We start from the raw sequence: 60,948 nt of genomic DNA on the forward strand, positions 1-60,948 counted from the left end.
TATATCATTAAAATTGTTCTTACGTACTTAGTAGGTATTATTGTACAGTCATATTTCTTTCGAAAGATTAATATACCACCAAACAATTCCTTTAACACGTGTCGCAATCCCAGGGGTAGCTCTTCCTGAAGCCCCAGCGTTCGTAAAATTGTAATTATAATGGGCTTTGCCGTCACTAGAAATAAAAAAGAGAGACAAGAGAAAGAGAATTGTATTATAAATCCACCGCTCCGTCTCGATGAGTCCGTATGTAACAGCGATTCGCCCGCCCCCACACATCTCTTCCCACTCCCCCTCATTCACCGAGTCACGGCTTCCGAGCCAACTCGCCCACACCGATCTTGTATATACATATATATATTCTTTTATTTTAGCAATCAGATTTGGAGTTGGTTAGAGGATGAATAAGAGGGCTAGAACGAACGTCGACAAGGCAGTGGTCGGGGTTTGGCAGCGAGAGGTCGGCCAGCTCTCCACCAGGATCTTCGCGCGCCGTCTCGGTGCCTCCGAGGTCTTATACGTGATGCCCTTTTGTTATAATTTTTTGTTATTATTATTTTGGAAGATTGATGCTTTATGATTGTGGGAAGGACAATTGTTTAATTCCCGAGTGGGGGGTTTCGGATTTTACTTCCGTCAATACTTGGTTTAAGTTTGGTTGATTTTCACTTTTCAAGCAGGTATTTTTTACGGGCATTCCTTACTTTGGGATTTGTATAGCTTTATCCCTGATCGGTGCATATATTTGTGGTGTTTTTTACTTTTTTCTTCATTTCCGTTATTCCAGAATTTATGTATTTATATATTTCGTATTGTTGATCAGAGGGAAATGCTCAAAATTCGTTGGTTTTTTAGGACCACTCATGAAGTTCGATGGCTGACAAGCATTTTCTATGTCACTACACGACTAGCACCCCCTTTTTTCTTCTGAAGAAACTAGAAAAAGAGGAAATCTAAAAATGTTATGGGTTTTCTGGGAATTCAAGAATGATAATGGACTAAAGATGGAAAAAAGAACAATTAAGAAGAGCAAGAATTGAAATGAAAATTGAAGAATCACAATCTCGGATCATTTCGAGGATAATTCTACCTCCTAAAGTGTTAAAGACCCAACCATTGATCCAAAAGTTTTAAGACTGTTGGATACTAATTTGGTTAAGTTTTTAACTCTCAGGATCATAACATAAAGTGTTTCATACAAACTTTCAGATCCCCTGCCTTACATTCCCGCGTTCCTTTTATACAACAGATTACAAAACACACCGTATTACTAACAATTACACATCGCCTCTCTTCATATACACAAAACACACTGTATCACCAAAATACCAAAACACCTTGTTTTATTAACTACCAGGTAACTTGCTTCCAAACTAAGGGGAGGTTTGGATATTGAGTTGAGTTGAGATGAGATGAGATGAGATAAAAGTTGAAAGTTGAATAAAATATTATTATAATATTCATTTTCAATATTATTTTTGTTGTGAGATTTGAAAAAGTTAGATTATTTATTATATTTTGTTTGAAAGTTTGGAAAAGTTGTAATGATTAGATGAGATGAGTTGAAATTATTTTTTAATCCAAACAAGGCCTAATTCAAATGCCTTGTTTCATTTATTCTCTAACGCACTGTTTAACCCACTCAACTCCAACATCTCGATCATATCTCTTCTGAACTCTCTCAGGGGATGCCTGGAGAATGAGATGAGATGATAAATATGTGAATAGTAATGAAATGATTTGTGAATAATAGTAGAATCAAGAATGGTTTGAGTTATGTTATTTTATGGGATTTTGGAAAAGAAAAATGATATTTGCAGTCGTGTAGTGCGCAAGTGCCCCGTAATTCCTTTGTAAAAAGTGAATAAATACAGAACCCACATAAAAAACTAATGTTTTAATAGTTGACTGCATTCTTTTTCAAAAAGATTGTGCAGTGCTTGCGCATTCCACGACTGTATCTAGCATTACTCTTTGGGAAATGAGAGAGAAAAAGTTGAATAAAAATATTCTAAAATTAAAATATTGTTAGAATATAATTTTTTAATATAATTTGTGTTTTGAGATTTGAAAATTTTGAATTGTTTTTTGTGTTTTGTTTGGAAGTTTGGAAAAATTGTTATGATTAGGTAATGATTAAATGAAAAGGTTGAAAATTTGAAATTGAAAAGTGTATATATGAGTGGTGTTTGAACTTGCAGTTTATTTCCACCCTTAACAAAAAAAATAGGCTTTGGCTTGATATACTTTGACTCCATATATTCGTCTGTTCCATCTGTCTTATCAATTGTTTACATAAACATCTGTCTTCTGTTCTTTTGAGGCTGACTTGATAGTATACAAGGTATAATTGAATGAATTTATGTGTTCCCAGGATCTCGTACGCCGGCTTGATATCTACCGAAAGCTGGAAAAGCACAGAGGTTGTGTGAACACTGTAAGTTTCAATGCAGATGGTGGTATTCTGGTTTCGGGCTCTGATGACAAGCGTGTTATACTGTGGGATTGGGAAACTGGGCATATCAAGCTTTCGTTTCATTCAGATCATAATAACAATGTTTTTCAAGCAAAAATTATGCCTTACACAGATGATCGACACATTGTCACCTGTGCTGCAGATGGACAGGTATTTTTATCTTTTTTTTTTTATAAGTAAAAATATTATATATATCAATAGGAGTAACTAAGTACACTGAATGTATACAAGAAAACACCTTGCTCATAATAGAAAGCCCCTAATGACCCAAAAAGCCTGTGAAAAACAACCCAAAATGTGACAGTATCTAAAGCAGTCACGATATGAAATAGAATATTGTTGTTTCATCAAAATGTGTACAATGTTTATACAAGGATGTACTTAAAAGATATCATTGGCTGTTTACTAACTTTATAGACTATAGTTAAGGATATTATAGGCCACAACCAATGAGATCTGACTGAAATGACTCTCTCCTGGTCCACTGGTCCACCCATGAGAATGCGACAGAGCATGAGCTTGTCTGTTCATGACCCACTCTGTGCTTGTTAACTTACCAATCAATAAATATACAAAGATATAAAGTGATCCTGCCACTGGAAATAACTATGCTAGTTGTGCTCGATTGGGAGAAACCTTTGAATTAGATTGGGAGAAATATTTGGATTAGATTGTGCTATTTTGAAATCCAATCAATTTTGTTTTTCCTTTTTATTGTCTGAATATTCAAGAGCTTCAACCTCAAGGGGGGCCTAAGTGGTGAAGGCCTTGGTTTTGGGGTATCACTCCCTTCAAGGTCCAAGGTTCAACACCTCATGGGTGCAAACAATCCTTTGGGGCCACACCCCCTAGTGAAAAGCCAGCGATTTAACCAGTTCCGTGTAGGAAAATTTTCGAGAGTGCGGTGAACAGGACCAGGGTTTACTCTGCAGGGGTGGGTCCGAAGGGCCCTGCCTTGGAGAGGTTCTCCGACATAAAAAAAAAAATATACAAGAGCTAAGACCATTCCACTGCCTTTTCTGAGATGCATATACTGAACCAGCAAATAATTTAGGCCACAAAGTTATTTTATGTCAGGTGATCTTGTTCATTCCATAACTGATGCTAGTGTTTTCGCTTAGTAGTGTTCTCCTGGATAGTTGATTAGAGATTTTGGTATGACATATTTGATGCTGCTGTTTGTCTATCCATTTGTTCACCTTGTTTTTGTATACATTCAATCTAAAGAGTTTTCACCAGGTTTTCTTTTGCTATCAAGATTAAGAACTTTCTCTATTGTGTGAACCGCAAAACTTTTTAAATTCTTGGACTACATCTGGTCAATTTTAGGTGAGACTTGCTCAAATTCTTGAACACGGAGGAGTGGCAACTACATTGCTCGCTAAACATCATGGACGAGCTCATAATCTGGCTATTGAGCCTGGGAGCCCTCACATATTTTATACCTGTGGTGAAGATGGGTTTTTGCAACATGTAAGTTATAATTCCCCATTGCCACTTTAGTCATTGATTTGGTAGCCTCACTTATTTTGAGAATTGAGTACACACTGAGACAAGCCTACACAACTTTTCATCGTAAAAACAGCTTTAGAATAAAGAATGAATTCTCTGGTCCATCAATCCTTTCCTTGATTTTACTTTCTTTTGCGGGCTAACCTGAACTTATCAATATTGAAGGACTGGTCGATTCCTAGTATGCTATGCTAGTGGACAGTCATAAATGTATATCCTTGGCATTCTGCTTGCGTTATGCTGCTGGTCAATCTCTCATTTTTCCACACTTTTTTTTGGTCTTAGCATTTAGCATTTATTGCTTCTATCCCTTTCTATTTTTACCTAGATGACGTTCTTGTACACTTATTGTTGTACGTGGAATGCTCATTTTTGTGTTTTTTAAGCAATGATTGTTACTTATTGTTATTTAGCTTTGTTGGGTTATATGGCCATGTGACCGTGTCATTATTGTTACAGTTTGATCTGAGAACTCGGGCTGCCACAAAACTTTTCACATGCCAACCAGTTGATGACAGGAGGGATTACATGTCAGCTATCCCTCTAAATGCTATTGCAATTGATCCAAGAAATCCAAATCTCTTTGCAGTTGCAGGTTGTGATGAGTATGCTCGACTCTATGATATCCGCAAGTACAAGTCAGATGGATCAACCAATTATGGTGAACCCGCAAATTACTTTTGCCCTTCAGACTTGATTGGTGATGAGCATGTTGGAATAACAGGCTTGGCCTTCTCAGAATGGAGCGAATTGCTTGTGTCATACAATGATGAGTTCATCTATCTTTTTACACGGGATATGGGATTGGGACCTAATCCACTTCCAGCCTCTCCAGGGTCTATGTGCAGTAATGCGAGTCAAATAGAAGGTGATAGTCAATTCGCAGCGTGTCCATCAGCTATGGATGCCAATGAGCAAAGTGCTCCCCAAGTTTACAAGGGGCATAGGAATTGTGAGACGGTGAAAGGCGTGAACTTCTTTGGGCCTAATTGTGAGTATGTAGTGAGTGGATCAGACTGTGGCCGGATATTCATATGGAAGAAAAAAGGTGGGGAGCTCATGCGTGTCATGGAAGCAGATAGGAGGGTTGTAAACTGTATTGAGGGTCATCCTCATACCATGGTGCTTGCAAGCAGTGGAATTGAAAGTGACATCAAACTATGGACTCCAAAGGCCCTTGAGAGAGCTTCTGTGCCTACAAACATTGGAGAGGTATGCTTTGTGATTTTTAGCTAATTATTCCTAGCTAAAACGCTTGATGTTTTCTTGTTATATTTGGCTCTGATGGCTTCATTGGCTTGGCCACAAACATCAATTCTTTAATAAGTACAAAAAAATAAGGGTCTGTTTGGTTTCAATGATTTTTCTCCTTTCAGCCAAAGATTTTTTAAACAAAAAAAAAATCGTCCCTCAATTATTTTTCATCTAATTATTTGCCTGGTTTTTGAACAAAAAACCACGCACAAAAAAAAATAACTTTCACAAAATAATTAATTCATTTTGTACTTATAAAAAAAAATAATTCATTTTGTCATTTCTCTCTCCTACGTTGTGGCTTTATTATACATTGTTTACTTATCATCCCTTTTCCTTGCTGTGTTGCAGTACCTTTTTTTTTTATTATTTTATTTTTATTTTTGGGGTGGGGGGAGGTGGTGAGGTACCCACCAACATGGTCGTTCACGTTTTTTATAGAAACCACATGTTATGTTGTTTCGCTTGGACTTTCGATGCTTTATTTTATGCCTTGGAGATTTCCCACTTTCTGGCCCTCTTCTAAACTTCCAAGGCTTTGAAAAACTCAGAACGTGAAGAAAGCTGCAGGATCAGGATCACAGCTTTCTTGACGCATCTCATGCTTAATTCACTCAGTTCACCATCTAGTGAATTCCAGCATAAATGGTTAGATGGAGATTACCCGAGGAACTAATTTCTTTGCTGTTATTTGTTTTGAAAAAGGTTATGCATGGTCGAATTAATTGGTTGGCATCTGGTAGCGGTGACGACGACAATGATGGTGATTATGATGATGGCGATGATTTGTTCTATGACGATGACATTTCTGATTATGATGATGACGATGACAGTGATGGCGAGGAGGAAGAGGATAACATCAATGATGAAAGTGTTGAGGATGGCAATGACACTGCTTTTGACGATGATGACTCTGGTGGTTGCAAGGAATGTTGATGATGATTATGATTTACACCTTTGTGTCCAACAGAAACCCAGGTCTGGATGTATCATCTCATTATTGCAACTATTATCACTGCAAAGGCAGAGGACAAGCCCCGATTGCAGTGGAGAAACTTCGGGTTGGGAACTTTTAGAGCTATTTTTGACATTCAATGCCAACATCGATGCTGCCTCATATATTGTGGAAATGCCTCCAGTCAGGATGACTTTTTTTTTAGATGCTAGAGCTTTAGGCCATGAAAAAATAGTTGCACTGTACATAATTATAGAATTTAAGCACAGCTGTTCTGGGTTTATACTGCTAGTACTTACCACTTTAGCTTCTCTACCATTCGTTAATGCTCTTTTCTTTCTCCATACTTCGTGCAAGTTGCTTATATACGTTCGATAATGTTAAGGTCTTGTGTATTTACCTACTTTTTTATCAGTTTTTCTTCTCTGGCTAAGATTCCCTTTTAATATTCTTCTGTCCAATGCTAATCGCTGTTTCCTTGAGAATTTGACTATATTTGAAACGCAGGTCATAGATATTTCAAAGCTTTCATGGCCCCCGTCAAATGTCACATTAACGAGCATAAATTGCATGCAGAGAATTTTCTGTTATAAACACTTCAGTTCTTTACAGAAAGAGATACGATTTTACAGTATCAACTATTATACATTGATAGTGTAGATTCCAATATTAAATATTCCAATCCGATTCACCGAGTTTTCTCACCATGACTCGGTTCCCATGCAATCCTCCTCTTTTGCCTTCTACAAATCCCTCTTTCGAACAGAGAAACAGATCATGCATTAAAAATTATCCATTCAAAAATTACTTACGGTTCCCATTAATGCATGAAGATAGTTCCCACCCTGAGTTACTTGCACTCTACTGTACTGTATGTAATGTACTTTCAATACAGTTATAGGCTGTTCTTGATGTATATATATTTTGATGCATAGTCATTTCCTGTTTATCTCTTGGTACTAGGCTTGTTCTATGTGCTTCTTGGGGGATCAGACAGAAACAGAACAAAACGAAGGCTACAGAAATAGTTGTTGGAATATGTAAACTCTACAGTATAAGAACTAGGCCTCCATGCTGTGATTACCCTCAGTTTTGTGATCACTTGAACTCACTTCCCTTATCATAATGCTCTGAATGAAGGCAATCATCTGCATGAAAGCATGTGATTTGTCAAGTGCATTCATAAAACAATTAACATTCTGCCAAAAAGTAAAAAATATTGAATAATCAGCTCCCTAGCCTTGTAAAAGTGAGTGCGATGTTTCGAGGACAATCTCTCTAATACTGACACGACATGATTTGATTTATAAAACTAAAATTAAATTTTTTTACAAATCAAATACTGTCGTGCCAATGCCATAGAAGGTGTCATTCACACCAACTTATAAATATAATTTTTATTAGTTAACAACTCACTACAAAAACCCAGTTATACTGCTGGACTGCCATTCTTCACTGCTGGAACATGACCGATACCCCCTATTTTGTTTTCGTACGTAACTTTAACCTTGTACTTAGCTCTTAAAGTAAGAAAAGTTCATACCGTGGCAAGCCCAATGCACATTATACTGAAACCAGGGAAGTAGAATGGTGCTCCTTCAGACAGGAACAGAGCTGGATGGATGGCAGGAAAAATTGTCAATTTGAATTTTGCTTTTATCTATAATAAAAAAGTCCTTTTTTTTTTTTTTTTTAATTGTAATCCTTCAATGTCCCACGTACCTGCTAGAGGGCTAAAAATTAATGGGGAAACAATGTTGGCAAAGGAACTTATGCCAGAAATGCATCCTTGAGCCTTCCCCTGACATGCATTTCATCTTTTTTTCAGTTAACAAAATGAAAAATGCTGTGATATGCAAGACGAATAAAGGTGGAGCTGGAGATCAGGATATAGGGAAATAGGTCAGGACAGAGGCCGACGAGATCACAAATATATATATATATATATATAAACAAAGCCCCCTACTCTGAAATGCTACCTGCTCATTGGCCCCAACTTGTTTCGAAACGATGCTGCGTAACTGTATCGGTAAATTTCATGAACGTTTTTAGTACAAGCGTAATGAAGCTAGCTAGCTTTTACCAATATTTAAAAAACAAGTAAAGAACATACGCTTGGTTGCACGAAGACAGTGAAGATCGAAAACAATGTACATGCATATGGAACCTGCATATGTTGAACTTCTTTGAGGATATATGAATCAAGAGAGACACTTAGAAAGAAAAGAATCAGATTCATTATTTTTAGTACATGATATGCATGCAATTCTTTAGTGAGGTATTAGCCTGTTAGAGAAGAAGTACAGGACTTGGTTGGAGATGGATTACCCATACTGACCAAGCTATGCTGTTGAAAAACATCTGCATCAAACCGGGAAACAGTCAATTGTATGCTTGATAAACAATTACAACCTCACTAGACAGCTCGCAGAGATAAAAACACACAAATGGCTGCATGGAAATCATGCGAAATAGAGAGGATAGGCCAGGCACATACGCTTGCACAGCCCATTAAGAGACCTATGGAAAGCAACTTCTGCTCTCCAATAACAGGTGCCAATATGGGCATGAATAGCAGCTTCAGGATTCACAAGTTTTCAAGAGTACAGAGATGGAAACCCAAAATAAAATAGAAGTGAGTAGTATTCATGAGGGAACAAAACGTTAAAAAATAAAAAAAAGGATTAAGATGCTGTGAAAATGAAATAAGCAGAGTGTAGAAGAATGGTGTTTTGTAAAGCATAGTACCTGTGAAATGGTCCCGGCAACTCCTAAAATTAGCATTAGATCAGCAAATTGGTTTTTGTTGAAGTGGAAACGGGCCTTTAGGAAGTACTGCATGGAGGAATTTGATGGCATTATTAGAAAGATAAGCTTCTCAAGTGACATTAGATCATGCTATAGACAAACTACTTTTGTTCATTTTTTTTTTAAGAATCTCCGGCCAGGATTCTCTTATCCATTGGACAACTATGTATTGTACAAGCTCCATTAATGAATTATAAACTGCACGGATCTTTGGTTTTCCAATGGGACTTTTTTTCCACAAATTAATCTACTAAATATAGCCTTTACTCTTGAGACTCTTGAAATGGATTTTTCAAGAGTTATGACGACCTTCTGCTGCAGTACCATCCATGCATGTAATTAATTAAGGTAATCAAATAAACAAAAACCCTCCTCCTGCATCCTTATGCCCTTAATATAAATGTAATATTTTGACATTAAAGAATGAACTCATGTATACCAGTAACGTAGCTAGTATTCCACCGTCTGCAAGACTATTGAAGAAGGAAACAACTGTCGCTTGTGAAAATGTCACGCTGCGATACAATGACGTTTGATAAATTTAATTAGCACTACGTAAGAAATATATAACAGCTTGTAATCAACAAACATGCTCACCACTGCAACAGTCACACAAATACAAGGGCGATTATGCAGTCTTACCTACTCCTTCTCAGGCAGATCAGATCCCCAATTGATGGAATCCTCTTAAAGGCCTGTGAAGTATTTTGTACACGATCATCATCATATTTAAAATCATCCGGTTCTCCCTTCAAGATCGGCTGCCTTAAACCATCCCCATTGGGTATGCTTTCCTTAAGAAAAACTCTCATATAAACTGCTGCAAGGATTGACACGACCGCAGCAACCTGGATCGAAAAATGTAATTGGTTACAAATCGCAATCAACCGGTAGCCATAGAGGCTAAAGCCAAGCATACAAAATTACTGATCATTTCAAGGAGAAATTCAAGTCATGAGAAAGGGCGGATAACCTGAAACGTAGAAGCAGTGGAAAGAAAACGAGCCGCTAAGGTTCCACATACAAATGCAGCTGAACCTACCCCAGCTAGAATTCCGAATGCTGATGCCCTTTGTCTTTCTGGGATGTTATCTGCCTGGGAATAAAAAAACACAAACAGATTTCAAACTGAAGATTTACATACATGCATGATTCTAGTAACCTCTTTTTTCGAGGGGTTTTTTTTTATTTTTTTGTTGGGGTTTGAAGGAAGAAGAAATGCTTGAAACAGCTCTTGTTTTCGAATGCTGCTAGTGTGCAATGATCAATGAGAACCTTGGCTATCCCAGTTCCTCGTTACAAATTAAGAATGCAAGCCAATACATATTAGCATTCTCTTTAGCTTACTCTAAAATTCAATAACCTCTTAAAAATTCAATGGTTATACAACTAAAAGGCACGAGCTAAGATGGATATAATAATCAATGCATGCAGGAGTCAAACAGAGGACAAAATTAGTAAGCGTTGTGACCGTAAGAGGCAGAAAATGAGAAACATCGAAACTTCTATTGACATGCTTAAAAGCTGATCGTGTGAATAAAGGAGCAAAACTCATAAATGCTTATAATGCTCAAGTAATTGATACTGAGATAGATGACTTTAATAAAAATTAGTAAAGCCCATCGAATGGTACTATCGTATCTTAGCTTGTTTTTTCCCAGAAAATAGCATGATAAGCTAGCTTCGATGGTTGTGTTAGCAATAATGGATGGGCTTAATTTATTTATTTGGGGGTAATTACCAGGTAAGCAAGAGCAAGACAATTGATGCTGCCTTCGCTGGCCATGGCAGTGAGAGTCCTCAACACGAAGTACGCATAGAAGAAGTTGGTCGTCCTGCTATATGCCAATATTACTGCATGCATGCAGATCGATCATCATGTCACAAAAGTTTCAGAGCATTAATTAATAGAGAAATTATATCTATCAGTTACTATTCACTTTCATATCCTACACCTATAGTTTTTTTTTTTTTTCTCATAAAGTGTGAAAGTATATTTTATAAGGTGTGGAGGTATTTTTTATATAGTGTGGGGTAGTGAATAGTGACTGATGAAAAGAATTTTTTATATACGTAATGTGAGTGCAGTACCAAAACGATAGAAGAATTTAATCCAACAAATTAAGATCAATAGGTCATGATATTATTAATATATATTAATTAGATTAATGTTATGAATCAATCATTATTCATTTTCACACTTGACTTCTATAAATTTTTCATAAAATGTGAGGGTATTTTTTATAAGGTGTGAAATTATGAGATGATGAATAGTGATTGATTTCTCTCTAAATAAAAAGGATAATGCTAGAGCTCCCGCTGGGGGCTCTTATTGGGCTCTAGCATCTGTTTTTTTATATGTTTTTTTTTAATTCTTTTTTTTATATAGATTTTTTTAACACTTTTAAATATTTTAAAAGAATAAAAAAATTTCACAACATTATTAAAAAATACTTTCTTAATTACGAAGTAAAATAAAAAATAAAAAAAATCCCAACAGGAACTCCCAACAGGAAGACTAATATTTTTTTTTATTTTTTTATTTTGTGAATAAGGAAATATTTTTTAATGATGTTTTAAATTTATTTTACTTTTTAAAAATATTTAAAAGTGTTAAAAAAATCTATATAAAAAAATAACTTAAAAAAATATATAAAAAAATTAAATACTAGAACCTAAGAGACCGACTCTAACATTATCCAAATAAAAAAGCAGATGCATGTCATGTACAACAATATTGTAAAGAAAAATGGAGTGGTAATTGGCCCAAACCAAAATGCACGCAAACCACCCTAAGACACAATCAATCAATGTATGTAGAAATATCATCATTATTGATGGTAAGTTTTGTCAATATAGCTATTAAAGTTTGATGGTCCAGACCGACAGAAATTAATGACCCAATTCGTGTCAAGATTTTTGCGTCAAAAGTCATCAAGAAGGGCCGCGGGACCCAACCATCCTCCGAAAACAACATTCCCCCAAAAGGTTAGAGACAAAAGAACAAAAACAAAAAAAAGTAAATGGTAATTAATAGGACCGCAAAAGCACTAACGACGTTACCAGCAACATCATGAAACGACAGTACTACCTATAATGTAATGCGAAGGGCAACAAAAACATATCATGTAATGGATGCGATCGAAGGCGAAAGCAGTAAGTACCTAGTGGAATAATGGATATGGTCATGGGAAGTGTGAGTAATGCCTTCCTCCCGTACTCGTCCGACAGATTCCCAATCAGTGGCGTGATTATCATCGCTCCCAATCCTATTACCTGCATCCCAGTGCTGCTAATTATTTTTTTTTTTAAATAAATTTATTTTAATCATAAATAATCTTTTTTATCGTAAATGTTGAATTTTCTTGCAACGATGTCTAACTAGCTATTTGATTCTCTCGTTCATGCGTAGCGTAAAAGATACAAACATATCCCCACTTAGCTCGTTCACTAGTCACCGATCGAAATGGCAAAACTGCCCTTCCCCACAACTTCGGAAAAGCAAGCAAAGAGTTCTGTGCTCTTTACTCTCTGCTTCTCTGCTTCTCTCTCACAGTCACAGCTAGCGTTTCTCAAGTGATGCAGGAAAACTGAACAACAGCTCTCCAAAAAAATATATAGCTGAGTGTTTAGTTGGGATCGAAAACAGACAGACGACATTCATGGCTTTACAAATTCCATGTACGTACGTTCATGTGCGCACATTTAAACCTTATTCTATCATGTGAACATACGTTTTTGGATTATTATATTACCCAGACAAAGTACATAAACAAATAACTCAGACATGATAAACCGAGTACTCCAATTAATTAGTTCTTCTTTAGAAGCTTTGATTGTTTCTCGATCGAATAACGAGCAAAACTTGCAATCTTACGTACCATGCTTATCAAAATTGCGAGTTTTCGACGTTGGGTTAATTGTGCGCAGATGGTGTTTGAGAAAATACGAGATTTTTTGTGCATGTAAAGATCAGTGTTGGGGGGTCGTTAATTTAACGAATTAAGGAGATTCATAAAGAAATGAAGAGAGCTATCGATCGCATGAATGAACAAATTAAGAAGGCAAGAATCGGTAAATTATAAATAGATTGTATATAGTATATACATACCGCCTGTTGGGAACCAGTGAGGTAAATTGCAAGGGAGCACTGATCCTGACCAGGGCAAAGAGCCAGCATGGTGACATCGGTAATGGATGGTGCCACCATTAAATTAGCAAAGCTTGAGAGGAAAACTGTCACCAAGAGGTGGCTCAAATCTCCCAACTTCTGATCCATTTCTCTCTCTCTCTCTCTGTGTGTGCAGAAGAAGGCGTACGTTGCTAGTCCTACACTCTACGCGAAGAAATACTCCTCCATTTGAGGTATGAATGTTCCACCATTGTGACGTGCCTTTTGGTAATAATTTATTCTCATTTACATAAATGCGTTTCGCTTGTATTTGAGAGAGAGACAGAGACAGAGAGAAGGAGACAAAGGCTAATGCGGTTGGAAAATGATACCATGCCGCTTAATTTGCAGACTTAATTTCATCGTTCATGTGTTTAATTTTATTTTTAAAATTTTTTTTATTTAATAATTAAAAAATTAACTATTAATGCACTGATGTTTCTTTTTTATTTCTTAAAAATATTTACAAAAAATATACTTTTTTTTAAAAAAAATTCAATTTACAAAAAAGGCATATATAGTAGCACTACCCAACGCGGTTAGTCCTGGCAGCAGGTCCTTTTCTCAGTAAATTTTAGTTTTTACCCAATTAAGCTGTTTTAACTATTAAATTGACTGAATTCAACTGCGGTTAGTGTCCACAAGGACAGCACATACCTACGGAGATCAGTTGGATGATGAAATATTTATGTGGATACAAAATATATATATAGAGAGAGAGAGAGAGAGAGATCAGATATGAGTCCGATAAGAGCAAAATAATTATTTTTTTATTATTTATTTTTTTATATTCTTAACATTTAAAAAATATATATTTACAACGTTATTAAAAAATATTTTATTAATAACTAAATAAAAAATATATATATCAAAACCCAACCCTCGGTGAGAATAACATTTATATATATATATATATATATGTATATTGTAATAAATATCACTAAATAATTTGATCGATCTACAGCTAGTAAAGTTTGTTCATAGAACAAAAAATAATGATGCGAATTAGCCACGAAAAGTAGGTCATTGCAAAATTATTAGTCAACTTTTTGCAGCGGAAGAAGGATCTTTTAACAAACTAGCAAAACGAGCAAAAAAAAATATGTTGTAACGATATGTATGAGAAAATTTTAAGTTATATCTATATCTATATTTTAAAGTAATTAATTAAAGTTATATCTATGCCTTGGTTTGGAATGAGAGAAATCATCTAACTCATCTCATATAATAAAGTCATATTCAATCTAAACAGTAATTATTTCCTTTTCAGAGATGTTTTCACATGAATTCACTAATGACTAATGGGGTACTATTCATGTTATATGCTTTTCACTTTTCAATCTGGTTTTGCTTTAATAGATGAAAGAGAAAACCGATCTCAGATGAAAGAGAAAGGTTACTTGCGTGATCACATTGTCGATTTCGTTACATAAAAATAAAAATTTGATATAGATATTTTGAGTTTTTTATATTTATATTTTTATGTTAAAAATTTGAGTTAATAATAATTTTTTACATAATTTGATTTTATAAAATTGTTGTCATCTTATAATATTATTATGAATTATATTATAAAAAAATTAGGTATGTAATTTTAAAAAATTATTATTACTTATTTATAAATATATTATAAATAAAAAAAAATTATTATAAATACTATGTAATCATTTGTGGAACCTACGTCTATCTCCTCTCAAATAACTTAAAACTATCTCATTTCACTTTTAATCTAACGATAGAATATTTTTAAAAATCATCTCAATTTATCTCAACTCATTTCTAATCCAAACGAGGTCTTAAGTATTAGGTTAGCTGCGGTAACATATTTCTACATTAGTGATGAGTTTGACGTCACTAAGCTGATTTAAAAATAAATTTTTTTCAAAGTCCATATAATTAATTTATGAGTAATTCTACATACAACCGTGAAGTGCGTAACCGCCGCGTAATCGCTTTGAAAAAAAGTGGGGTCCACTATTTAAAAATTAATTTTTTTCATGTGAGTCCCATGTTTTATTCATTTTTTTCAAAGCGATTACGCGGCGGTTACGCAATTCACGGTTGTAAGTATCTTTTCTCTTAATTTATTAATTACGAAACTCATATTGAAAAGGTCAAGAGTTACCAACTCCGTGAATTAGCAGCTTGTTATTTGCAGTTCCAATATTTCTAACGAGGGTGATGCGCTAGTGACGTAAAATCGAACAAATTTATATTTTGTATTTATCAACATTGCATAAACAGTACAATTATATTGGCTCCCTCCGTGTTTGATTCTGTCCTTCCTTCGGCAACTTTGATCTAATGAACTGTTTTTCAAATAAAAAAATGATATTTATAATTATAGAGCGTACAAACATTTCATAATTTTTTTTTAAAAAAATGAGTAAATATAAAATTTATATGAAAAATAAAAATTAATTTTTTAATAATAGACTTTATTATTTTTCAAAAAAATTGTGTGATACTTACTTATTTAACGATTGTATATAATATTATCCAAACTATAAGTATTTTATTAGAAAGAACTTGAAATTAGTTTTTCTCCACCAAAACCAAGTAAATTCCAAGTTTTGTTTTCTAAGCATGTAGATTGCAAGTATTATATCAAAAGTGCGTACTACATGTATCGTCTTGGGCTTGTTGTGTGGACCTCGATCTGACCGTTTGACCCTTGGTCCAACCCAACCTACAAACTTGGGCTTATTAATCTGACCTGACCCACTAATTAGGGTTTAATATAAATTGTATTAAGCTATTGTACAGGCTACAGCCGTTGTATCTTTCATCTTTCATATTTCATCTTAATAAAATTTTCTGCAGTTGCATGGACGCACTTTGTCATGTAAATCTTATATTTGTATACGATTGATTTCATTTTCTCTCTTATCGTTGGTAACATATCTCTCAAATGAGAATGAACGAGAATACTCTATTTTAATTTCCAGACTTCATCATATATATATATATATATATGCTCATTTTGTTGGCAAAACACTAGAGCTTAATTAGCCATGATGATTCGATATGCCATGATTAATCGATCAACTCAATAAATTAAATTCAGCAACTCGTTTTTGTTTTTGTTTTTTTTAACAAATTAAGAGGGCTAGCTAGCTGTATGTGCCCCGGCCATATATAATTTTATTAATAATTCCAATATAATCGATCGATCCTGATAATCATTAGGCCAGCCATGACCTGATTAATTTCTCTTTACACGTTTCATGATAATTAAACAAAACGTTCTACAACCGACTTAGTTAATTTGCTCCCAATTATTATATATATATATATATATATATTTATACACACGAGTAGTTTTATATATATTGGATGCTAGCTAGCTTGCTGCTGCACCCACCGCCAACTCGGAAATCATGATTGGAGTTTCGCTTAATTGCTTCATAAATAAGTAGGGCTGATATTTAACTGCATATATTCGTTCGTATATAGTATATACTGATCTTAATTATTTTTAGATAATATGAACAAACCTTTTATATATATATATATATATATAGGTAATTAATTAAGTAATTGTATAAAGGAATGAAGAATATATATTAGCATGATTTGGGCCAACTAAATATTGGATCAATTTAAAGTTCAAATTAATTAATTAAGGAGTACTACTCAGGCAAATTATACTGAAGAATCAATATTTATATGATCCCCACCTAATAATTAAAATCATTTGAGGCGTCCTAGATCATCATGATCTGGGAATCATGTTCAATGCCTAGCTAATAATGTGCATATAATATATATATATATATATATATATATATTTATATAGATTCATCATGATCATGATGCATGCGTACGCGTCGTTTCATCAAAATGCATGCATCGCAACAACAGGAACTGCATGTGCTTGAGGCGTTTGTGGGTCAAATGTTAAGTTGTTTAATATTCTTTTTTGGGTCAAATATTGTTAAGCTTTGTTTATTCAATAAATAAATAAATCGTGATAACCAAAAAATTCCATATATTTAATCAACCAACGTCGTCCTAATTGATCTGTTCATATATATATATATATATATATATATATATATATCATTGGGGATCATCATTCTTTAAAGCTTAAAAACAAGCTGGAGCTTCTCATGCATGGCTAATCAGTTGAAGGACGTTGGAGCAACCATGGTGTTACCGGAGACAAGATTTCGCCAGTTTAGAGCTGGTCGGAATCAAAAAATTAATGCAGGGAGAATGAATTTGATGGAAAACATTGTACATCATGATGTGAATGGTGGAGGTCGTGTTGTTTCTTCATACGTTGATCATCATGAGGAAGATGGAGTTGTGAGGATGAAGATTATCGTCAAAAAGCAAGATATAGAACAAGTGCTACAAGTGCTGAGATTTGGAAAGACTAGCAAAGCTCACGACCAACCATCGGTGGTTAGGCCGATGCCGGCCTCCTCCCTGTCTGCAGAACAACGCCTAATCAATCTTTTGCGGAAAAAGCGTCTTTCGAGAGCCAATAATATTATTGGAGCGAAGCTGCAGGGATCAAGCCGCTCGAGTTGGAGTCCTGCACTCCAAAGCATCCCTGAAGAACTTCAAACTTAACTAGTACTGCATGCGCGCATTTCTTATAATTCCATCTTCATAATTGTATTTAACGAACACGTTATTCATGTTAATTAGATAATTTTGCTTACATCCACAATATCAGCATGCAAATTCTCTTGTACGTGCTGTCTCAATTCCCTACAAGAAAAATGAATATTTGTGACAAGTTATTTACTGTAAAAATATTTATTTGCGATAAATAAGTTTTTTTTTCTTGCCGACCGACGTCAAGAAATATGAAATATTGGTGAAGCCAATTTTAGTTTTTTTTGGTTCTCTACTTTCAGTGAATGTTATAATTTATATTCTGAGTACGTAGTTCTAACCGCGGCATTGCATCTCTTCAAATTAAGGAATATACTGATATTGGGGAAAAAAGTGGAATAAAGGGAAATTAATTTAAGAACATATAAAATGAATGGTTAGCTGCATGCATGCACGTTTAAAATTGAGTAATTTACCTTTGGAAAATTGATATTACAGTAATATTGGATAAACGACCAGAAACGTACAGGTACTGGTGCGCGCGATGTTGTAATTAGGAAACGAACGGAGCAAAAACCAGGAAGAAGAAGATCAGGACAAAAAGAAGAAGGCCAGAAAGAATTACAGTAAAAAAAAAATCATTAACAAAGCAGATAACCGATCGATCCAGCACAACCAACGTACAACAACCTTAATTACCTGCTGTCTGAAATTACATTATAAAAACCCTTAGTTTAACGATCGATCCCTTAATTATGGGATTTTGTATGACAAAATGAATTAATTAAGCAAAAGTTCTTCAACTCAGTAACCTACACCAGACACCCATGTTGAAAGAAAAAATTAAAAATAAAAGCAATGTGGTGTATGCAGGTTGCTTAGTAGAATTTTTCATTAAGCAATACATACAATATACTCTTTAAACTAATTGAAGGGGATATTATATCAAGGTCTAGATAAACCAAGTACAACCCATCAAAAGGCTTCCACTAGAAGATAACAGAATGAGAGATAAAAAAGAAGAGACAAGAAGGGGACAAAGGCTGAAGAATGACAGGGTTTCAAGAGTAAAACAGAAACAATAGTGAGAGAAAAGTTTGTTTCACAGCGCGTTACAATGTCGCTTTCCTTAAAATAATATTCACCTCCACCAATAACGATATGCACATGGATTACAAACGAATTTGTCTAACTAATTGTACAAACTAATTGCATGCTTTTTAGCACATATCCTCATGATTAAAAATATGCAACGAAAAGATTGTGATCATTAGGCCAATTATTTCGATTTTCTCTCCCATCAATATGATATTCTTTAGCCACATTTCGAGATGATAATCTAAGGTAATTATTTGTTCCCCTTCGATTGCTAGCTAGATGGCTCATTATTCTCGTGGAGATCACAAACACATACAAACACATCTACGTAGAATTCTATTTGGATAGTGAGATGAGATGAAATGATTTTATATTAAAGTTGAATAAATTATTATTAGAATATTATTTTTAATATTATTATTTTTTTGAGATTTGAAAACGTTAATTTTTTTTTTTAATATTTTGTAGGAGAATTTGAAAAAGTTATAATGATGAGATGAGATTAGATGAAACATACGTACTGAAATACTATCTCAAATAATTAATGACGACTTGAATCTTGATTTCTTTTTTTATATTTTTTATTTATATAAAAACTGAAAGAGTTGTTGTGAATCGATCCAAATTGAAGAAAGAATCGAATATTAATTAATCCAAATTGGATTCCCATAATTCTTTTTGAATATAATAAGTTTAAACATTTTCACTATTTAAACGGAACCTAAATCTTATAATGTATATATTTTTCTATGAAAAAATTAAATTATAAACTATGAATAAAGATATGAAACTCACATATACATATATCTATATATATATATATATATGTTCATAATTTATGATGAATATCTACCTAACAAGTAACTTTTTTTTCTTGAAGTAATTTTTTTTCTTTTAATGATGGAGAGTATTAAGAAATTAAAAGAACGTTAGTGGGCTTTTTAATAGGCGGAGTTATCAACATTCTCAGCCCAAGAAAATGCTTTCTTCCCAAAGGGTTGAAAGTGATCCAATTAGCAAAGTTGTGCCTCACAAAAATTAGCCATTTAGTCCGTTGAATGGGCCAGTCCTCTTCAAGGAGAGATCAGTTGTAGAAGCTTTGGCTATAGCTATATGCATGGAAGTAGGTTTGGAGCCTTACATGAGATATAAAATTTTTATTTGATCTCATCTCATTTTATTTTTAAATATAATTTAAATACAAAATTTTTAAATTAATCATTACAATTTTTTTAAACTTTCAAATAAAAAAATTATCAACCTGTATAAAGGGCAAACTCTTAAGAACCCTTGAAGTGGCTTCGAGAGTAGTTGTGGCTACGAAAGGGGGAGCTACGGGGGTTGAGGGCCAAAGAGAGAGAGTCAAGCTGGGGGGCGGGGGAATCCTCCACTTCAAGACGTTCTTCTTTTCCAATGTACAATATTGTTAAGATTCATGCTAGCGTGTCGCTCAACTTTGACCGCTGGGCATGCCCGCTAGCATAAAGTTATTTTTTTAATTTTTATCTTATTTTATTTTTTACATTTTTTTAATATTTTTGAAAAATAAAAAAAAATATATCAATACACTAAAAATTAATTTTTTAATCATTAAGTAAAATAAAAAATAAATAAATACATGAGCGGTCAAAATAAAGAGGCAAACTCAAGCTACATACTAGTATTTTCCTATTGTTAATAGGCATTGTAAGGGGTTTTTCTCCCTTTGTCTTAGCAGGTTTGAGAATGGCAATTGAGTGAACAAGAAGTGAAGGCCCAATCCAGAACAAGTAGAGTCTTCGGCTCGGCCCATGGGTAGTCTCCCTTGGACGCAACCTCCATGAATGAGCGTACTGCAGAGTGCAGGGGATGTGACTCGCCGACTTGGAGACCCCTCGAATAATGTCTGGTACCTCTCCATGTGAACGAACATGAAGTAAGAAGAACCATTGATCCTCTGACAATGAGACATCGACGAACCACTAAATATGCTAGTAAGGTAAGGCAAATTGAGAAACCACGCCGTATTAATGACACAACTACCCAAGCAACACACCACATTAACGAGCTGTCGTACAGGCATGCCACATTGAAGAATTTTGACAAAAGTAACAGTAAAAGGGCATGGATTCCATGGGGCAGACATGATTTGTCCCCCCAAAACTCCTGGTATAAATAGCAACTCTCAGATACGAGAAACTCTCTCTAATCTTTAGATTCTCTCACTTATTTACAAACTTCTGAAAGACGATACTAACTTTGGTATCGAAGACTCCCTGACCTCAATGCCACCCTCTCCTAGTTGCTTTCTTTTCTGCTTTTACAGACCCAATTCTAAAAATCTGAGTTGTTAGAACCTGGCCTAATAACATACGAAACACAACGTTAACAGGCATGATTTATCATTTTATAGATGGTTTTCCAAAATTTAAAGAAAAGTTGGGTCCATTCCATTCGTGGGTTGGGTGGATTTTGTGTTCAATTGTTCCCTAAGATAAAAGAGAGGCTTCAACCCAATGAAAGCACCTTTGTCTCCCTCGTCCAAAATATGGTTAAAACTTAACAAATGACAAGTCATATATACAGTTATTTTTGTAAATGTTTTGTACATTTTATTAATGTGATTGGTTAAAATAATTATTTTATATTTAAAAAAATTGATATAATCAATCATATTAATGGAATGCACAAAGAATATACAAAAACTCCTACATATAAAATTTTTGATATATATATACATAATTGTCAATTTGTTATCAGTCAAGCCTGTTAAAACTAGTTTTAACATAGGAAGTACACAAAACCAGACAAGAACATATTTTGTACGCATGATCAAATTAAGGAAATGCGATAATGAGATGAGATGAAAAATTTATAAATAATAATAAAAGAAGTTGTGAATAATAATAAAACGGTTTGAATTATAATGTTTTATGAGTTTTAGAAAATTAGAGATAAAAAAATAAGTAAAAATATTATAAAGTTAAAATATTATTATAATATATTTTTTTAATATTATATATTTTTTATATTTAAAAAAATTAAATTATTTTTATATTTTTTTTTGAAAGTTTAAAAATATTATAATAATTAATTTAAAAGTATTTGTATTCGAGTGATATTTAAAAAGGAAATAAAATTAGATAGAGATAGAGATGAAAAATATTAATAAACATCCCCAATCTTATTATGCTTTGAAATTTGCAATCGGTGAAAAACCAGTAATTTGATTTAATTAGCGGCCTTTCTGAAAAGCAGGTAGGAGTTTAAAGAGCTCTTTTATTCGGGATGTGTTTAGATATTGAAGTGAATTGAATTGAGTTGAGTTGAGATGATAAAATATTATTTTTTAATATTATTATTATTTAAAAATTTAAAAAAATTAAATTATTTATTATATTTTATTTTAAGATTTAAAAAAATTATAATAATGAGTTGTGATCTAATATTTCTACACTACACATTTGTTGAGAAAAAATAAATAAAAAAGTGTGTGACGTAATTATGCTAAATAGGATTTTTGGAATTAAAAACGTGAATTCTATTAGGAAACTGCCACCTTAATTAGCTCTGTAAAGTAAGAACTTTTGACGAGCACTCACCTCGTCAGTTAGTCGTAACGTGAAGCCCGACTCCAAAAGTAAAAGTGAAAATTCGACCAAGTATTAAAGTCAACCGATGCTGACAATTTCTTGACGCCCAGTTGGCCGAGTTTTATGGCAATAATGGAAGAAAAAGACTTCTATTATTTTTAAGCCCTTATATAATATATTATTTATTATTATTCACCAAAAAAAAAATATAAAAATCATCACATATTTTTTTTCACAATAGAATTTTTTTTGTCGTATTTATGGAAGACATGGCATGTGCAGTAAGTCCATGTTATTGATTTTGATACAAATGCATGCCACTATGCATTGGCATGCTAGCTTGTCCCACTTGCCATTCTCTATACAAATAATCTCAAAATAGTTATTTTATTCATAAGTCGGTATAAAAATTATATTATTTATATTATTGATATCACACGATTTAATTTACAAGATTCAAATTATCTGTAAATTCTTAAATATAGGATAAATCTTGTATATCTATTAGTTTTTTTTTTTTTTTTATCTACCTCTATAACATAAATTGGAATGTAGCCAATTAAACAAATAATTCAAGGCAAATCTTCAATGATATATGTCTTCATCTCTCATAAAAAATGATTGAATAATATATTCAATTCTTAGGGGACAACCTGTAAATCTCTACAAATGTACGTGATGATCAACCTCCTAAAAATATTAACCAAGTAAAAATAAATCAATCTTATGATTTGAAAAGATTATTAAAAAAAATAAAAAATAAAAAAGACTGCTATCTGGCCACCGGTCAAACCCCAAAAGTTCTCTCTCTCTCTCATCTCATGTGATGTTTCTCGTCTTGCTGATGATCTTCATCCTCGGCATTGTATTCAACCCCTGATACTTCCACCCGAGACGTAAACTTAATACTCGAAACGGCGTCACAAAGCCAAGTAAACACCCCAAAGCACCCGCTCTGGCACGAGCAACATTGCTCCCTGAGCCTCCCGAACAAGCCCTTCTCGCGCATAGGCGTCGACATGGGCTGGAGATAAGCAAGAGCGGCGTGCTTGACCAGCGGGTTCTTGATCGGGATCTCGCCGTACCAGCTCGAGTATGTCCTTCTCTCCGGCAGCAGGTCCTTCAGGCTGGTATACGTATACTCCATAGAGCACTGCATCGACCTACTAAACTCTAGGTTGGAGATTGGGAGCTCCGCGGGGGACTTGAAGCCGTTATGCAGAAGAAAACTTTGGGAATAAGCGTGTGAGAAATTGGTCATGTGAGACTGCATTGGAGAAAAAAAGAAAACAGTTTTGCTGTTGGGTCTTGATGTGGATCTTCAATGGCAGGCAGGTGTTTTTATGGATACGAATCAGAGAGAGGATATATAGGACTAGGAGTCTTACCACTGTACGCAGTTTTAGTGTTTCTTTTTCTTTGGGACTCCAAGTTTCTTTATCCTCATTAGAATTCTTTTCTAATAAGAGAAATCAACAGCTGTCAGTATTTACTTTTTTTTTTTTCTAAAATTCAATAACATAGATAGTTTAATGAATGTCAGATATTAAATTCCAAGTATTTTTCCTTCCACTCAAAAAAGTTAGAGATCAACGAAAATTCCCTTGTTTAATGAGTTTTTCCCTACATAATTAACTCGGCGTGTTAACACATACATTATAAGGCCCGTTTGATATATCAGTCACTCCATCTCATCTCATTTAATATATAATCTTATTATTATTCACAAATCATCTTAATTCATCCTATTTTATCTCATCTCACTATCTAAACGGATTTTATGTGAAACTTATTATAATTCTTAAAAAAATTAAAACATAAATTCATTTTTAGCATAGCTAAAATTACTTCCACATCAACAGTGTGTTGAGTGTGTAAAAGATAAGAACTTATAAGTTATAAATATATAATTTTTTTTCTTTTTTTATAATTGAATTTTAAGATGTTTTTTAACATTTAGCCTAAGCTTCTCCCCATAATAATGGTGAAACAAGAAATTTACTCTTGGGAGTCGAGTCGAGCTAAAAATGTAATAACATAAATTTTTTACCATGTATATTTTTTTCTTCCTTTGGAGAAAGATAATAAACAGAATTTAAAATAGAAATAAAATACTTTTTAATAGATCAATATATGTATTATAAATCCTTAATACACTTCGATCAAGATGCAAGTTCGTAATCAATTTTTTCAATAAGACACTATATATGCAGGTCTGAATAAGATTTGATAATCACATAAGTTATAATTAAAGGAAAGGAAGAGAAAAAAAAAATTAAAGAGAAATGTTACAGTTACAAAGAGATTTTATAAAAATAAATTTATAAATTGATTTGATTTCATGTGATAAGTTATATTTACTTTACGATAAAAATAGTTTTACAATCTAATATACAATAAAAATAATTTTATAATATAATATATCATATAATATCACATCAATTTATAAATTTATTTTTATCAAACCCCTATATCTAATGCATTTTTCAAAAAAGTAATTGACATATTAATTTTTTAGATGATAATGCGTGTGATGGGCTATGGCTGTGGTTGTCTTTGGCTTTTGTCATTTTGAGTTGTGGGAATAGACTGCTACGACACGACTTCGTCACTAAAATAATTTTTTATTTTTAAAAAAACTTCGTTTACGACTTCGGACTCGCGATCTCATGCTACGATGGCTCACGTACGCACAACTTTACGAGGCTCGCTGACAGTAGAAACATGCAAGGGTCAAGGACCAAGGTGTAGATGTTGCCTTCGACGCTTCGCTACCTCAACCGCTGTAGCTTCTCTCAGATCTCGCCCATGATTTGCATCTTCTTCTTCTTCTTCTTCTTTATTGCATTAAATTGGAATCAAACCGATCGCTATGGCCTTATGGGTTTGTCTTTCTCTTGGATTGTTAACCAAACAAGGGGTAAGATCTTTGTTAAGTTTTATTTTCATCTTGTATTTTCTACGCCTTTGTTTTTTCGTATGTGTATGAAACCCCAATGCATTCCAGTTACCTTCATGTATAAACTCATGGAAAGTAATTGCTTCATCCTTTGCCTTTGGCTTCCCCATTTTTTGACGGTATTTCTGTATATTTATTTGAGAAGATACAGATCGACTTGGAATGCTGATTTTCGAAAAGAAGTTGATTTTGCAGCGAATAGATGACGAGGAGAAACTTGACACAAACTTTATTTTCTGACCCCACAAGAGGGATGATAATTCATTTATAAGGAATGCGCGCGCGCGCGCATGCTCACCCGGCTCTGTTCATTGGCTATCTGAAATTAGCTACCCCAGTTTTAGAAGGTGGTTTCTCTAGATTAATAGCAGTGCTGGTTTTGACCTTTGTGGCATCGATTGCTTATACTGCTCGGAGTGTCTTCAATTCTTCTTTGCTTGTTTATGGGAATTGTCACGATCCGAATGTAAACTTTTCAAAGTGGTTTGTGGTTGACGTGGGCAATGCAAGTTACCCATGGTTACATCTGGAGTAATTTCGCTGTGTATTCCTCGGCCTACCTGGTAATTTTTGTGGTTTGAGATCTTGCTTCTTTCAAGGCCATGATCATCAGCTTATTCGCTGTGACAATGGGGCTTTGTTATGCAGCCTTGCCATGAATACACCTAGAGAATTAAAGAAATGTAAAGGGATAAAAGGTTGGGAAAAATAAAGGGTGTCAGGAGGAAAATAGGATAGGTGACATAATTGAGTGAGAGATGTGACGTAAAGAATGAAAGGGGTAGAAGAAAAAGAGGGACTTCTTCCAGACTCAGGGCTGACGACTACTTTGACTTCTTTTTCAGCTTCTTCAACCTGGCGACGAGAGCTCTAGAGAGAAGATCTCCTCCAAATAATAGATCCTAAACTTTCATTGTACAGTAAGGATGAGAGATCATTAGAGATTGTAAAATAATTATATTATAGTAGATTTACCTCTCAAACAACTTGTGGACGTAAGTATTATGCCGAACCACGTAAATTTGTATCACCATCTCTTTTATTTTTTCTGCATTTATCTCTTATTTACTGCTATGAATATACGTATGAGTGTCATACAGCCACACCAGGCTGCTGCCGGGGGCTCCAAACCACACTAATTGAGGCCCGAATCATTGCAATGGGTCGGGATTGATTATTTCTCCCCTTCCCGCCCATTGTGCTATTTTTTGGCATTAACAAGATTGTGTGGGTTCTCAATGAGTTCTGTCCTTCTAGATATCTATAGAACTGCACATCACCACTTCAGCTTATAAGCATGAATGGAACTAGCCTTTGTTAGTAAATTTTTCTCGTTGCTTTTGGTTTCTTTACCTCTGAATGGTGAAATTCAATACTAGCACTGAATTTTAAATAAGATGTTAAAGATAGGTGCAAGGTTTGTTTCTGCTTGTACCTTAATATAAACTAGTACTAGAGATCGCTGGAATCACTTGGGCATATTAGTTTTGCAAATTGGAAGGCTAGGGATTAACTGTAGGTGACTACTAAAGCTGTCAAAACATGAGAAATCGTACAGGTACTACATGGAAACTTCAGAAGGTCTTTGTTACCAAGATGTGTATTAGTGTATATTTCAGATTGATCTTGTTGATATGGACCATATCATCTCTTTAATAGAGTTGGTATGTTCTTTCGAAAGCTTTAGAATTTCATGTTCCCGGCTTCTGAGAGTTCTAGCCCTTTGGTTTATGAGATCTACACCAGGATGGAACTAATGAACCATGATTAGGGCACTTGAGTCTCCTTTGCCTTGGTCAAATAAAAGGGAAAAAAAACAGGTGTTGGATAATCTTAGTTCTTTTCCAAAAATCAATGTACATGAAGTGCTCGGGGAGTTTTGTGGTAATGTAATATGGGGTGGGTGTTCTTTTTTAAGTTTATTTGGAAGTTCCAACCAGAGATGATGCTTAATCTATTCTGCTACAGTACTTTATGTTACAAATTGCACCAAACAGTCAAATGGAAAGACCATTTGGTGCAAATTAAGTCAAGCTCCCAGTTGATTATTCGGCCCTCTGATTCAAAATGTCCAGACCGATGGTTGGCGAGCCACATGAAATACCGCACATATAACTAATAATGATGCTGTCCTTTTGCCGTGCTGAGAAAAAGAAAGCAAAAATGCCCTCCTGCTGCCAGTACTTATGAGTTGACAGAAGCTGTACGTGATTCACGATCACCAACTGACAATAAGCAGAAAAAGGCCACGTGGCATTCACCCAGATGAGGAACAAGTTCAACTACAAGAAATTAACATCCGGAAAACACTTTGTCGCTTTACCAGACAAGTGCCTATGAAAATTCGACACCCCATCAAGCGTCGGAGATTACAACATTTATTGCCTATAGAACATCGCCGGATTTTCGGCCTTTCTTCAGAACCCAAAAGGCAACAAAGATAACATGGGAAATGTCAAAACTTTATTTCTTTAGCACCTGGAAGAAATATAATCAAACCATTCCAAACAATACAACCGCCTCGCATGACTAGCAGGCGTACTTAGAGATCAGAGGAAGCAATTAAGGAGAAAGAGAAGAAAGGCACGATGGATGTTCAAAGAAACTCCCCAACTGCATCTCCAAAGAAAAAACCTGCCACCCTTCAGCACCTCTTCGAAATAGATTCAAAGAATAAACCTATAAGTACGCTTGCCAAGCATCTATCCAGTGCTGAAAACGAAGAAATTCTTTCTAGTATCTCTTTCTGTACCGACATCTTCACCTTCACCGATCCTCGTGAATCTCCTTCACGGCGAGATCTTAAGCGGGTAAAGCTCTCTGAGCTCCTATCCACCATAAAGTCGAAGAAACCACTGAATAAACAAATTTTAGCGCCTCTCATGTCCATGCTATCGACCAACCTTTTCCGGCCACTCCCTCCACCTTCCAACCTCTTCAATATCACACCTGATTTACCTGATGATGAAGACCAGGTTTCTTCTTTTTCACCATCATGGTCTCATCTCCAAGTTGTTTATGATATTCTCCTACGACTAGTCATCAGCACAGATCCTGAGATACTTCGAGAGCATGTAGACCATCATTTCCTTCTCAATCTCCTCTCTCTTTTCCAATCTGAAGACCCGAGGGAACGCGAGAACTTGAAGAACATATACCACCGGATATATTTGAGATTCACTTTCTATCGTTCATTCATGCGGAAATCAATGAACAATGTGTTCTTGCACTATATATTTGAGACTGAGAGGCACTGTGGCGTCGGGGAGCTGCTTGAGATATGGGGAACTATCATCAATGGCTTTACGGTTCCACTCAAAGAAGAGCACAAGTTGTTCTTAATGAGAGTGCTAATTCCTTTGCACAAGACCAAGGGAATGCAGTCTTTCCATAGGCAGCTGGCTTACTGTGTTTCTCAGTTTGTACAGAAGGAGCCTGTGCTTGGAGGGGTTGTTGTTAGAGGAATTTTGAGGTATTGGCCTGTCACCAATTATCAGAAGGAAGTTATGCTAATAGGGGAATTGGAGGAACTGGTGGACAATTTAGATCCTGATCAGTATAGGAAGTTGGCACTGCCTATGTGCACACAGATTACAATATGTTTGAACAGTTGGAACTCACTGGTAAGCTAAATTATACAAATTCTGATCTCTCATAGCTATTTCTCCTTAAAATCTTTGTTTCTTTTATTAAGTTTTAAGGTCTTTCTTGTGGAGAAAGGTCTTGTGACTGAATGGTTTCCTTTGTTGTCTTTTTCCTGGAAAAAGAGGATAAAACTGCCTTCTTTCTTTCTTATTATTTTATTTTTGCTCTAACGCTACCTAAGATCTTCTGTTTCTGCAATTCCTGACCGACAATCATGTTCTGTAATATTGTACCTAGGTTGCTGAGCGGGCACTTTATGTATGGAACAATGAGCAGTTTGTGATGATGGCATCACTGGTAGTAGAAGAGGTATTTCCTATAATTGTTGAGGGCGTAGAGAAAAACCTCAAATGGCATTGGAGCAAAAGCGTCCGACAATTGACAGAAAATGTGAAGGCAATGCTGGAAGAAATGGATCCTATTTTTTACTCCGAATGCCTCGAAGAAATCGACCTCAGAGAATCCAGAGCTCATCAAGAAAAGATCAAGAGGAAGGAAAGATGGGAGATAATAGAAATGGCAGCAGCCCGGAATCAGTTCCTCCAACCACAACATTGCATATGTCCCCCATTGGAGAAACACGTGTAGAAACCTGTGCTGGCAATCGACTCAAAAACCATTGAACATTATCCTGGAAGATTAATACAATATATTTCTTGATACCTGAAACCAGCACTTGGCCGCATGTATTCCAGCCAATATATTCATATATACACGCAGTACAACGTGTGTGTATATATGCATGTGCATCAGAATATTGGAAGTGATTGGTTTGCCAACTAAAACTCGATCGTCAGAATTATTTACAGTCAAAATCATTAAAATATGGTCCATAATGTAGTAAAAATCATGACACTAAAGGCCAAAAAATATCTGTCAAACTAGTAATCGTCAAGATCAAGCCAATTATTTGAAAAATAACTTTCTAGAACAGGCCTCAATCTCATGGCCGGCAGGCCACAGAAAGTATCCGAAATATGCTCAGATTTTCCTGCAAATTTATGCATCATTTAGGATTTAGGAAACACAGATTTACATTGTAGTAAAGGCTGCCTATGATTGAAGAACTTAAACAAAGAAATGAAGAATCCAAGAAGCATAAAGTTTGTTTTAGGTTTGAAATATTGAAGCCTTTCTTCTCCGAGTTTTAAGCATTCATTACACCCACTCTGAAGCACCGACTCACGCGTTGAGTAAATAGTTTAGTGAAGCTGCTCTTGTCTGAATAATCTATTTAAGAGCCGTATCCATGGCAAATCCGTCATTGATTTTGTAGATACATGGGATCATTAACTAAATGTTTATTTTCTTGATCTATGTCAATGTCGTTTCATCAAAGATTTTGTTCTAATTCATTTTTCCATCGAGGCCGGATGTTAACAGTACAATCGAATGATCCATAATGATATATATTCGAACTGTGGTGCGGTGCTCGGATACTTATTTATAGTTTACATAGTAAATAAAAAGACATTTAAGATTTACGTAATTCGGCCATAATTACGTCTATATATAGCTCCCAGAGCTTCTCGTACTCTCTATTACAGTGATTAAAAATGTGGATGAGAGGTCGGAGAAGATGAACATTGCATGGTTTCTGGAAAAGAGTTCCCTTCTTGATCGCGTCTCTTGCCCTTTTGGCTCTACTTCTCTTCTTTAGTCAATTCACCTAGTCCCATGGCATACTTTTTCCCATTTCCTTTTGTCTCCCTTCTCTCTGTTTAACCATATACTTTTAACTCTCATGGATTCAGTTTCTCTAGACTCTTTTTTATACCCAACAACGTTTGTCCACAGATAAACACACAACAATCAGAAAACTGTGGCTTCCTTCAATTATGAACAGTACTACTTTTCCTGTAGGAAGAAGAGGCTGGGAAGTGAGAATACTTGCTTTTCGTTGAGATTAGTGGAAGAGTTAGCAACCCATTGGAAGTGTGAGGTTGAAAGTTTCCTTTCTTCCTAGAATTTAAGATTTGTGTAGGCTTTAAACTATGTATGTGTTCTCGTTGGGCATCTGGACTGAAGTTATCGATGATACGCATCTATTCGTCAACCCACAGGTGTAAGATATATACAACTATATATGTATGTGTGCGTGTGGGCGGGCGGGCGGGCGGGCGGGCGTATGAGTGTGGAACTGGAGAGCACAGATGTCACACAGCATCGGATCACAACGGGAAAAGGTACCTTAAAAAATTCACAAACCGGAGAAAACAACATTGCATTGTTATGTTGAGTAAAAATGCAATCCAATAATTTATAAAAACCATCGTTATGGAGTAATTAATCCTCCCACAAGGCCACAACTCGAATCCAAACTGCTGCTGAATGCACAGCAAGAATAATGACTCCCATCTCGATATAAAGATTACAGTCCAACAAGATCACATGTCAAGCCCCTTGTAAAAAATGAAACACCTAGTACAAAATCTGTGGAAACACATCCTATCCGCTGAAAGTTCATCAACTATAGAGAATGCTTAAGCCCAGAAAAGGGAATAACAATGATGACTCCAGAGACCGATTGATAAATATTTAGTCTTTTTATAGATATAGGAAAAAATGAACACTCTATCTCAAAACTTAGAAAGCTGCACCCCTGTACACCATATCCATGTCCCAACCCTAAGTGGCTTCATTTTTCTCAAAACAAATGCTGTCTAGATAATGACCATTCCATTAAGGTTCTGAAGAGCAAGTTCGCTAACTCCAAGCTTTAATGAATTGGGTCAATACGATGCTTCGCTGAGAAGATAGGGCCGGACTTTGCTTCGGTTAATCATGACCGCAATAAAATATCGGACAGTTGATAGATGACCGGCAGTAATGATGCAGACACAAAACTCTGAATAAGCACACTGCAGAAGGGAGCCAGCAGAGAAAATACATCTGCTGTAAGAAACTTATTACACTAGATACTTTGACAGCTTGTCCTTCACAGGGGGCTCCAAAGCAGACATACATTGGTCCCACACTCCATTTATAAGCATCTGCCAAATCATGTGTTGATGTAAGAAAATCAATATGGTGCAGTCTTACCAATAACATGTCTTACAAATAGATGAAACAATTAGGTATTGCAAATAATTCAACCAAGCCTATTGAAGAATCATTAGTACCATGACATAAATTGAAGCTGGAAACATACAGTTAATTGCATAATTCTATAAAGGAGCCAGAGAAAAAAAAAATCAAAGCTAACCTGTTTATAACCATGCAACACCTGGCTAACATCATTATGGAGATCTTCACTCCTTATTTCCTATTGACATAGGAAAAGTAACACCGCTGAGTTTTTATCAGGAATCAGAACAATAAGATTGATCTCTAAAGGAAGGCGAGCCATTCTTACATGCCAACTTGCAATTGCTTTGCACATGAAAACTAGTGAACCTAACGCCCCTGATGGATTTACTTTAACCTGGCATCATTTACAACAACCCATGGAACATTTTTAATGACTGATATTTAAAATATAAATTTTTGAGCAAGCAGATGTATACCATTGCACATAGACCCCTGAAAGCTTCCTCCTTTTCAACATCATCACGTATCCTGCATGAATAAATTTATTTATGAGAAAATGAAGGCCTGTAAGCAAGGATTATTATTCTGAGCTCATCTTAAATTTTTTTTTTTTTTTTTTAATCGGTAATCAAAGATAATATATTCATAAAAATAGGTATAGCCCAGGTACACAAGAAATATACATGAAAACATGCCTAGCTAGAGGAAACAATAGAAAGAAGAAGATCATGGACACTACGTCCGTTACAAACTATAGCCCTTGCCCATACAAACAATGTCTTAAAAAAGAAAACTTTAAGCTCGTCCCTTGTTCTCTCTTGATCATCAAAACATCTAGCATTTCTCTCCCTCCAAATATACCAACACAGGCATATTGGTACCAATCTCCAAATTGCCGCTACCTGAGAATCTCCGTGTAGTCCTGTCCAGCTTGCGAGGAAATCCACCAATCTCCAAGGCATAACCCAAGACAATCCGACTCTTAAGAAGACATCATCCCATACAGCCTTAGCCACCTCACAGTGTAAAAGCAGATGATCGATAGACTCCCCCTGCTTCTTACACATACAACACCAATCTAGGATAATGACCCGTCGTTTCCTCAAATTATCAATGGTAAGAATCTTGTCCAAAGACGCTGTCCAAACAAAGAAAGCTGCTTTTGAAGGAGCTTTCGTCTTCCATATATTCTTCCACGAGAATATAGACAAACTGGAGTTCGTAAGCTTTTGATAAAAAGAACTAACCGAGAAGATACCTTTTTTAGAATGATTACAATGCAACTTATCCCCGGAGCCCCGTGGAATACTTGCGGAATATAAAGCCGCAAAGAACTCCGTAAAAGACTCCAATTCCCAGTCATGGGCTGCCCTAATGAAGTCAATATTCCATTGAGGGGTACCATTTGCTGAAGCATGAAGAAAGACAATCGATGCCTCCTTAACTCTTGCAAGCGCAAAGATGGCAGGGAAAGTGTCTCGTAGACAATGGTTACCACACTATATATCAAACTAAAAAGGGACACGCGAACCATCGCCTACAACAAAATGTTCATGTTCACGGAATGTCCCCCAAAGACTCCTAATGTTTTTCCATAAACCCACTTCATAAGTGCCTCGTACCTCGTTCGAACACCATCCTCCCCAAGCTTCCCCAAACTGAGAATCTATGACTGCCCTCCAAAAAGCCTCCCTTTCATTTTGGTACCTCCACAACCACTTACTCGAGAGGGCTTGATTGAATTTCAGCAAGTGGCAAATCCCCAAACCTCCCTAAAAAATTGGGGTACAAACTGTAGACCAATTAACCAGGTGGAATTTGAACTCTTCCCCCAATCCACTCCATAAGAAATCTCTTTGTAACTTCTCAATTTTATTAGCCACCTTTGTGGGAAGCGAGAATAGAGACAAGAAATAGGTAGGTAAGTTAGAAAGAGTGCTTTTAATCAAAGTCAACCTACCACCTTTCGACAAGTAAAGCCTCTTCCAAGCAGCCAATCTATGCTCCACCCTTTCGACTACATCATTCCAAATCCTTTCAGATTTAAAAGAGGCCCCCAACGGTAAACTAAGATACTTCATAGGAATAGAAGATATCTTACAACCCAATGTAGAAGCAAAAATCTTCACATCAGGATCGGCCCCCACTGGCACTATTTCCGACTTAGCAAGGTTAATGCTTAATCTTGACACGACCGCAAAGCAAAGGAGTAATGCCCTCAAGTCTTGGACTTGACCGAGGTGTGCACCACAAAAAATAAGTATGTCATCAGCAAATAACAAATGAGAAATGTTAAGATCACTATTCCCTACCAAAAAACCATGGAGTAACCCACCATCTACCATCCCCTCAATCATCTTGCTGAGAGCTTCCATAACAAATAAAAAAAGTAGAGGGGAGGGCGGATCTCCCTGTCTTAGGTCACGAGAGGAGCTGAAGAAACCCACCGGAGAGCCATTTACCAAGATGGAGAAACGAGATGAAGTGATACAAAATTCTACCCATTTCTGCCATTTCCCCCCAAAACCACATCTTTCAAGTAAATAAAGAAGGAACTTCCAATTGACATGATCATAAGCTTTCTCTATGTCTAACTTGCAAAGTAGCCCAGGCTCTCTAGACTTAAGCCGACTATCCAATACTTCATTTGCAATAAGAACCGAGTTAAGGATTTGTCTACCTTTGACAAACGCATTTTGCGGCTTTGAGATTAGTTTTTCCACCACCGAGCTTAGTCTATTTGCTAACACTTTGGAAAGAATCTTGTGCATCCCATTCACGAGACTAATGGGGCGATAGTCCCTCACATCCCTAGATCCCCCACCTTTTTAGGAATGAGGGCTAAAAAGGTGGCATTGAGGCTCTATTCAAATCTAGCATTAGAATGAAATTCAAGAAAGACTTGCATAATATCTTCCTTGACCACCTCCCAACAAGTTTGAAAGAAACCCAGGGTAAACCCATCCGGACCAAGAGCCTTATCACTTGACATACTTCTGATAACATTGCCCACTTCCTCTTCTGTAAAAGGCCTTTCTAACCACCATGCACTGTGCTGATCTAAAGTAGAAAAAGACAACCCATCCACTCTCGGTCTCCAATTATGCTCTTCTGATAATAATTGTTGGTGGTATTGTAGAATGTGGTTTTTGATAACCGTCTGATCCGAAGAAGCTGCCCCATCTACCATCAGTGTATCAATAGCATTATTCCTCCTGTGATAGTTAGCCATCCTGTGGAAGAATTTCGTGCATTTGTCCCCCTCCTTAAGCCAAAGTACCCTTGATTTCTATCTCCATGAAATCTCCTCCATCAAAGTAACCCTTTCAAGATCAACAACTACCTGGTTCTTCCGGATTTTGTCAGGATCAGAAAGGGATCTGGCCTCCTCCTCACCTTCCAAGCCTTGTAATTCCTCTAAAAGAGAGCGCTTTTGCTGAAGCACACTGCCAAAAACTTGTTCATTCCACTACTTCAAGTCCTGTTTCAGCGCTTTCAACTTTTTAGCAATAATGAAACTTGGAGAGCCTTGGAAGCTATAGGAAGTCCACCAATGTCTGACCCTGTCTACAAAACTGTCAGTTTTAAGCCACATATGTTCAAATTTAAAATACCTTCTACCTCCATAGATGCCTCCACAATCTAAAATGATAGGGAAATGATCAGAACATAAACGAGGTAATCTTCTTTGAGCCACATCCAGATAGTGACTCCCAATCGGGTGTTAGCAAAAATCTATCGATCCTCGACCATGATGGGCAGTCACAGTTGTTGGACCAGGTAAAAGTGTCTCCTGATAGTGGAATGTCCATGAGCTCCTGTTCTGAAATAAAATCAGAGAAATCTCTCATGGATGGAGTGATGCGAGAAGATCCCGACCTCTCGCTTGGAAAGCGAAAAGTATTAAAGTCACCCCCTATGCAACTGGGTAGCTCCCACCAACTGATGACTCCTGCCAGTTCTTCCCACAAGAATCTTCTCTCTGAATCAAGATTAGGGCCATAAACCCTAGCAAAAGCCCACTTAAAGTCGTCTTCTAAATTAACAAAAGAGCATGACACCGAGAAATCACCTACACACTCCTCCACCCTTTCCACCACCCTTGTGTCAAACATAATTAAAACTCCCCCGGAAGCACCTTTTGATGGTAGGTAGGTAGGACCACCCAATATGTTGTCCTCTCCATAAACTGCGAATTACTTGTCTAGTAATAACTTCCAATTTAGTCTCTTGTAAACATATAATGTCCCCTTTCCACTGGCGAAGTAAATTTCTAACTTGGAGCTGCTTATTAGGATCATGCAGCCCCCTCACATTCCAAGAAATTATTTTTGGCTTCATTGGACAACCATCTTCCCCCTCCCCTTACTACGCTCCCGAGTAGAGCTCTTCTCACCTCCATCCTCTTTCATTGCCCAATCTAGCCTTTTGAGTTCTCTTTCTCTTTTTTTTGGCCGAAGCCAAGGATTGATCGGACTTTGCTTGGGCATTCACAGCCTCTACGGCTGTAAGTAAGGCCATAAATTCAGCTTCAAAATTCTCATAAGAAATACCTACCATGTGATTAATGTCCATTGCTCTCTCGATAACCCAGTCTGACACATTGGGATGAAAGGAATAGAGTGGAGTAGGTTCATCCTCCCCATCCCTATTAGCCTTAAACAGAACCAAAGAACTAGTATTTTCGAGAAAACCGGACTCTTCTACCACCTGTTCCGACGCAATGGCTACTGTTTTCGCAGCCAGGGGAACAGAAAACAGCCCAGAAGGAGCTAACGTCTCTGTCTGTGCCACTGCTAGGCCCGAAAGTTCAACTACATCCAACAAATGATTATGAGACGGCACCGGTAGTCTATTCGTCACCAGAAAGTCGTGAAGAAGGCCAAAACATACCGGTGGCGAAGTCTGTGCCACCACGAAAGGTGGCGGCCCCTCCGAAAGCACCCCGTGTTCCAACGCAGCTTGCGCAGGGCCGCTGACTTCATCGAGGACTTCCATGGAATGGGATGGTGTATCAGTGGCTGCTGACATTAGAGTCACCGTCGCGAGGGACACTGTCGGGTTCTGTTTCAGTGAGGATTCCGGCGAACCAAAGACCCCATGTTCCAACGAGGCTTGCGCAGAGCGACTGGCTTCATCGAGGGCTTCCGTAAGGAAAGTAAGCGTATCAGTGGCTGCCTGCGTTTGAGTCATCGGGTTCTGTTTCAGGGATGCCGACGTTTGAGTCGCCGACGCGAGGATTCCGACAGTACTAAGAATCGGATCATCAACTATGCAACCTGCCGACACCACCTTAGGCAGCACAGAACTCACCGGCGGGCCCACCACCCCCACCGTCGAACTCTCCTCCACTGATGAGGATGCCTGACCTGCCACCAACAGTAGCGGCGACACTGGGCTAGCTCCGTGGGCCTCCCTTCGTTTCCACGCAGGCTTCGAGCCCTAGGCTACGGGCTTAACCAAATCGATGGGCTGCTGGATAAAATTGGCTTGCAAATGAGGCCCAGCAGAAATGGTTCCCTTCCCCTTAAGCCCATACTCGAACACAGGCCCATTAAAGAAGCCTTCTCCCTGGCCCCCCACGAAAATCTTCTCCCTCTGAAGTTCCTCCTCAGCGCAAAGTTTTAATACACCCATATTAAGTATTAACCCACCCACTTGCTTCTCCATCTCTGCCAACGATAGTAACAAAGTTTCCAAACTTGGCCCCGACAAAGGCCTGCATACACTTGCCTCTTCACAGGGCCGCATCTTCACCAAAGGACATGACCCCTTTGTAGGTTTTGGAGCTCCAGACAGAGCCTCCTTGTACGTAGAGAAAACTTCATGCCCCTGTGGTAGTGGAGGAGGCAGCGTCCATGGGTGGTTCCCTCTGTTATCTCTTCACAAAACAGAGGAGGTTGCGGTTATAGTTGCAGCAATTTCCTTCAACAACTCACCAAAATTCCTCCAACCAACACCTTTCCTCCCTTCCGGAATCACTAGTAAACCGCGCCGTTTCTCTTGACCGAACTCTGATAGGGAGAAGAAACTCCCATAAGAGTTGCGTTGTCTCTGAATCACCAAAGCCAATTCTACGCGACCTGATGAAAACAGAGGAGCCCTCTGAAACTATACCTTCCTTTACCATGCCAACCAGCCACCCCAAGGAGTCTTGCTCAATGAAGATGTGATTCACCGCGCGACAACTGCTCTCGGTGATTCTCCACCACCTTGCATTCGTCTTCATAATCTCAAAACATTTTTTATCAATAACAACATTCCTACTCGACCCCATCACAAAACAACTACTCATAAATTCTGAAAACTCTAGGCTAACAAACACTGGTCTCAACCAGCAAAAACGGAAAACCAATGAGAAAACACAGCATTTTCCCTTAACTGTAAAACTCACTAACACGATAACGATAAACTCCAATCTGAACTTCACCCCCAATTGGACTACATGTTAATCACCACAAGAATCTATCACAATTGACGACCCAACTCCAGAAGCAAAAACAGAAAAAACCAAGAAAAGCAAAAAGTGTACGGAGAGAAAATTTTAGGAGAGAGAGAGAGAGAGAAAGGTGAAGTAGCAGTAATCATCTTAAAAAAAATAAACATTGCTCAAGCGATAAATCATGTCATCAATGGCATAAACAAATGAGACTAACAAGTTTGGAGTGGATATACTAAATGCTGAATTGTACGAAATCATTTAACCCAAGTATAACCACTTCACAATTGAAGCCTTTGGAGAACGCCCAGTTTTCCCTCTTGATCACTTTATTGCCATGAATATAAGTTCTGAAAGCTCTCATTTAGTTGTGACAAAAAGAAACGCAAGTCAAACAACTAAGGAAGCTTTGAATTCTATAGTCTTGTTGCTAGAGTTTGATTACCTTCATCAGGAACTTCTTGACAAAACACTTATTGACACACAAAAGGTATTGACACAAGTAAGTTTCATTCATCAGTGCAGGCAAAGAACTACTTACATAGACAAAGCACTGCACCATGGTTCCATGAAATGTTCCATATGTGGTGCCACAAGCTCTGGACAAACCCAGGCAACCCTCCCAAGTGTTATAGCACTATTTTCTATGAGTGACTTGTTGAGTTCCTACTCAGGATCAAGAAAATGCAACTGAGGATGACAAATGTTCTACAATACGTGCACACATAAACAGACAATAATGAAACAGATAATTACCTCTGCATGTTGAAGTATTGGGACTAAGCATGAAATAACTGTCAAAACAACTGGAGTGATTTCTTGACGGACCTGAAATTTAAAATCACAATTAGTTAAGTGCTTTATGGCATAGTGAACGAAGTCCATTCGTTCACGATTGATAAAGAAACACAAAGCCAAGAAGCATCCATATAGTTATGACTACTGTTTTCAGAACTAAACATATGGGCTGGAGGGAAATTATATAATGGTCATACACTCAAATTTGTCTGTGGCACAACAAAGAAGTATGAATCCAAGATCACATGCGAGTCTTCCATAATGTGGTATCTCCATGATCATATTGCTTGAGTGCAAGCCCATCATTTGACATATTTTGCAAACCTTAATAAGTCCTTTGTCTATCAGATGAAGTAGGCCACTGAAGTAATGATTAATGAAACCCAGGAATTCTAAATGACAAAGGGAACCACCCAAAGAGCCTGAGAAAAGGTTGTAGATCAATAATGAAAAACTCTGGACAATGTGGATTAATCACCTAGACATCTATTTCAGGTCCCCAGCACTTAATCCGACGGTTAAAATGATATTAGGGGGAAAAACCCAAAGTTACCTAAACTTGAAATCAGCAAAAGCTAAGAGTAATTTAATGGAGTATAAAGAGCTTAGCATACCTTAACCGCTAATTCCCCGATGGCCCAACATGCATTATTTGCTACGGAAAGAGTATCCTTTAGATTAGGAGTGCTCTGTACAGTACAAATGTTACATAGATAAAAAGGTCTACCAAGATACTGCTTAAATGTAAACACCATGAAATATGTTTTACTTACCAGTTGCTTCACTGCAACATCAAGAAATTCAGACAGACGGGGTTGCAAATGAACAGGGCATACCTAATCAAAATCAATGGACACTAATATGCATCAAAGATTCAGACAGATAATTACCTTAGCACAACAAAATTTAAAGGTCCTCTAGAACCAGTAGCCTTGTTGCCTGCGGTAACTCACTGCTGCTTTTTTCGAGAAGTCCTTTTTTTTTCTATATGAACATAGAAAGTCTTTATATTTTTTTATTGAAAAAAAAAAAACAACACTATGGTCCATGTCCCATAGCCTTGTTGCCCTGTGGTACCTCACTGCTTTTCAGAGAAGTCTTTTTTTTTTTTTCTTTTTGAGCACAGGAAGGCGTTATGTTCAAGTCCTAGGATCCAACAAGCAGCTCAAGTGGACAAGGACATCTCCTAAGGGCTGGGGTAAAATAAGGTCATCTGATGAATAAGATTTTCAACTTACTTTCGCCAGGTCCCCAAGAAGGGCAAAGGCACTCTGTCGGACATCAGAAGCATAATCCATGCAACATTGCAGAAGCAGTTCTCTCAAATTACTATGTGAAACCTGAAGAAAGGAATAGTATAAGCAAGTCAATGTACAAGCCATAACATGTTTAAATCTTCTTAATATGTAAAATATCCACATTCCATTCAGAAACTATGTACTCCCAGCTCTGTTACAGACAGCTTGTGTTTTGCAATCTACTACGAAAAGAAAATTTTGGAAAAATTATCAAGACGGCTTGTTTGGGAAGTGAGATGATCTCATGTCATCTCAAAACTTCTCATAATTTCATTCCCAAACATCACTCAAATACAAACACTTTCAATTTCAAATATTCAACTTTTTCATCTAATCATTGCCTAATCATTACAGTTTTCCCAAACTTCTAAACAAAACACAAAAAACAATACTACTTCAAATTTCAAAACAAAAATTATATTAAAAAATTATATTCTAACAATATTTTAACTTTTATAATATTTTCATTCAACTTTTTCTCACTTTCCAAAACCCAATAAAACATCTTAACTCAAAACCATTTCACTACTATTCACAGAATTCTCATCTCATCTCACTTCCCAAACGAGCCATACAATCATATTTTTCATCCCCAAACATAAGTTGGCATAAGTAAACAACAAAGGAAGAAAGCAGGCCCTTGTAGTATAATGACTATCTATCCAATAATTACTCATTCCAAGATAAAATCATTTTTATGTATATCCCAATCCATTGTCTAGCAGTATTATATAGATAACAGCCAGATATGTTTAGTTATGTCTTATTTTCAGAGTGGAGTTGCTTTCTTTTTTCTTTGAGTGAAGTTGCTCTCTTAATGAATACAAAACAACTTTTTTCTATAGAGAAAAAAATCTCAGAAGGGAAGCCACTAAAGCAAGCAGATAAGAAAGCAATACACTTTATTTCATATCTTTTCTTGATGCAGAAAATTCAGAGAAAAAAGAGTACCAGACTCTCTATCCCACTGCCAAGACCCTCTGCAAGTCCAGAGAGCAGATCAAGACAGCATACAACAAACTCTTTATCATATTGAACCCCTGCTGAAACAGAATCGACCTGCAATAGAATTTCAAATAAGCATCTTGCAAAAATTAGAAGCTGGAACATATTTTACAGGGATCAAATATCTTAAAAGAAGAATGGACACTATGAGGTTTATGTAATGCCATGCAATTTTAAGTGACACTAATGCCACAAGAATTCAGAATAGTTAGGCTTTCAGAAATTATGCCAATGTTACCGGCGCACAAAACATATGCAGGATTCTGAATGATGAAAGATACCACTGAGTGATGAAGACACAACATTGTATTTTTTTTAACCCCTAAGGATTGGCTCAAGTGGTAAAGGACTTGGACTTAGAGGTATGCTCCCTTCAGATCTAAGGTTTGAATCCCACTGCATGCAAACAATCTCTAGGGGCCATTGGACTGGGAGATTTTCTCATTGAATTATCCGAGGTGCACTTGTAGGAAACTCCTTACCGATGACCTATGCACCCCCGGGATTAGTCGGGATGTTGTTCCCGGACACCTGGTGCCAATAAAAAAAACAAAAGATACCACTGAAATTCGTACTAGATTCAAGCAGCATTTCATATTGTGACTTCTCTTACTTGTGAAGTTGATAAACTCAATGCACTATGTTGGCATCGATGCCAAAGAGTGTCTCTCTTCCAATGAGTTTCCAAGATACCATTGTTTTTTACACGATAAACAACTTAAGTTTCCCCAACCAGACTTTTGGAATTTCCAAGATGAAGCTATGACTTGAAAGCAAGGATCACTAACTGTTGATTCTTTTTCTTTAACAGATAGGCACATAGACGTCAAGTTGGCAATAAGTTTTTTTGTAATAAGAGATATTATTAATGCTCAAAAAAACTTATTGCCAACTTGATGTCTATGAGCCTTTCTGTTAACATCTAAAACAACCTTATCCAAATATATACATCTAAAAAAAGCCAAAGTAACAATGAACAGTAACATTAACATTAAAATAAAGAGAGAACTTCAGACCACAAGGTAGTGTGTGTGTGTGTGTGTGTGATAAGTAGAACCTTAAAGAAATATTACCAATTCATTAGCTAAAAAATAAACAAATGAATTAAAACAGCTAAGTCATCAACAGTCGATATCAAAATACTAAGACCTTTGCCAATTCTTGTGTCTGGATGATGCTTATGCACCTCTGAAATACAGGCTCGGCAAATTGAGAGAATCCATTACCCAATGCCTGCAAGAAGAAAAACTTGTTATTCTTCCGCAATACAGCAACTCCAAGTTATTTGTGTGATCAGAATAACGGCTATAGAAGTATGAATGCATGTGGTTGGCACATTAACCATATATGTGGCGTACTCAGACTCATAGTTGGCTCAAGCGGATTTACTTTTTAAAGGACCACAGATGATTTAAGAGAGATCTGGTACTTGAAACTCAAGTTGAAGACCTTTGTGCGATAACTCCCAAACTTTCTACCAAAAGAAAAAACTATTCAAACTTTTCCTTGTTGAGAATGGCTTCGGGGACAAATAGTGTGGTTGTTTGCCCATATTATCTCTTCAGTATGTTTTTCAGTACTGGTGAATGGAATTTTTCTTGTGGAGTTCTTCAGTGTTACTCGAGCATTCCAACAAGAGGCCCTTTATGCCCCTTTGCTATTTGTTATTGTAATGATGGCTTAGAGTAGATTATTATCATAACAATTTTGTTTATCGGTAATCAAGAAGTGTTATTCATAACAATAGGCAAAGCCCGATTATTATCGTAACAATTAGCAGAGTCACAATTTTTTAAATACTACAACAATTGAGATCAAAAGAAATGAGTGAAAATACCTGTGCTACGGATGTAAAACACTCCAGAAGCGGAAAGATGTCCTTGTCTGAATTAGAAAGTTGTTGCCACTTTGCAATCAATGGAGGCATCAGAATGTCAAGATACTTGGACTGCAAATTCAGACAGTGATTTGGCATGTAATTGTCTTCTCCACAAATGAACAGGGCAACAAACTTCCAGTACAATAATGAAAACATCAATTTATTTTTTTGGCTAAAAATATATATTTTAATGATGTAAACATCACTTCAAAAGAAGTGCAGGTGGAAAATGGGATGGTGAGATTATCTTGAGCATAATGATGATACCTGATTTAGCTCCTCTCCAACAGCATCTGCTAAGGTTCCAATAGCATCATATACAATTCTGAGGTTCCGTCTCTAGGTATAATCATACAAGATTTTAATTCCACAAAGCCAAAGTAATACATAATAGGATACAAAGCATAAAGAATTGCACAGATTCATTATGTAATCAACCAGAATTACATATTATTATTGTACTACTGAAAGGAACTTGGTTAAAGCAATGTCCAGAAAACAACCTGATATTTCCCAAAAGCACACATTAGATGCTGCAAAATAATTTCCAAGCGTGGTGCCAGCTCTTCAGCAGCCTCCTGCAAATTAATAAACCTCCATTTACCAATTTATAAAACTACCAAAAATGAAATATTAAAACCACATCCCGCATCTAGAAAAAGAATGGGACACATTATAGAAAAGAAATAACCTCTTCCAGTGTTGCAAAAGCTGAACAAGCAGCCTCTTGCACCCTCTTGTTAGGATCCAATATTCTTCGCAGAAGACCCATAAGAACCTTGTCAAATTGCTCATAGCCTTTTTGATGTCCAATACCCTGAGATAGAAGGAAAGATTAGTTATCAACCACAAAATCTAGCTAAATAAGTCATAATACTACCAGATCTGAAATGAATCACAACTGTATTATGCATATACATATATATATATATGTGTGTGTGTGTATATATTTCAAGTATAAAGGCATATTCAATGTGTTATCAGATACCTTATATGCCAAATCCTATGGGCATGTAAGTTTGATGAAAATTCCCTGCTTCAATAGAGAACTACATCTAATTTGCTTTTAAGTGATTTAGGATCTGGATGAACTCATGGAAGAGTACTGTAAAGTTCTCTTGAGCACCTAGTGCTTCATGATGTTCTGGGCGTGTTCTATTTCTTACTCATTGAGAATAATGTTTCACAGAGTATCTGCACTTAAAAGTATCACTTGTATGTTCAGAAAACACTTCTGACAAACTTCAGTTCAGCTAAGCTATTTTAGAGGCATGATGTTGCTCCCTATAATCACGGCTGACTTCTAGCCAGCTTATTGAAGAATGCTTTGCATTCAGATAGGACATCTGTTGAGCACACAACGTCCTAGTAGAGTGGACACCCCCTTGTTCATCCATGAGATTGGACCAAATTAACTAACAGTGGATCTGAGTTTCTCCAGAGCACCAGCATCATTCCTGCCTTTCTACCTTAGTCCACAACAATTAAATTCTGATGTTCTGTCTAATCCAGCTTACTCTAAAATATTTTATTCAAAAAACCCACTCAAGCTTCATCTCATCATGCATTTTATCAGCCTAAGAGAGGCATATACAAGTGAAATGCATCAAAGCAATAATGATCTTTAACTACAACCGGACAATGGAATGGATATGTCATTATACCTGAACAATAAATTTGCTGAAACGAGAAAGTGTCCAGCATGAAATACTTCGTATGAGTGGAAACTTATCATCTAAAAGAGGGATTAGAAACGTGACGATCTGCAAAAGAGATAAATCAAGCTTTCAAATGTGCTGAATTGGCAAGCCTCGGTGCTTTTCATTTTGGTGAGCAGCAAGTGTAGAATAAGAAACAGTATAGAATACAAATTTCTCATTTCTTACTATCTAGATACAAAAACTTTTAACTACACACTGCAAGACCTACCTACTGATATGGTGATGATGATGATATCAATATAAAAATGCAAAAAAGTAAGCCAAAACTAAATTCTGAGTCAAAAGTATCCAGCATGAAATACTTTGTATGAGTGGAAACTCATCATCTAAAAGAGGGATTAGAAATGTGACGATCTGCAAAAGAGATAAATCAAGCTTTCAAATGTGCTGAATCAGCAAGCCTCGATGCTTTTCATTTTGGTAAGTAGAAAGTGTATAATAAGAAACAGTATAGAATACGAATTTCTCATTTCTTACTATCTAGATACAAAAACTTTTAACTACACACTGCAAGACCTACCTACTGCTGTGGTGATGATGATGATATCAATATAAAAATGCAAAATAGTAAAGCCAAAACTAAATTCTGAGTCAAAAGTATAGCAATTCCATAATTCCCATCCAAGTGAAAAGTAAGGAATTACACAACTGAATAGTATAAAAATAAGCTCTAGAAAGAATGGGGATAAAAAGTCAAAAGACAAGGAGACAATCAAATTCACAAAACAGAAAAATAAAATAATTCAAACCTAGCAACAAGCAAAATCTCACTGGAAAAAATAAGGCATATATGCATCAGATTTACCCCCATTTTTCTGTAAGTCATAAGCCATGTGCTTCAAAACTTGGCTAATTAAAATCAGACAATGAAATATTACCTCAGATAAATGAGGATAAAGACCATGAATGCAACCTTCAGCAATGGCGCCAAGAGCCAAAACAGCAGCTTCCCTATCTTTCCAGGCTGTATCATCGGTGTTGGACAAGTTCACCTGAGGAAATTTGAAAAGTGAAAAACATGTATTTGATGCAGGAGCTGCTACTTCAAGAGAAACATTTCTCCAACAGGATACATTTGGATCCAACTTGCACTTAAAATTTATGGAGAAGAATCCTACCTGATGTTACCGGCTACCTTTGAAAAAAAGGGTGATTCAAGTTCAGTTTTCAGCTATTGTTTTAAACCCCTAGGGTTTGGCTCAAGTGGTAAGAGCCTTGGTCTTGGTGGTATGCTCACTCTAGGTCTAAGGTTCAAACCCTTTGGTGCAAATAACTTCCAAGGGCCATCAAACTAGGGAAATTTCCCCTTATATTATCTAAGGTGCACTTGCGGGAAACTCCTTGCTGAGAGCCTGTGCAACCTGAGATTAGTCAAGACTTTGCTCCTAGATACCCAGTGCAAATAAAAAAAAAAAAGCTACTGTTTTAATTCAACAAATTGACGGCAATTCAAGTATTGCTTGGATTCTCGTGCATGAACATGTATGATAATGATTTCCAAAGTACCAGCACATGTTTTGAAGTTTACATATACAACGGCCACACACACACACACACAATATAAACAAATGTTTAAAACTAAATTACAGGATAAGTATATCAGTGGCCTTAATAACCAAAATAACCCATCAAAACCTTTTTTTATAGGTATATAACCAATAAACCATCAAAACCTAAAATATCAAAATATCATTTTCAACATTATTGAACAGCGTAATTTCATGAGCAATGACAAGGACCATTTCTGATTGTTCAGAAAAACATATTGGTTCAATCACCTGCATTATCACATCCCCAATGCAAGCAAATGCGGAGATGGGAATAAGAAAGAAAATTACAGAAGAAAAGAAGCAATGAAAGCAATATATCCTTACACAATCAGGTATTTGCTTTGAATCCCAACTAAATCAATCACCTGAACTATAGGCATCAGTGTTGGAAGAATCTCATCCCCAAACACATTTGAGAGTATATCAAGAGCAGCAGCACTGCACTTCCGTAAATTCCATACATTAACAATGTCATCATCCTGTAGATTTGAGAAGTGTGATTTGAATAGAACTCCACAACAATTATTTAACCTTCCAAAAATCATTAATGAAAGCAAAAAACCATATGATCTTTGCTGAGTCAACTTGACTGGCCAAAACTTGTTCAATAAGCAAAGGAAGAATGATGATGGTTTACTTACATCATCTTCTGCATTATCTGATCCATGAAATCGCGAGGAATGGAAACGAGGCTTGAGGTCCTGCAGGGCAAAAAATAGAAGCAGAGGAAAGAACAAAAAAAATAAAACTTGATGAGCACAATGTTACAACTGAAGAAATATGCAAACCATAGAAAACCCAAGAACGCAACAACGACAACATGGTTCCAACCTGATCACGATCTGGGAGTGACCCATCCTCCTGCAAAAATAAATTGAATCCAGGTGAATTATGAGCAATAATCAATTCAGATACACCTCAAAACCAATTGACCCATAAAAGTTAACCTCGGCGTCCACAATTGATTCATCATCGTCGGCATAAACCATGTTGGACAACAACACCTGTAACGGAAACAGATACATTAAAGAATTGCACGACTCCAGAGAAAAATTATTGTCAAGAAAAATCTTGATAGAGTGCTAACTATACCGGAACTAGACGTGGCAAGAACTCTCTTAAATTCCCTAGTGGTAACTGAGCATCACAGTATGCAGACCTGACAATCATAATCCATATGGAAAAGGAAGCTTATCAAAGGACCAAAAAGTTTTGAAAAAAAAAGGAAATTTACCAAAAATCTGTTTCAGAGTTCCAAACATCAGAAACCAAATGCCATAATCATCCCACTAAACGATTACACATTTTTTAAGCAACTTTTAAGTGTCATATGAAAGATGAACTCTTTATTTTTTATTTTTACAAGCAAGCAAAAGAACAAAATTGCCACGCCACAATAATAAAGAAAAACATTTCCACACAGGTTGTTATTCAATACATAGAGCATTTTTTGAAAAAAAAAAAGAGGTTAAATATGAACACAGCAAGACGCATCAAATTTATCAAGAACATAATTAAAATAATCTTTAGCCTTTCTGAACTGGGAAAAAAAATAGTGATGACTGTTAGCCCCAACCCAATACCCTGAAAGCCAAAGTTGTATATGAACTCCTGGTCCTACAGAGATACCTATGACAATCTTGCACAGGGATTGGAGGGCAAAGGACTAAAAGAACAATTAGCACGAACTCTGTTTTAATTCCTAAACCTTGATCCATAAAAAGCAAGACCGACCACATAACACAAGTCCCAAACAGGGTTAGCCAGAAAATTTAAAGTTGAACAATAAGTTAGCCATCTCTGTATCTAGTATCCAAAGCCAAAAACTAAACATCCAATCCCATATCTTCTAATGCATATACATACAAGCATATGGTATTATGGGTGGATGGGTGTAGAGAAAAGGGGGAGGGATTAATGTACTGGATAAACGAACTGTGAAGATGTAGATGAGTGCATGGGAAAGAGAGACTGGTAGAGTTATCTACCACGTAAATTAGCCCCACCAGATGCCGATAGCCGAAATAATCAAAATCGTTTAGACTCAAAACATAACCAACTGAGGTCACCTAATTTTACACTGATCAATTGAAATAATGAACACTACGACAACAATATTCAGCATGCAAAAAGAGAACACCAGAAACCTCCTTTTCCTTCTATTCGCTAATTGAAAGCACCTTAGCACAAAAATATGAAGTTCCACGATGGGAGGGAAGCAGGAAACAAGAAAGAAAGCTCCTAACATTTATTTACGTGAGATCAAATAGCTACATAAATGACTACCATTGTAAATCAAGAGTTCGCAAAGAGGACTACCAGAATTCACAGGCCTCAAGAGCCACTTCATCATCAGTATCCTTGTTGACTTGCAACATGTATTCAATTATATTACTCAAATGTGGCTGCATTAAAATGTGAAAAATTGGTTCAGCAAAGCTAAAAAGAAGTGGTGGCATTAAAATAGAAAATAGCCACAGCAAGAGAAGATAGCATGATAGTTTGATGCACACAGAAAAAGTCCCTATACACTCAAGGAAACTACATGCAAGCACTATGTATAAATAATTGCTACGTAGGAAAGAGTATGTACTACAAATATAATACGTGCCTAAAACTACAATGGTGGAGAACAAAATGCTAACCTCCAAGAAAGATGGACGGACTTCAATTAGTTGAACAAATGCTGCACAAACCTATAGGAATACAATAAATAGATGAGATTGTAGACAAGCTTACAGGATTAAATGACAAAACCACTAAAAAGCCCAAAGGTGGAAAGTGGAGCTAAAAAAACTATTGATGTAAGAAAGAGCACCACTTTCCACTCATCTTAGTACTAAAGAATAACAGTGACCATCAACGTGACCAATAATAATCATACAATATTTTTTTGATAGGTAATCAAGAAATTTTATTCATTGGAAAATGAGGCATAGCCCAAGTATACAGGATGTATACATGAGAAGTACCTAAAATAATAAACAAACAATATTAAGCCTCGACTCTATTCAAACTGACATTGGATGCATGAAAGATAAATGATAAATCCACAATTTGTTTCATCCATCATTAGCATTATATTTTTCGCTTTAAGTACAATACATAATGAAACAAAAAGGTGCGGCACTGGACCTGGTACGAACAATTGGATTTTAACAAATAGTTATATACAACTAGGTTTCTAAACATCAGAAGAGTTAATTAAGGGTAAATAATTTCATTTCCACTGGACAACAACTATTTTAGAGTTACATTAGATTCATTTTTTTTATGAGTAAATTTATTGATACGAATGAAATAGACATAGCTCGTGTACATAGAAAGGATACAAAAGAATACCTAAATACATTCTAAGATCAAGAGATTAAAGACAAGAAGTTATGTACATTGTTTCCATTAAGTACAATGGCTGAAAACCAAAGCATTGAAGTGTGTACAAAAAAATTATGCAGCTCCGCCATTGTAAGCTCCCTATCTTCAAAACACCGCTCATTTCTTTCCGACCAAATACACCACATGATGCACAACGGAATCATCTTCCACACTACTGCCACTTGAGGACAACCTTGAATCTCCTTCCAACAAGCCAGTAAATCCACCACCCGCAAAGGCATAACCCATGCAACGTCGACTCTTCTAAAGATCTCATCCCATAGCACCCTTGTCACCTCACAATACAATAATAAGTGGTCCACTGATTCTCCATTCTTTTTACACAAATAGCACCAATCCATCACAATGCAGCCCCTCTTTCTCAAGTTGTCCGAGGTCAATATCTTCCCAAGAGCAGCTGTCCATACAAAGAAAATCACTTTAGAAGGCACAAGAGACCTCTGGATAGTCTTCCAAAGGAAATGTGAATCAGCTTGTGATATCAATATTTTGTAATACGCCCTAACTATACATTTATTGCTGCCATTAACCCTCCACTGCATCTACCACAGAAGCATCCTTGTTTGCTGCAATACCATAGAGAGCTGGAAAAACTGTGTTAAGAGCATGATCTCCACACCAAAATCCTACCAAAACCTAATTCTGGCACCCTCTCCAGCCACGAACCAGGTATGGCTTACAAAACTCGACCACCCCTTTCTAATAAATTTCCACAAGCCCACACCATACCCTACGGCCAAGGGCACTTCCTTATAGCACCAACCCACCCAATCACTTCCGTGTCTACAATCGATAATTTCCTTCCACAACGACTCCCCCTTCGAGTGATACCTCCACAACCATTTCCCCAATAAGGCTTTATTAAAGGTCCTCAGGTTGCACACTCTCAGTCCTCCATTCGAAATTGAGGAGCAAACTTTATTCCAATGAACAATATGAAATTTCTTTTCCTTCCCCACTCCCCCCCATAAGAAGGCCCGGAATAGTTTATCAATCATGTTCGCCACCCCTGCAGGCAAAGGGAACAAAGATAAAAAAAATAGGTGGAAAAATTCATTAGAGTACTCTTAAGTAGTGTGAGCCGATCCCATTTCGATAAATACATTCGTTTACAACCAACCAACATTTTCTCTATTTTCTCCACGACCACATCTCAAATAGCTCTAGCCTTAAAAGTCGCCCCCAACGGAAGGCCAAATATTTCATAGGCAGCAAGGATACTTTACAATCCAAGAGACTCGCCAAGCTGTTGATGATGGGCACTAAACCCACCGCGACCATCTTGGATTTACTCAAATTCACCTCAAGCTTCAACATGGCTTCAAAACATAATAAGAGAGCTCGTAGAGTTTGAATCTGGCCATGATCTGGTTCACAAAAAAGTAGAGTATCATCTGCAAACAAGAGATGTGAAATTATGATTAAGTCATTATTACCATTACCCACCGAAAATCCTGAGAGAAAACTACCTCCAACCGCCGCCTTTACCATTTGGCCAAGTGTCTCCATGACTATAACAAAGAGAAGAGGAGATAATGGATCCCCTTGCCTAAATTACGAGAACTGTTAAAAAAGCCAGCAGGGGTGACATTCACTAGCACCGAGAAACGAGCAGTGGATACAAAATGTTGAATCCATGAAATCCACCTATCACCAAAGCCACATCTCCCAAGCAGGTATATAAGAAAATCTCAATTCACATGATCATACGCCTTTTCCATGTTAAGCTTGCATAAAATACCAAGGACTCCCTCCTGCAGCCTATGATCCAAGCACACATTGGCTGTAAGAACCAAGTCTAGGATTTGTCTCCCTCGAACAAACACATTTTGAGGCTTAGAAAATAATTTGTTCCAAAACCAAACTTAGGCGGTTGGCCAGGACCTTCGCAATGATCTTATATACTCCACTCACAAGGCTTATGGGACAAAACTCCTCAACTGTCATAGCCCTAGGTTTCTTTGGAATAAGAGCAATGAATGTCGCATTGAGGCACTTTTCAAACTTTCTGAATGAGTGGAACTCCCTAAAAACCTGCAAAACATCGCATTTTATAATATCCCAACGGGCTTGAAAAAACCCCATTGAAAAGCCATCCGGGCCCCGTTCTTTGTCCTTGGCCATCCTAATAATAACCTTATGAATTTCAACTTCTTCAAAGAGTCTTTTCAGCCAACTCGCACTCTGCGAATCAATGGACTCAAACAACAAGTTATCAAGCTTCGGCCTCCAACAGGCCGGTTCCGTGAGAAGGTTCTCGTAGTATTGCACAATATGAGTTTCTAATTCAGAGGATGAAGTGAGCACTTGAGTACCTGAATGAAGTGTCTCAATGCCATTGTTGCGCCTACGAGATTTTTTTTTTATTATAAGTAAGAAGAAATATATTAAGACATGAAAAAAGGCCAAACTCGAGTACACAATGATTATACAAAAGAAATGTTGCGCCTATGAGAATTAGCCACTTTATGAAATAATTTCATACATTTATCGCCTTCTTTCAGCCAAAGGGTCTTGGATTTTTGTCGCCATGAAGTCCCCTCCATTAACAGAAACCCTCTCCAAATCTGTCACTACCGAACTCTTCTTCAATGATGCCTCCTCCGAGGTGTCTCCCACCAACTCCCTCCCCTCTAACTCCTGCAATTCCTCCATAAGAGTAGTCTTTTGGTTGACAACGCTACCAAAAACTTCCAAGTTCCACTTTTTTATATCTTGCTTCAAAGCCTTAAGCTTGCCTGCTAGAATGAAACAGGGGGTGCCTTCAAATTTTGATAAGAAGCCCAACAATGTCACACCTTCTCTACAAAACCACCATCTGCTAACAACATATTTTCGAACTTGAAATACTGACGTCCCCCATGGATGCTCCCGCAATCTAACAGGATAGGAAAATGGTATGAGCATACGCAGGGCAGCCTCTTCTGACACAACTCCAGAAAGTGGGCCTCCCACAACAAAGAGACAAGAAATCTATCCAATGTCGACCAATCCCAACTATTGGACCATGTGGACTCGCCACTAACCATGGGAAGATCCATGAGATCTAGATCAAAAATGAACTCCGAGAACTCCTCCATGGCTAGAGAGATTCAATAATTCCCCGATCGCTCGCTAGGAAAGCGGACGATGTTGAAATCCCCACCCATAACCACAACACCTCCCATAAACAATATAAACCCACCAATTCCTCCCAAAGTCTTCTCGTATCTCTATCCATGTTAGGCCTATAAATGCCTACTACAAAAGCCCACTCCCACCCATCTACCACATTTTTAAAACGGCTAGTGACCAAGAAAGAACCAACACACCCCTCTTCCGCCTCCGCCACTCTTTTATCCCACATAAGGAGAACACCACATGACGCTCCTGACGAAGCCAAATATAACCAACCCGCGTGTGAATACCCCCACAAACTCCGAATAATTCTTCTATCAATGACCCACAACTTTGTTTCCTGAAGAACATTTTTAAAATAGCTAGCGACCGAGAAAGAACCAACGCACTCCTCTTCCGCCTCCACCACTCTTTTATCCCACATAAGAAGAACACCACATGACGCTCCTGACGAAGCCAAATATAACCAACCCACGTATGAATACCCCCACAAACTCCGAATAATTTTTCTATCAATGACCCACAACTCCATGTACGCAATAAAGATTTAATGCAAAGGCGCTTATTGCGATCATTAAGCCCCCACACGTTCCAAGAGAGGATCTTTGGTTTCATGAGCAAAGGTGGACCCCTTCCCTTTCAATCTATCCCTTCCACCACTCTCCACCTTTACTTCATAATTAATGGAACATCTAAGCCTTTTAAGTTCCCTATCTCTCTTAGTGGCGGACTTCAATCTGCTATCTTCAATGGCCACAAGAAAGGCTCTAAATTGTTCTTCAAATCCTATGCAGGACACCCCAATGACATCTTGTATCACCTCAACCTTCTTAAACACCCACTCCAATATGAACATTTCTGTGTTGAGGCTAGGATGGAGCATGCTTATGGGATCAGCATCCCACCCCCCCATCGAAACAGCCCCCTTCACATTGCCAACTGCAGATCCTCAACTTCTGACCCCCCCACAGGGAGCACCTCATTTCTCATATTGCTCCCTCCTCCATTTTCAGATGAGTTTTCCAGTTCAAGAACGCCGATAGGAGAGTTAACGGCCTCACAGCCAGAGACGTGGGGCAACCAGAGAGGTTCATACCCCCCTCTACTAAATCTTCACTTCCCAACGGGCTAAGCACCTGAGTTGTCCTTGTGAATGCACCAGGAGCCACCATCAATTGATTATGTGCAAGTTCCAATGTTGTGGGTGCGACGGCGACCGCATCGGGATCATCGAGAATCTCACGACTGTAGGGACTCTCGTTTCAGTCTTCTATAAATGTTGTCGCCTCCGACGGTAGATCGGCAACCTTCCGCGGGGTCACCTGACCCCCCGCCAACGACGGTGGCTTGGACCTAGTCGCCGAAAAGTCAGCTCCCCCCTGCGCTCTCTTCCTCTAGGACAGGCCTGTCTATGGAAGGGTTGAAAGCCGCCCCATGGGCTTAGGCCCAACACATGGGCCCAAGCCCTTTCCATCCCCTTCAGCTAACCAAAAGAGCTAAAACCATTGGGCCCTCTGCATCAGCCCAGGACCATTAGTCTTGAGCCCCTAAATCTTGGCCACAACCCAGGCCCAAGCCCGACTGCAAAGTCTCCTTCCCCTTAACGCACTGTTTTAGCCAATTAACTCATCAGTTAAAGCACTCAGTCGATTCTCCATTTCAACCAAAGCCTGAAGCAGTGTTTCCTCTTTCAGACCCACCACTTCCCTACCACCCCCCTGACGGTTCTAAACACCTGCCGAAAGAGTGGTGCCCCCTGACCTTGGCCTACCTACCCTCGTTGTGCACTGCACATCTTGAGGCGTCTCCTTCTAACTTTGAAGCACCTCCTTGTACGACCGAGGAATCGATGTGTGCACCATCGTCGTTGATGGAGGCAACCACAAAGAGCCACCTTCTCTTCCAACTTCCTTCAACACCCCTGTCAGTTTCCTCCATCCCATTCCGTCCTTATCCCCTGGAATGAAGATAAAGCTCCAACGACCTCCCCCGCCGTACTCCACTAAAGCCATGAAGATTCCTCTGAAGTTAGAACAATGTTGGGCTATGTAACCTCTATCCCCTTCTCGGTGAGCAGTGTAGAACTCCTTACTCCCAACCTTCAGATTTTCCTCCGGAGCTTTAGAGAACCAACAAGTTGTCACTAACCCCAAACTCATCTCTTTTACAACTTTCCATCCTTTCTCAGTCAGTGTTACATGGCGTCCATTCCTTACCACCTCAAACAGTTTGGTTTCTATTGCAATGCACTTCGAGAAACCCATCCTAAGCACACCACACCCCCAAACCACTGTCATATAATGCAATCACAGACCACCCAAACTCAACGAAGAGAAAAAATGTTTGTTTTCCATCGTCAAAAGAAAATGTACGGAGAGAAAAAATCTGGTCCAACAATAAGACGAGATATTGCTCCATAGATAAATTTTTCTCGAGATAAAACTCACAAACAGTAAGAAAAGATAAAGTACTTACCAATTTTCGAACTTCTGAGACAGGATCATGAGCAAGAACAAACAGACCCTGGAGATATTGCTCCATAGATACATATAAAGCCTGCGGAAAATTAACTTATAATAGTAACTACCATGATTGTTTAACTGGATAAGGTTCAATGAGTACTGAAAGAAATTTATTCGATTATACTTACAGTGGGCATCAACATAATGTATTGATTAACAGAACCCAGGGAAAGCTTTCTTAATGAGGCATGTGGTGACTGGAAAAACTGAAATAAAAAAAATAGGTAAAAAATCCACCAAAAAACTGAATAGCAGCATGACAAGTTAAAAGGTCCTATTCTTTTTTTGATAAGTAAACAAAAAAGGTCCTATTCTAAACTTGAGCAGGACAGTTATAGTTAGACAGAAGATTTGAACTGACGTTCAGTACAAAAGAAATGGGAAAAAAAGTCTACCTTATATAATCTAGGAAGAAGTATACTGATAGGGCGCTCAGCTAAGCCAGATACATCTGAATCAAGAACTTGCGGGATATCCTCACAAATCTGTCAAATATATTAAATTTAGTAAAAATATATATAACACATCCTTGCTATGAAGAGCTAAAGTGAAAGAATCGTTTAAGTGCTTATAATTGTTCCAACAGAATGATACCAAATAAACATAAAAGGAACTCTACAAACACCTTGTTACCAAGGCCTAGAGATGAGAATTTGTATCCCAAGATTAAGGCCCCATTTGTTTTCGTAGATGAGATGAGACGAGACGAAATGAGTTGAGATAAAAGTTGAAAGTTAAATAAGATATTGTTAGAATATATTTTTTTAATATTATTTTTGTTTTTGGATTTGAAAAAGTTGAATTGTTTATTTTATTTTGTATGGGAATTTAGGAAAATTGTAATGATTATATGAGATGAGTTGAGAAGTTTCCTGAAAACAAACGAGGCCAAAATCAACCAAAAAGTTATATGTCCTGTCTCTCAATCGTGCGTGTGTTCACACACATCATTAAAGTTAAAAAGGAGAGCTTGTGCTACCAAACCCCACAAACATTTAAGGGTGCTGGGACAAATAATGAAGAATATGACAATGACAACATGTGGATGAATTAAGCACATATGAGTGATTTCTTATGCCAATACAAATCAAGCTAGTAATTTTTACATTTATCACCTTAAGCTACATTAATTTAATAGCCATCTTTCATTCTTTCTAGGTTTTGAGGACCTCGTACAAGGCCTGAGGTTAAAGTGAGTGGAGTTTTTCCAATTTATCCTATTTATTGGTACTGATCATTAATATGGGTAAACTTGGTTATTTTTCTTCTGTCCTAGTCCATGCTCTAAAAAATCACACATACAACCCGGTATATGCTCCTCCTTGTTGGAGGCATCCACCAAGGGTGGGGGATTCCATGACGTTTCTGCTGGCTATTGTGCCATTCTAAAAAATTGTTTAATAGTTGGCATGTTGAATCATACAATGAGTTGGCTTAGATCAATCCTAACAGGATGATTAGGCATTACTTCTATAGTGTAATTCTATTTTAAGCAATTATATACTAAGATAATTTAACTAAAACCATATAAAACCTGGTAGATAGGAAGATAACAACAACAAAAAAAAAAAAAAAAGATACCATTTTGAATTGAATGTTCTACCCGCATAGTCAATTGAGCAGGAAATAAAACTTTGCTGAAGATGAAAGCAATTATGTTTATGTAGACCAAAACATTAACATAAATACTTCTTTTGTAACTTCAGGTTCTGTTCACCAGACTCTAGATAATCAAGGTTTCCAATACATAATGAATGGAAACAGATACAACAAAAGAGCTAAATCATGTTGCTTTCTATAAACATATAAAGCCCCATAAAGAATTCATGTTACATTTTTTATCTTACTTTTTTTTTTATAATTAGTAAGAGATTTTATTACCAAGAATAGGCATAGCTCAAGTACACCGGAAATATACAAGAGAAAATACCTACAAACTCAAAGTAAAAAAACAACTAAAACAGATTGAAGAAATCATCTCCATTCAATACAAGAGCCTTAGCCCACAAACTCAAAGTATTAAAGAAAAACTCCCTAAGTTCTCCCATCGAGTGTTCTCTGTCTTCAATACATTTTTTATCTTACTGCCAAACCATTTTTCCATAACCCTTGCACTATTTTAAACCTGCATGCACATGTCAAATTAATACATTCCTAAAAATTTCTCAACCATGCAATGCATCTTAAACCCAAAATCATGCCAAAGCATAATAATGAGCTAGATTATATCACAGTAGCATAATATAAGGAGTTGAAGAGTTATATAAATAGTAAAGAAGCATTCTAGCACGTGTACTTCATCTCAATGCCATTGTAGATACCAAGACAATGATAAACCATCAAAATAAGGATGCAGAATATACCTTGGACAAAGCATCCATAGCACCTTCCATGAGATTTATGTCATTACTGTCTAAGCAATTGACTAGAGCTTGCAACAACTCGGGCCATCCTAAAACTCCCTCTAGTTGAACGACAACGCTAATAATGGTCCCAACCGTAGATCTAATGTGCCTATCCGCTGCTCCCAAGCAAGGCAACAACTCTGATTTTATATATTGCTGGTTTACAGGAGCCATGGATTTATATGCAGTTCTGAGGTTATTTTTTAAAAGTAAGCCAGCAGCTTGTCGAATTTCCACCGACTTTCCCTGTTTCAAAGTTCCAAAAAATCAAAATTTTGATTTATTCAAACCAAACAGCACACCCAGAACCAAATGCGTTCAAGGTATATCCAAACAACAAACAAGAAAAAAACAAATTTCTTCAAGCTCATAAGATGAAAATTGAAAGATGGAGTTAAAATATCAGAATAATAAATAAAACCTCATGATAGATATGCAGCACATGCCTTCAGAGGCAAAAACCGACCAAAGTATATTATGACAAGAGCATGTGTAAACAGTCTAAAAAAAAATTATCTACACATCCAGAAAAAGTATCAATCTATCATTCCATCTGAAATTTTTATTTCCCTTTCCTAGGAGAGAGGAGATGGGCTTTTAGGATTCAAGTGGACATTTTAAGCGAATGTCTTGTTGTTTCATGAAAACATGTGTCATTGTGAAATGGGGCAATACAAAGAGTGTACTCATTCTTAAATAAATGAAACAGGTGCTTGTGTGTACAATTAACATTGATCCTATCCAGCCAGTTATGGTGATCACTCAAAATCTTTTTCGGGGCCCCACCCAATATGGTAGATCACTAAATAATGTTATGTAAAAATAGAAAGAAGCCATTTAAGCTCCATCAAACAAGCCCTAAACAATTTAGATAAAGTATGCTCCACTCATCTCAAAGAATAACCATCCCAAAGTTCAATGCTCCACCTCCTCTACGCTGAAAACCAACAACAAAGTTCAACTAAGTTTCAAATTATCTATGCACCTAAAACGTGATGTTCAAGTACCGCAAAAGTTTCAAGGAAATGTACTGTTGAAACAAAAGGATAGTCCAAAAGCATTTAGAAGCTAACTTAAATAAAGCCTACTCGAGCTGAATTGAACATGAAGAAGTCCAACCAAATCATTCTCATTTTTCTTAAATTTTTTTTCATGATTACAATCAAATCAACCTTTAATCCACAATCAAACTATTCCTATGCACTCATTACTCAATAACCACAAAATCTAACAAAAGCCATTATTTCATCAATGATTCCCCACTTCCCAGCAGCCAAGTAGTTCGATCAAATCCAAAAAACCTTACAAATCCCACTATCAGTCTATCCCTATACAATCCGATCAAAATCCAGCATCCGCCAATTCAAACAGAATCCATTTTCTCGAGAATTCATGGATAAATGCACAATCCAGGCAGAAATTAATATCAAAATTACATGTCCGACAAATTGACGAAAATCGGTCTACCTCGGCACGTGCGAGAATGAAAGCGAGGTAGTTGTTGAAATCGGGGTACTGTGAGTAGTGCAGGAGCTGCTGCAAAATCTGGGACTTGTCGGCGGAGGAAGAGGAATGAGAAATCTGCTGCTCTAGAAGGCCGCAGATCTCTCTGAACCCTTCCTCCCGGGGCTGCCACGGGGCACTACTTTCCGCCATTATTAAAGCTTTCTTTTCAAGCTTAATCTAAGCTCTCTTGGGAGGGGAGAAGTTTTGGAATTGGAGGAAGAGCTTTACTTTAGGACAGGTTGCGAGGATTTCTTGGTGGCTTGGGTGGGCGGAACAGCACCGAAGAGGCCGAAGCTCTGTTCGCGTTTAAAATATTTTGGTCTGCGACTACGAGAAAAAAATTCCTTTGGCTTCTGGGTTTTCGCTTTCGCTGGGGTTTTGTTAGTGTACGTGCGAGTCTAGAGCGGCACTAAGCTACCGAAAAAAGTGTCCCGAGAAAATGTCCCGACAAGTGCATTTCAACTTTTTTTTTTTAATTTAATCATACATATTTTTTTAAAAAATAAAAAATTCACAATATTATTAAAAAATATTTATTTAATCATTAAATATAAAAAAAAATTAAAAACAGTGTCGGGATAAATGCTTGGGACCCAATGTCGAGATCCCAAGCATTTTTGGCGAGTCTAATGTAATAAAACTCATAAATTTCATTACTATTCATAAATTTTAAAACTCCATTTGGATTTAAATATGATATGAGTTGAGATGGTTTATAAATAGTAGTGAGATTTGTAAGTTGAGATAAGTTGATATAGTTTTTGAAAGTTGTGTATTTGGATTGTAAGCATTGTTTGGAATTTCATACCGTATCGACCGCTGGGCTGGTATAAGTACAATGTACGTTTCCTACCAGTCCAAATATCGGCCATACCGATCGGTACTAGTTGTATTAGTCTCAATTTTGGCATGTACTGGCCTATATTTCGGTCGATACCTGTCGATATTTCGCCCTTCGTTTTTTTTTTCATTTTTTTCAAACTATAAACTTATTTTTTGACCCCTAATTTAGATTAGACTATTTATAATTTATATATATGTATTTATATATAATTTATTCATATATAGACTATTATTTTATAATATAATTTATATATAATTTATTCACATATTGACTATCTCAAAACGGTACGTGAAACGGTACCGGTATCGAAATATTTCGTTCCAGTACTTTGGCCAGTACGATTTCTGGTACGGTATTTAAAACATTGATCGGAAGTAAAATGAGATGGTTTTAAGTTGTTTGAGAGGAGATAGATGTGA

General features: G+C 36.9%; 4 protein-coding genes across 5 annotated transcripts; 2 read left to right on the forward strand and 2 right to left on the reverse strand.

Moving 5' to 3' along the window:
- The first annotated feature begins 210 nt into the window (after positions 1-210).
- On the forward strand, positions 211-6,630 carry LOC109006622 (DDB1- and CUL4-associated factor 8-like). The gene is made up of 5 exons (XM_018985967.2): positions 211-511; positions 2,375-2,626; positions 3,806-3,949; positions 4,448-5,200; positions 5,948-6,630. Exons 1-5 carry the CDS (start codon positions 401-403, stop codon positions 6,176-6,178), a joined length of 1,491 nt encoding a protein of 496 aa, XP_018841512.1. The 5' UTR covers positions 211-400; the 3' UTR covers positions 6,179-6,630.
- Positions 6,631-7,092: 462 nt separating this feature from the next.
- On the reverse strand, positions 7,093-13,463 carry LOC109006623 (hippocampus abundant transcript-like protein 1). 2 transcript variants are annotated; one of them, XM_018985969.2, is made up of 14 exons: positions 13,117-13,458; positions 12,170-12,281; positions 10,747-10,859; positions 9,979-10,101; positions 9,648-9,853; positions 9,445-9,520; positions 8,946-9,032; positions 8,695-8,775; positions 8,526-8,558; positions 8,311-8,364; positions 8,177-8,218; positions 7,920-7,998; positions 7,741-7,811; positions 7,093-7,345 (listed from the first exon to the last, which is right to left on the reverse strand). In XM_018985969.2, exons 1-14 carry the CDS (start codon positions 13,282-13,284, stop codon positions 7,259-7,261), a joined length of 1,332 nt encoding a protein of 443 aa, XP_018841514.1. In that variant the 5' UTR covers positions 13,285-13,458; the 3' UTR covers positions 7,093-7,258. The 2 variants fall into 2 exon arrangements, with proteins under 2 accessions (XP_018841514.1, XP_018841513.1); XM_018985968.2 differs by lacking the exons at positions 7,093-7,345; positions 7,741-7,811; positions 7,920-7,998 and adding an exon at positions 7,999-8,073 and having other exon boundaries at positions 13,117-13,463.
- A 14,455-nt stretch (positions 13,464-27,918) lies between these two features.
- Positions 27,919-29,651, forward strand: LOC109006508 (serine/threonine protein phosphatase 2A 57 kDa regulatory subunit B' beta isoform-like). The gene is made up of 2 exons (XM_018985798.2): positions 27,919-28,997; positions 29,257-29,651. Exons 1-2 carry the CDS (start codon positions 27,963-27,965, stop codon positions 29,605-29,607), a joined length of 1,386 nt encoding a protein of 461 aa, XP_018841343.1. The 5' UTR covers positions 27,919-27,962; the 3' UTR covers positions 29,608-29,651.
- A 1,590-nt stretch (positions 29,652-31,241) lies between these two features.
- Positions 31,242-60,028, reverse strand: LOC109006621 (transportin-1-like). Its single transcript, XM_018985965.2, has 29 exons — positions 59,647-60,028; positions 58,138-58,425; positions 56,170-56,259; positions 55,903-55,980; positions 55,728-55,808; positions 49,385-49,435; positions 49,059-49,144; positions 47,832-47,898; positions 47,687-47,743; positions 47,571-47,600; positions 47,381-47,440; positions 47,105-47,218; positions 46,068-46,181; positions 45,133-45,231; positions 44,160-44,285; positions 43,972-44,046; positions 43,736-43,807; positions 43,427-43,537; positions 42,739-42,822; positions 41,536-41,643; positions 40,525-40,626; positions 40,060-40,122; positions 39,901-39,975; positions 39,245-39,316; positions 39,030-39,154; positions 32,526-32,577; positions 32,375-32,443; positions 32,225-32,284; positions 31,242-32,012 (listed from the first exon to the last, which is right to left on the reverse strand). Exons 1-29 carry the CDS (start codon positions 59,833-59,835, stop codon positions 31,929-31,931), a joined length of 2,682 nt encoding a protein of 893 aa, XP_018841510.1. The 5' UTR covers positions 59,836-60,028; the 3' UTR covers positions 31,242-31,928.
- Positions 60,029-60,948: the final 920 nt, after the last annotated feature.

This window comes from Juglans regia, chromosome 16 (assembly GCF_001411555.2).
Source record: "Juglans regia cultivar Chandler chromosome 16, Walnut 2.0, whole genome shotgun sequence".
NCBI classification, from domain to species: domain Eukaryota; kingdom Viridiplantae; phylum Streptophyta; class Magnoliopsida; order Fagales; family Juglandaceae; genus Juglans; species Juglans regia.

Excerpts from the sequence above, each read along its gene's own strand:
- LOC109006622 (XM_018985967.2), top strand. The coding sequence starts at position 401 with ATGAATAAGAGGGCTAGAACGAACGTCGACAAGGCAGTGGTCGGGGTT. Across the intron at positions 512-2,374 it reads GCCGTCTCGGTGCCTCCGAG|GATCTCGTACGCCGGCTTGA; the intron begins GTCTTATACGTG and ends ATGTGTTCCCAG. Across the intron at positions 3,950-4,447 it reads AAGATGGGTTTTTGCAACAT|TTTGATCTGAGAACTCGGGC; the intron begins GTAAGTTATAAT and ends TTATTGTTACAG.
- LOC109006623 (XM_018985969.2), bottom strand. The coding sequence starts at position 13,284 with ATGGATCAGAAGTTGGGAGATTTGAGCCACCTCTTGGTGACAGTTTTC. Across the intron at positions 9,033-9,444 it reads GAATACTAGCTACGTTACTG|TACTTCCTAAAGGCCCGTTT; the intron begins GTATACATGAGT and ends TCCTCCATGCAG. Across the intron at positions 8,365-8,525 it reads GCATAGCTTGGTCAGTATGG|GTTCCATATGCATGTACATT; the intron begins GTAATCCATCTC and ends CAACATATGCAG.
- LOC109006508 (XM_018985798.2), top strand. The coding sequence starts at position 27,963 with ATGGATGTTCAAAGAAACTCCCCAACTGCATCTCCAAAGAAAAAACCT. Across the intron at positions 28,998-29,256 it reads TGAACAGTTGGAACTCACTG|GTTGCTGAGCGGGCACTTTA; the intron begins GTAAGCTAAATT and ends TATTGTACCTAG.
- LOC109006621 (XM_018985965.2), bottom strand. The coding sequence starts at position 59,835 with ATGGCGGAAAGTAGTGCCCCGTGGCAGCCCCGGGAGGAAGGGTTCAGA. Across the intron at positions 55,981-56,169 it reads TTCTTCCTAGATTATATAAG|TTTTTCCAGTCACCACATGC; the intron begins GTAGACTTTTTT and ends TTTTTATTTCAG. Across the intron at positions 47,899-49,058 it reads CTTGAGGCCTGTGAATTCTG|GTCTGCATACTGTGATGCTC; the intron begins GTAGTCCTCTTT and ends TATGATTGTCAG.